General features: G+C 45.8%; 2 protein-coding genes across 5 annotated transcripts; one reads left to right on the plus strand and one right to left on the minus strand.

The window, feature by feature from the left end:
* Nucleotides 1–11,434: 11,434 nt before the first annotated feature.
* Nucleotides 11,435–14,442, minus strand: ZCCHC3 (zinc finger CCHC-type containing 3). Its single transcript, XM_014845094.3, has one exon. The coding sequence runs from the start codon at nucleotides 14,131–14,133 to the stop codon at nucleotides 12,922–12,924; it is 1,212 nt and encodes a 403-aa protein (XP_014700580.3). The 5' UTR covers nucleotides 14,134–14,442; the 3' UTR covers nucleotides 11,435–12,921.
* A 9,517-nt stretch (nucleotides 14,443–23,959) lies between these two features.
* Nucleotides 23,960–45,320, plus strand: C15H20orf96 (chromosome 15 C20orf96 homolog). 4 transcript variants are annotated; one of them, XM_014845018.3, is made up of 11 exons: nucleotides 23,960–24,162; nucleotides 24,421–24,469; nucleotides 25,045–25,162; nucleotides 32,264–32,376; nucleotides 36,632–36,790; nucleotides 39,105–39,204; nucleotides 40,029–40,186; nucleotides 40,267–40,368; nucleotides 40,524–40,610; nucleotides 41,317–41,435; nucleotides 44,945–45,320. In XM_014845018.3, exons 1-11 carry the CDS (start codon nucleotides 24,143–24,145, stop codon nucleotides 45,003–45,005), a joined length of 1,086 nt encoding a protein of 361 aa, XP_014700504.1. In that variant the 5' UTR covers nucleotides 23,960–24,142; the 3' UTR covers nucleotides 45,006–45,320. The 4 variants fall into 4 exon arrangements, with proteins under 4 accessions (XP_014700504.1, XP_070341810.1, XP_070341811.1 ...); XM_070485709.1 differs by lacking the exon at nucleotides 44,945–45,320 and having other exon boundaries at nucleotides 23,985–24,162; nucleotides 41,317–43,249; XM_070485710.1 differs by lacking the exons at nucleotides 23,960–24,162; nucleotides 44,945–45,320 and adding an exon at nucleotides 24,285–24,328 and having other exon boundaries at nucleotides 41,317–43,249.
* Nucleotides 45,321–71,189: the final 25,869 nt, after the last annotated feature.

The following is a 71,189-nucleotide window of genomic DNA, read 5'->3' on the forward strand; positions in this document are numbered from 1 at the left end:
TAAACTGGGAAGTAAGTCATCCTCATCTTATTGGCTAAATCTCGGGGACTCCCACAGATGACTCAGAAGCCAATTATGGAAATACTGGGGCTTTAAGCAATCAAAGCCCCCAGGATTTGAAGGAAACTTTGTTTAATGTTCTGAGTCTTTAGGGAGTAACTTCAGCTCATTTGCCTCAGTTTCTTCATCTGAAAAATGGGAGTAGACATGGGCCATGGTAAAAGTTCAATGAGTGGTAGCTATAACAAGAGCAACAACAAAAATACCCTATTGTGTGTCTTCTCTTTTTAAAAAAAAAAAAAAAGAAAAAAAGGCACAAAAAGGCAAAACTACAGAGACAGTAAGAAGATCCGTGGCGGCTGAGGTTTGGGGAAGAGAGGCGTGAACAGGTGAAGCACAGGGACTTTTTAAGTGAAACGCTTCTGTATGATCCTGTAACGGTGGATACAGGACAGTATGCATTTGTCAAAAACCACAGAACTGTACACCACAGCATGACAATGAAAAAAAATCATTTAGGACATCTGGAGAATCCCAAGATGGAATGCAGAATGTGAGGGAACAAACTGTAATGTGAATGCATGAAACAACCTCAGTGAAAGGGGTGAAGGAAAGGGTGCTGAGTTAAGGAACTTTAGAAGTGAGTGGAGTCTGTAAAACTAAAAGCAGAAGAAAGTGCACAGAAGTACTGGCTAGTTGATAAGTTACCACGGGGGCTGTGGGTTCACAGCGCTGGTACTGCTATACGTGTGTACCGGAATTGAACAGTTAAGTGAACGCATGGTGGAGGCCAGGTTTCTCCCTGTGGGAATGGGAATTTACCGATAAACAAGGGGGGGAGGCTAGAATGATTCATGTGCTTATGGATTAGAGATGGAAATATAAATATGAACTCAAGTTTAGCTTAATATATACACAGATGCTTACATACAGAAATGTTGTCATCTTTCAAGGGGTGAATTTATAGATTTGTGTTTATACACAGGTTAGTATACATAGACACATATATTTCGTTGTTCTGTTGGTTGAGAAGGCTTAAAAGAAATGACAAGCCAGTAGCAATGAGCACACTTAATGCCCAGATCTTGGTTTCTAATACCGTTCTCCAATAGGAGGAATCAGGGCTTTTGTGAAACAGCTGATGCTAGGACTGGGGCAGGAAATATACAAGATGAGCCTGGGGCATCAAATGGTGCTGGAAAGTAAGAAAGTGCTCAAGAACAAGAACGAAAAGAAAAGACACAGAAAGAGGGGGTATGTCAAAGGGACACAGGAGCCAACTAAAAGAGACATGAGGTAAATGCAATGTGGCATCCTGGACGGGATCCTCGGATAGAAAAAGGACATTAGGTAAAAACTAAGGAAATCTGAATAAATTGTGAACTTTAGTTAATAATAATGTATCAACATTGGTTTCTTTCTTTCTTTTTAAAGATTTTTTTTATTTTTCCTTTTTCTCACCAAAGCCCCCTGGTACATAGTTGTGTATTTTTAGTTGTGGGTCCTTCTAGTTGTGGCGTGTGGGATGCCTCCTCAGTATGGCTTGATGAGCGGTGCCGTGTCTGTGCCCAGGATCCAAACCGGTGAAACCCTGGGCCACTGAATCAGAGCGCACCAACTTAACCACTCGGCCACAGGGCTGGCCCCGACACTGGTTTCCTAATTGTAATAAATGTACCATATTAATGTAAAGTCATAATAATAGAGGAAACAGGTTAGGTGGGGGATATAGGAACTTTTTATTATCTTTGCAATTTTTCTGTAAATCTAAAACTGGTCTAAAAAATAAGTTTATTTTTTTTAAATGGCACAAGATTTTAAAAATACATTTAGTTTATTTAGACTTTAGAGCGTTGAAACCATTACACAGCCTGCCTTAAAAATGGAATTTCTGGGGCCAGCCCCGTGGCCGAGTGGTTAGGTTCGAGCGCTCTGCTTCGGTGGCTCAAGGTTTTGCCAGTTCAGATCCTAGGTGCGGACATGGCACCACTCATCAGGCCATGTTGAGGCAGCGTCCCACATGCCACAACTAAAAGGACCCACAACTAAAATATACAACTACGTACTGGGGGAATTTGGAGAGAAAAAGCAATTAAAAAAAAAAAAGGAATTTCTGGGGCTGGCCCCATGGCCGACTGGTTAAGTTTGTGCACTCTGCTTTGGTGGCCCAGGGTTTCACTGGTTTGGATCCTGAGTGCAGACCTAGCATCACTCCTCAAGCCATGCTGAGGTGGTGTCCCACGTAGCAGAGCCAGAAGGACCTACAACTAGAATATACAACTATGTACTGGGGGGCTTTGGGGAGAAGAAGAAAAAAAAGAATATTGGCAACAGATGTTAGCTCAGGTGCCAATCTTTAAAAAAAAAAAGAAGGAATTTCTTCACTGGATAAAGAGAAATATTCGTTTATCTTACAGTTTTAATATGTTTTGAATCTAGGAGTTAAATTGTCCAATGAAAGTCGGCTACCAATTACTTAAGTTAAGGTCTCATGAACTCAGCATCAAAAACAGCGTCTTTAATTTGTATGTATTTGAAATACAAACAAGGAAAGATGACTAGTTCCTTGATCACTTTAAATTAAATGAAAATCCCTATAATGAAAGAAATCCACAGAGCAGATGTCAACCTCATTGCCTAAATTTTCCTTGCCTAAAATTCTTTTAGTACAGAATGACATACATTGTTGTGTAATTGGAACCGTTTTGCTCTCCTTAAATAAAATACCAACCAAAGATTATTCAGGGTGCAACTGACAGAGGCGTTACTGCTAGTTCCTTCTAATTTGGAGAATTCCTTTTTTTGAAAAATCGAGTCCTGTTGCTACATTGAAGCCAGAGGGAGAGCAGGGTCGAAGCTCATTGGTGGGGTCGCTGGGCCGAGGGCAGGGCTCTAAGCTGCGGGGCGGGGGCGCCTGGGATGGAGCTCGGAGCTCATTGGCTGCGCCGCCGGAGGATGGTGTAATGGACCGCCAAGGCCTGTGCGGCCGGTTTCTACGGCAACGGAGGCTTGAAAGAACCACTCAGATTTCGGCGTTCGCCCCCAACTCCCCCTTCCGGAGGGGGCAGGGCGGCCTGGATTTGAGGGCCTATGGAGGAGGCGTGGGGGCTGGGAGTTAAGGGGACAGGGCCAACCTAGCAAAGCAACATTTGAACTGGGGTCGAGGAACCTGGCCTGCGTGCTCACTGGAAAAAAATCAGCCAAACAGAAAGGCGTAAAGAAGGAAGAGAAAAATGACATATAATTCCATCCTCCCCTGACCTCTCCACTGGTAACATTTTGCATGTGAACGGACACAAAGCCTGGCACTGAGCAGGAGCTCAGTACTTAATGGGAGGGGGAAAGAAAGGAAGGGAGGCGGGAAGAGAAGGAGAGAGGGAGGGAGGATCCATGATGTGGGCAACGTGGCGTGAGACAAAGTGCCCGTCCTATTGGGCTGAAAGTCCACAGACAGACCCCTAGAGCTGACGGGGTGTGACAGCCTTGGACACAGGGGCTTGAAGGAGAGAGGGGTCGCCGGTGCACTGGCAGGAGGGAGGGAGCGGCAAACAGGATCCTGAATCTGGATGTCTGGGAGACCCCCTGGGTTTACATTGCCGCGGGCGCTGCCACTTACCAGCTGCCAGTGCTTCAGCTCTCCAGATCCCAGTGTCTTTGAGTCTGGGGAGTAATAAACAGTTCTACTTCATTGAGTTGGTGTCGGAATCGAGTTGAGATAATGCATGTCGAGTTCTTAATACAATGCCTTAAACATAGTAACCGTGCAGTCCCCGGTAGCTATTATCATAACTGAAGAAGGGGTAGGATTTGACTAGTGGAGACAACAGAGAGGTTATCATTATGGGTGTGGGTAAGGAGGGCGGAGGGAGGAGCAGTGTGGAAATCCTACAAAAGAGACCAGTTTGGATGTCATATAGAAAATCCTGGGGGAGGATGGCCAGAGGGTAAAAAGGAAAAATAACCAGGATAGCTACTGTTTACTGAGGGCCTGGCACTCTGCCCAGCCCTATACATGAATTGTTTTATTTCGTTTTCTCACCAGCCCTGATGAGGCAGTTGCCATTAAAGCCGTTCTTCTGGTAAGGAAACAGGCTGGGAGAGGTTATGTGGCTTGTCTTAAGCTAAGAAATGACACAACCAACAGGGACATTTGTGGGGCCCAGGACAGGAGGACAGTTGGAGGCCCATATACCATATGTCTCTAAACAGTTAGAAGTTATACATCAATCTAGTGTGTTATATTCTCCTTGTCTTAACAACCTAGAAGGCCACGTTCAAGTTAGAATTCCAGAACCTTTGGAGTTCTGGGCCAGAATGTGTTGACCCAAGGAGGGCTAACCCCTGTCCTGCATCCAGCTGTTGTCCCGCTACCTCCCATCCCATCAGTGAGGGACCCAGCATGCATGAACAGACACCCCAGCCCCCCATCCAGGCTGTCTCCTGCAAACAGCTACTTTGAGACCTAAGCCTCAGGCCTCTAGGGTGTGTCTCAGGCGGTGCTGTTTGCCCTCAGCTGGGATGGACCCAGGGACGAGGCCTGCTAAAGCTCTGTAAACAAGCTTAGGGACATTTTGGAAGGGAATTCTGAGGTCTCAGAGAATGTTTTAGAAAGAGAGGGTGCAGACTCTGGGTGGGCAGTTCCCCTTGTGCCTACAGAATCCTCCTCCTGCCCCCTGGGGAGGGGTCCTAGGGCTCAGGGCGGGGCTCCTCTTGCGGGGGCGGGAGTATTGAAGCCAGGCCTTCAGAAGCCAGCAGCCTGGGGCTCTCCCCTGTGCCTCACAATACCGGGGAGTTGCAGGCTAAGTTTCAGTAATATGCCCCCAGAGAAATAGGGGAGGATGGGCCCGACCCCCAGGCTGAAGGAAACCCTTATCGGAGGTGAGAAGACTGAAGGGGTCAATTCACTTTCTAAAGATAAATGAACAAGACTTCTTCAGTATAGAGGCAGTGACAGGTGTGCTGAGGGATACCTTGAGTACCATTAAGAAGGACAAGTAGACACATGTCCTGATCTGTAACCTCAGCTGAGTAATTTCTAGATCATTCATGCAATCATATTCATTGGGCTTTTACTATGTGCCAGGCACAGTGCTAACTACTGGAGCTACAACCGGGAGCAAAAGGTCACGCTGCCGGCCCTCTGGGAGCTCAGCAGAGGCAGACATTAATTAAATCGCGGGATAAATAAACGTATCATTGTATCTGCAGTCCGTGCTGGGAGAAGGGGAGCGTGAGAGAGAGGGTCCGCTCCGGAAGGTTAGGGAAGGCTGCGTGAGGAAGCGGCCTCAGAGCTGCGCGCCGGGGAAGGTAAGGGTTAACCCGGGTCGGCCAGGGAGGGGGAATTCCTGGAATGACTAGCAGGAGCCCGGCCAGGGTGAGGGGGTGAGGCCCAGAGGAGGCAGGGCCTGGGGGGCCCCAGGGAAGACAATGTCTTTGAAGGTCTTTAAGCTGGGGAGTAATCGGATCCAATTTCGTTTTGGGGAGGATTCTCCTGGATTGAGGGAGACCAAGCTTTGGAGCAGGAAGACGAGTGAGTCGGCTGCTGTCGAGTCTTAAACTTTCCTATCAACGTTTCCTATTTTTAAAGATAGAGGAAATGGACTCCTGTCTCTGCAGAGTCTAGGAATTTCTTTGAAGTCTTATGTTGGGTTTTACATTTATTTTTGTTATTAATGGGTTTTTTTGGCTGGAGATAATACATGAAATAGTTAAAACAAAACAAAAACACCCCAGGGATATACTGTGGAAAATAAGTTTCTTGCCATCCTAAACCCCGTATATCCAGTTCTTCTCAGAAGCTATAACAGTTACCGATTTCATTAATATTCTTCCAGAGTTATTCTATACATAAATAAGCATGTGTGTATATTTATTCCATCATTTAAAAATGTAATACATATATCAAATCATTACATTGTACACTTTAAATAGCTTACAATTTTATTTGTCAATTATACCTCAATAAAGCTGAAAAAAATAAAATTAAAATGTAAACAGTAGCATACCATATCTTGCTTTGTTCACTTTAAAATATGTCTTGGAGGGGCTGGCCCCGGGACCTCATGTCATGGTTAGATTTGGCACGCTCCACTTCGAGGCCTGGTCTCACGGGTTCAGATTCTGGGCACAGACCTACACCACTTGTCAGCCATGCTGTGGAGGCACCCCACGTACAAAATAGAGGCAGAGTGGCACAGACGTTAGCTCAGGGCTAATCTTTCTCAGCAAAAAAATAAAAAATAAAAAAATAAAATATATCTTTGAGATTGTTCCATATTAGTACATACAGAACTGTTCTTTTTTTTTATTATTTATTTATTTTTTTTAAAGATTTTATTTTTTTTCCTTTTTCTCCCCAAAGCCCCCTGGTACATAGTTGTGTATTTTTTGTTGTGGGTTCTTCTAGTTGTGGCATGTGGGACGCTGCCTCAGCGTGGTCTGATGAGCAGTGCCATGTCCGCGCCCAGGATTCGAACCAACGAAACACTGGGCCGCCTGCAGCGGAGCGCGCGAACTTAACCACTCGGCCACGGGGCCAGCCCCGGAACTGTTCTTTTTAACAGCTGCATAGTGTTCCACTATTTGGATGTGCCAGAGCCTGTCCAACTAGTTCTCTATGGATGGACAAGCAGGTTGTTTCCAGCCCTTGGTACCCCAGGTAATGCTTCAGTGCATATCCTGGTACATACATCTTTGTGCATATGTCTAAGTTTAGCTATAGATTAATTTCCTATAAATGAGTGCTGTGTTAAAGAGCATATGAATTTCAAATTTTGATAGACAGTGCCAACCAAACTGCTTTCCAAAGATGTCAGTCCGTGTTGTATTTTAAAACTCTGAAAAGTTTGCATTCTCCTCTATAATATATCTTTGTTTATCTTCATGAAACACATCCTCCCCTAAACATTCTTAGTCCCTTTGACAAGCCAGGAAGTTGTGCAGTATGCATCTGTTGGCTTCGCACGTGCCCGGGACACTCCCATGGAGCTCCTCCTCCGGCCTGGTGTGATCTGACCCCTGCTCACCCTTGGCTTCATCTTGTCCCACTCCGCATTCCGCCGTACTGGACTCCTTCCAGTTGCTCTTTGTCGGCCACACCTGGAGTTGATAGGAAGCGACAGAATGGGCACTCTGGCTGAGAATGAGGTCTCAGACGAGCCCAGAATCCTCTTTTGAAAGGAGTTGGATGCTAGGTTGACTCCTAGAGCAACAGGGAGGCCTAGAGGGAGTAAAAGGGTCAGAGTGCTAGATCAGCATTTTAGGAAGATTATTTGTTCCTTCATTGGCCTCCTGCTCCCATCACTCTCCCTCCAAAAGGCCCTCACCAGTGGCCTCCACATTACTCAGTCCAACGGGCACTCTTCGATCCTGACTTTACGTGACATTTCTCAAAGCTGATTTTACTTGACCTCTCGCAGCACTCAACACAGTTGTTAACCCCTGCTGCTCGCAACTATTGTCCCCTGATTTTTATGTCTCTGCACTCTTGTTTTCCTTCTCCCTTTCTGGCTGTCCTTTCTCAGTTTTTCACGGTGTCCTTTTCTACCAGGGAGAACTCTGACATGTCAGAGTTGCTTAAGGTCTGATCTGGCTTGCTATAATCTTTCTTCCCTACGCTTTCTCTCATGACCCATTAGGAGATTGTAAAATCAATTTAATGAGTCATATAAGAATCTTATAAAAGAACAAAGCAATAGAAAACATTAAGGCACACCACCCACAAGGTTAATACAATTTTTTATATATTCTTTATATATACAAACTTGTTTCTTTATGTGTAAGTACACACATGCATGTGTCTGATGGCTGCAATGTAAAATGTGTATCTTACTGTGGGATGTAGTTAGGGTTGGAAAGCCATTGCTATAGGGACTCTTAGGTTTCTTTCTCAAGCCCAGAACTCTCCTTAGAATTTAAGACCTGTGGAACCATCTATTCCATACCTCCCCTTAGACGTCCTCTATGGAGACTTAAAACTCAACACATCCAAATCCAACTCAAGACCTTCCTCTCAGACTTGGATTTTCTCCTCTGTTGTGCATCTTGGGGAAGGGCCCCACCATCTATCCACTTGCAGAAGCTGGAAACTTGGGAGTCATCCTTGGGACTTACCCTTCCCCCAGCCCATGTCTAAGTCTTGTTGACTTAAATCCCTAAATATCTCTTTACCCTGCCTGCTTTCCTCTTCTCTTTCCACCATCCAGCTCCAAGGTACCCTCACCTCTCACCTGGGTAAACTGGACTTCTTTCCACTTGGGCTCCCTTCTGACCCATTCTCTACAAAGTATCCTGAATGGTCTTTTAAAAGTACAATCCCAGGACCAGCCCCATGGCTTAGTGGTTAAGTTTGCCGTGATCCCCTTTGACAGCCTGGGTTTGGTTCCTGGGCATAGGCCTACTCCACTCGTCAGCAGCCCTGCTGTGGCAGTGTCCCACGTACAAAATAGAGGAAGATTGGCACAGATGTCAGCTCAGGGCAAATCTTCCTCATGAAAAAAAAAATCCAAAAAAACCCTGATCATGTCACTTCCTTTAAAAATCTTTCAATGGCTTTCTCATTCTTAGACTCAAATTCTAAACACGGCTGACCAGCACTCCCAAGATCTGCAGCCTTATTTTGTGCCATCATCTCCCTCCCCCTCTCTGTACTGTAACCACAGCTGTGCTAGATACGGTTGGTTGGCAGACAGCATCCATTCCCACTCTGTTTATGTGCCTTCCTGGGCTACACATGCTGGAAAGCTGAAACATTTCCTGTCTCCCTTGCAGCTAGGGCTCCAGCAAGTAGATGCACTTGCATGAGATCTGGAAGGTGGAAGTAAGGCAGTAGTCGAAATTTCGGCTGTTTTTGTTTGTAAGGTCATGGCGACACGAGTGTATAGTCTCTGGCTTCAAGGACGAGACATTTCACTATCCTGGCAAGAGCACTGGCAGTGGCTTTCTGACCCCAGCATCCTGTCCTTGGGTGGCAGTTTCAGTCGTGTGTCCTTAAGCTCAGCCTTTCCAGGGATGGCCTTCTGGTTCCTTTCTGACTCTGAGAGAGGTAGCAGCTCCTCAGTAGGTCAGTTCTGTGGTGTTCAAGGAGTCACTCCGAATACCCAGCCTGTGGCCCATCACTTTCCTCACTTCCCAGAGTGGTTTCTGTTTCTAAACCTGCACTGATACACAGGACTTCACTTGGTTTCTAGAATTGACCATCCCTCCTCCTGCTGTAGGGTTGTTACCTTATGCCTTTTGCCTAGGCAACTACCCTCATCACCCCTTAACTCCCACGACCCCTTCTCAATTAACTCACATATCCTTTCAATCTCAGTTCAAACATTTTCTCTAGAAAGTTATCCCTGACCCCTATGACCAGACATTCTCCTTTATTACATTATTACATTTTGTAGTATTGCATTAGTACAAAAAAATATATTGTATTATTACCAAAAATAATGCATAATACAAAATATTGCATTATTACAAAAAATTGCATTATTACAAAGCATTGTTACAATTTGTAATTATGTATTTATGTGAGTCTAGAATTTGAGCCCTAGAGGACCTATTTTTTTTTCTTTTTTTGCTGAGGAAGATTTGCTCTGAGCTAACACCTGTGCCAATCTTCCTCTATTTTGTATGTGGGTCACTGCCACAGCATGACCATTGAGTGGCGTAGGTCTGTGGCTGGGAACTGAACCCGGGCCACCTAAGCAGAGCACACTGAACTTAACCACTAGGCCATGGGGCCAGTCCAGGACTTGCCTATTTTGTTGTATTCCATTGCCTAGAAAGAGATGGTGCTTAATGTACATGTGTTAAGTGAATGAGTGGAATGGAGGTGGCTAGACTGGAAGGTATTAGGACAAAATCAAGCCTCTTAAATTTTGTCACCTCCTCTTGGCCTTTTCCCAACCACATCTTCCTGTGACTCTCTAGCCAGCCTGAACATGCTGTGTGCTCTGACCTCCAGGTCTTTGCACAGGCTGTTTCTGCTTGGATATCTCTTCCTTCTTCATCTGGCTCTTATTATTGCAGATTTCAGTGGAGACATCATCATTTCTTCTAGGAGACCTGTACTTGAGACAATTCTATACTCTTTGTTTCTGAATATTTAAAAATACTTAATTTAAAAATTGCTTGCTTGTTCCTTATCTGTCTCTCCCTCTGCAAGTGCACTGTCTTGTTCATGGCTGTACACAGAGCTCCTTGCACAGGGTCTGGCTCTAACGGCCCTCAGTATTTGCTGAAAGCTGCACGAGTGAACGTCAGCTAGTCGGCCAGCCTCAGTCTGGGGATCTTGGTACACTCCCCAGGAGCCCATCAGCAGTGAGGAATTGTAATTTGGGGGCTGCTAGATCAGGAGAGGAAGCTGGGGGAGGTTTGTTCTGCTCCAGCTCGTGGCACAGTCCCCAGACCGCCAGGCAGGAGGCCCTAAAGCAGATCCTGTGGGGGATGGGCAGGGAAACAGTTTCTTCCTCTGCTCCCTCCTGGAGGGTTGGGGGGAAGGGCAGAGAGAGGGAAGATTCCTTCCAAGGAGGCTCCTTGGCACAGTGCCCACTTGAAGGGGGCGGGGAGTGTGATGAATGCAGGCTTTCTCCCCTGGCCTCCAGCCTCCAGCCCTGCGAGGAAGGGACACCCATGGCAGAGAAGGGACAGAGATGAGGGATTACGGAGGGGTCTGTTTGCTTTGGGAGACAGGAAAGAGAGGGGCTGAGCCACTCTAAAAGGCAGGGTTCCCAAGAGCCAACCATGCCTCAGTTACAGCAGATCAGCTCTGGACATCTCCTCAAATCACTCACTCAAAACATCAGTATATTGGGAACTTTAATTCTTCGGATCAGGCCATCTGAACATCTCAGAGCTGGGAAATCCTTCAGAGGGCTGTGTCTGGGGTCTCCAGGGCTGGCCTGGATGAGTGAGTCAGTTCTCTGGGGAGTTTGCTGGACTCCTTCTCTCTTCCTCCTTTATAACTGGAAGAGATGGATTTTTTCTTTACAGCCCATGAATACTTTGCATCCAATTTGTGGCACTTAGAACAACTGCAGGGTGACGAGGCTGACATCTCCCCCTCTGTTTTCCCATTGGTTGTCATCTCACGACAGCAGTCTCTCTCATTCATCTTAGCACCCTTCAGAACCCTGGTCTCAAACCTGACTGCCCGTCAGAATTGCTTAGGGATGCTTCCTGAAAACATTTTCACTCACTCCAGTGACTGATTCCTTGGAGCTGAGTCAGGACTTAAAACTTAACAGTGCACTAGGTGATTGTGATGCACGGGGTTTGGGTAACAAGTCCAAAGGGCCTGGCAAAACACGACAGGTGCTAAGTATTGCCTGCAGGGGCTGGAAATGTATTTGCAGGGTAAACAGTGGTGGGTAGAAAGTATGGATTGAACTAGGGTCTGTATACCCGTGCATCTAACACTTTGAAAGGAAATAGCACAGCAGTGTTAGCAATACAAAAGATAAATATTTATTCAGAACAAAACTTTTAACAATCGGTTTTACATTCTAAGCCACAAGGAAATAGCAAAACATAAAGCAAAGACAAAAACTAAAAGAAAAGCAGTGTACTGTCTTTTCTACTTTAACTTGATTAACACTTAGTTGACCCAATGCCCTCTCGCTTGGCCTATTTCGCAAGTACATTTTAGAGCCAACAGCTCACTCATAATTCCGGGTTAAAATTGCCTTCTCTGGAGAGGCAGGAGGTCGCAGATGAGCTCCACTTAGCTGCTTTTCTGGGGTTTCTAGCTACTGAGGCTAAGGCGCAAATGCAAACCTCTGGTAGGTTTCCCTACTCAGGAGCACCCCCATTTCTCACTGGTGGGAATGAAAGGGGAAGGGGAGGGCCCAAAGGAGCTGGCACGCTTCAATCCACATACCATACCCCAGGGAGCAACAAGTGCACCCTGCATTACCTTCCTTTGTCCCTTCTCTATCTCCCAAGTATTCAGAAGCCCCTGCTAAATCTTCTTTTTCTGCTTCCTCCTTCAGATGACTTCTTGGCATTCCTCTAGGCTCATTATTCTGGAGAGATCAGACTTTCTGGGCCCTCAAGTGTTGAGGAGTATGTTGTGAAGTGTGAGAGGTAGTGGAATGAGCACCGGGCTTGGGGTCAGGGAACTCTACTCTAGGCTAGCTCTGGCACCAGACAGCCATGTGATTTTGACCCAGTCATTTAACCTCTCTGGGCCTGTTTCATCGGCTGGAAGAACCAGGGGATTGGTCTAAACCAACTTTTAGGTCATTTCCAGCAGGAAAATTCTAAATTCCGTGATTCTCTGAAAAATGGCTTCTGAGCCACTGAAAGAGCTATCACAAAGTCCATGCATTTGAATGCCATAAGAGAGGCCCTTGGCCACCATTCAGAGCTTATTGACTCAGATTACATACACTTCTAACAACACTGGTTTCACAAATTCTCAGACCACATAGATTAGAAGCAGCAAATTAAAAGGGGAAGGGAAGAGCTGCAAAAGATAGACACCCTGACAGAAGCCACAGGCAGCAACATCCTCAATTCAACAACACTGATCGAGTGCCTACCACGTGCTGGGCCCCAACCTAGCGCTGGGGCATGACGACGAGCAAGGCAGCCCAAAGGGTGATCATCCGGGGAGAAGACAAGGCGTGAGGAGTAAAAATTACCAAAAAAAAAAAAAAAAAATACCCCAAATACAAAAACAAAATATTAAAAAAGGAGGGACGACATATCTGCACCCTACAGTTCTTGGTAGTCCTTATTGATGACAGAGTCACCAATTGAGAAAAGGCTGAAATGGAGTAAACTCGGTTTAAGAAGTCAGAGAGAGATGTCCTTTGTAGGTTTAAAAAGATCTCCTTCAAAAACGATAAAAAATGGTTTCAAAAAAAGTTTTGGCACTTCAGAGGGGTAAGCTGGCTCTGTGTTCACCCTGGCGGGCAGGCGGGTTGTTCAGTGCCCGGCCACGCCGGTTAGCTGAGCTGCCACGGAATTGTGAACCGCTTTGGGACACTGGGCAAAGGCGTGTCCTCGCTTGCCACAGAGGTTGCACACGATGCCCTTCCGGCAGTAAGGGCTCAGGTGCCCCTCCTCCCCGCACCTGAAGCACCTGTCCTGCGTGCAGCTGCCACTCATGTGGGTCCGGGAACCACATTTAAAGCACGTCTTGGGCTGCCCCTTGTACCAGCTGTAGCCCCGCTCGGCGCCCAGGAAGAAGGCCCCCGGCAGGTGCCGGACCCCGCCCTCCCCCTGGCGCAGCTCGATCTCGCACTTGTACTCCCCGGTCCAGATCCCAAACCTGTCGGTCACTTTCACGGGCACGGCCAGCACATCGCAGTGGCGCTTGAGCCAGGTCACGATGTCCTCCACGTCCACCGTCTCGTTCCGGAAGAGGATGAAGAGCGTCTTCAAGCTGGACTTGCTCCGCCCTAGCACCACAAAGTTCTCCCAGCAGTCCTCCTGCTCGCGCTTCTCCTCGTAGATGCGCAGGAACAGGGCCAGCTTCTCCGCCGAGCGGAAGCTCACGTCGAACTCGCGGCTGCCCGGGATCTGGATGACCGCGTAGATGTCGCTCGGGTCCATGCCGATGGAGCGCAGGATGAGCGCGCCCACCACGAAGTCCCGCGTCGGGCAGGCGCCCTCGTCGCCCTGGAAACAGATGCGCACGAGGAAGCGGCCCTTGCCCGGGGCCGCCGCCGCCGCGGGCTCGTCCGCAGGGGGCCGCTCGGCCGCGTCCTCGGCCGCGCTGGGCCGGGCCGGGACCGCCATGGCCGCCGCCGCCGCCGCCTCGGCCTTCTTCCTCCGGCCCGCCTCGGCCGCGCCCTTCTTCTTGCGGGGGTCGGCCGCCTCGCCGGCCGGGTCTCGCCGGCGGCCCTTTGGGTCCCCGCGGCCGGCCGGGGGAAAGTCGCCGAGGCCCGGCGCCGCCAGGCCCGCGGGGACCCCGAGTCCGCCCCCCGCGCCGCCGCCGCCTTCCTCCTCCCGCCGCGGCGGCCGCGACTCGCGGAACTCGCCCTTCTTCTCGGCCAGGTTCTTCACCACCTGGGCCCAGCCCATCTTCTCGCGGGCGCCCTCAGCCTCCTCGGCGCGGGCCGCCGGGCGCGCGGGGGGCAGGAGCTGCGGCCGCCCCCGCTTCCTCTCCTCCTCCGCGCCGCCGCCGGTGGCCATTTTGCCTCCTTCCCAGCATCCTCCTCTCGCCCCCGCGGCCGAGGGGCGCCCATCGCGCGCGCCCGCCCGCGCTGTGGGGCTCTGGCTTTTTTCTTGCTTTTTTTTTTTTTTTCTTGAAATTCGACTCTTCTCTACCCCGCCCCGCCAAAGGTATTTCCTCGCGGCGCGGAGCGGCCAGCGGCGGTCGGCGCCCCCTGCGAGCGAGCGGCCGGGCCGAGCTTCCGGCCGGGCCCGCTGCAACCCCACCTCCCGGCGGCGGGGCGGGCCGGGGCGCGGGGCGCGGGCCTGACCCCGCGCGGGCTTGGCAGCCCGGGCCTCGCTCTCGAGGATTTGGTCTTTCGCAAGCGGTGCTCGATGATTTCATTCAGGCAGCGTTCCTAACGGCCCGCAGCCCAAAGGCGGGACAGAGTCGAGGAAGATCTCGCCCTCTTGTTTTCTTTTTTCTCCTTTTGCTCTGAAAACAAAACAAAACTTCGCTCTCCTTTCTCCCGAGGCGTACTACAATGCATTATTTTTCCAACGGCGGATTAGGAACATTTTCAAACATACAGAAAGTTGAAAGGCTTTTACAGTGAACGTTTTACCTTTAACTTTTTACTGCTTTAGCCTTCTATCATTAAAGTTTTACTTTACCTTATCACATGACATGTCTATCCATCAGTCCTTATTTTTTGGGACATTTCCGAGTAAGTCATACTGCATTATTTTTTTTAGAAAGACTTCCATCATACTCATGATTACAGTTAAAATATTTTGAGCGTTTAAGTGCCCGCTACTGTTCTAAGCACGTTGCAAGCTTTATCACATGGAACGGTCCAAAACAATGCTGTCATTATACCCATTTTACAGGAGGCAGAGGCTTGGAGACAATCGCTCGTCAAGTGGCCGAGTTAGGCGGCCCCACGTGTAGGTGGCTTATATTTCTGCAACAGCTTTGCTTCTGACATTGTAGATCAAGGACTGTTTGCATCAGCCTCTCCGGGAAACCTCTGTAACACAGAGAGTCCCTGGCTAGAGTTAGCACAGGACAGAATCTGTTCCTCATCTGTCTCAACTGGGGCTTTGGAAGCATTGATAAAAATTTGAGTGGTTGAGGGGATGGGTTTAACATCAGTTTTTGTCAGCTTTGTTTTCTTTACACGTATCTGTACGCATTTCAGGGTGCTTCAGTAACCTGTCTGACTTTAGTGGAAAAAAAAAAAAAGATGGACTGTGGAGTCAAGAGACCCTAGTTTGATTGCTTCAAATCTCAGGCTTGTCACATGGGGCCAATGACCTCAGTTTTCGTAACCTAGATTTGTTCCTCCGTAACAAAGAGTTATTAATATCCACTCTCAGAGAACTAATGTGGGGATCTAAGGAGATAGCCCATGTCGTGGAGCTTGGGCCATGATGGGTTTCTGGGAATGATTATGCTTCCTTTCTGCCTTGGACTCTTTCCTCCATCCTTTCTTTGCCACACATCCCATGATCATACTCGGGTCGTTATCAGAAACATCAAAGTCGTGGGTTCACACATTCCTCTCTTTTATTCTTTCTGCTTGTCTGGCCAAGTCTTTCCTTGGGGGAGGTTATTTACAAAACCAAACAGAACTTATGTATTTTAAATAATCTCTTCCATTCCTCTTACCCTAACCTCCCACCCCAGGTAACTATCACACAATCAAATATCTACACCAGGTACCTTAAGTCAGAAAAATGTGCCGGGTGAACTGGAGAGCACATATTCTATCTGAAGGGACAGTCGCTAGTCAACGCCAGCTGATTATTGTTCTCCGTAAGTGAGGGCCCACTGTGGCCACGTCTTCCAGTTTCTAAACAGAAATCTGAACTCTGGTTTCTCTTTTTTCTGGGAAACATCCTTCCTTCTTCTTCTTTAAGGTTGTCTCCGCTATATTTGGATCCTCCGTATAAATTTTAGAGTCAGCCTACTAAGTTCCAGGAAACCACTTTTTGGGATTTTAATTGGAATTGCATTGCATTTATGCCATTTTATAATACTAAGTCTATCTGTCTATGACCCTACTAGATTTCTGACTTAAGTCTTATTTTATGAATTTCAATAACATTTAATAGTTTTGTCATAAAGGTCTTGCATAATTTTTTTGGGTCCTGGCTCACTCTCAAATTTTACTAACCATATCTTCTTCTACTGTAAGATTTTGTTGTTACATGTATGGCCATCCTCTCCATCAATTCCATCTTTTCTCAGGTCAATTTTTCAGATCCAAGTTTTCTATATTCTCTTTTGGTCATTTTGTGGTTTTGTTTCTTGGTGATTATCACTATCAGCAGTGTTCACTGAAAACTGGTTGAAAGACTGAACATTTATTCATCACAGCATTACTCACAATAGCCAGGATGTGGAAGCAACCCAAGTGCCCATCAACAGATGAGTGGATAAAAAAGATGTGGTATATGTATACAATGGAATACTAATCAGCCAGAAAAAAGAGACAAAATTGTGCCATTTGCCACAACATGGATGGACCTTGAGGGTATTATGCTAAGCGAACTAAGTCGGGCAGAGAAAGACAAATCCTATGTGATTTCAGTCATATGTGCAAGATAAACACACACATAGATAAGGAAAACAGATTAGTGGTTACCAGAGGAGAAGGGGGAGGGGGAGTTTGAAAGGGGTAAAGGGGCATGTGTATGGTGATGGATAAAAACTAGACTGTTGGTGGTGAACATGATGCCGTCTGTGCAGAAACTAAAATATAGTGATGTACACCTGAAATTTACACAATATTGTAAGCCAATGTGCCCTCAATAAAATTATTTTTAAAAATTTAAAAAGATGGGACATTTGTTCTTATTTCTCAGGGAGTTTATTTAAATATTGTCAGCCATTCTCTTCAGCAGCCTTCCAGCAGTGGGATTAGTCTACTGCAGAGATCTCTGAACCCGGAGCTACAGGGCTCGGCAGGCACCCTGTGAGCAAAGCAGTCCAGATGGGTACCGAGGCCATCTAAGGAGGGCAGCCTTTACTTGTTTCTGGCAGATTATTGTCACGGAGGGCTATCAGAATTGGTCAGTTTGGCATCTCAGTCCAGGTTCTTATTGGCAGACTTTTAGGATTTGCACTATTTTGTAAAGGCTAATTTGGAGACCGTGGAGGAGGCCTGATTTGAGACGGACCTTGAGAGAAGCAGATTTTGGAGAGCCAGAGAGAAAAAAATTCTGTGGAATTAGAATTATTACCCCTATTTGCAGATGAGGAAATTAGGCTCAGAGAGGTAAAGTGAGTTGCCCAATGTCACAAAGCTAGTAGTAGCTTAGTGACTGTCAAAATTTGAACCCACATCAACCCAACTCCAAAGCTTATATGCTTAGCCACTTAGGTACTTCTGCCTCGTGTCTGTAAAATGGAGACAATGATGCCTACCTCAAGGTTGCTATTTACTGACAATTTACATTCATGGTTGTCTTGGCACACAAGATGAGCTCTCTTCCTTTTAAGGGCATGACCAAAAACTTGCAAACATTTCTTCTGCTCGCTTCTCATTTGCCAAAACCTAATCATATGGCCACACTTAGCTGCAAGAAAGGCTGGAAAATGAGGTCTTTAATTGGGCAGCCCATGTGCCCAGTAAAAATTCTAATACTTCAGAAGAAGGGTAGAGTGGCTATTGGAGGCCATTAGCAGTATTAGCCACAATGGTGTTAATCTTCAAACAAAACAGTGAAATAGGCATTGTTGTGCCTCTTTTACTGATGAATAAACTGAAGCTCAGAGACATGAAGAAACTTGCTTAAGCAGGGATTGGAATCCTGACCCGTATTTGCCCCACCATGTTCTGCTCCCTCCCCAGTGAAACTGTTTCTTATGAGCTCTGCTGCTTCTCATTTATTTTCTCTCACTCAGTGGTATGCTCTTAGCTCGGGTGTCTACACTCCAGGGCTGTGAACCTGCTTCCAAGTGATTATTCTCTGGCACTGTGATCACATCCCAGAGGGAGAAGATAGTGGACTGGCAAAGTGCAGTGGGGCCACATGTGTGAGTCGTTCCTTTAGGATTTGCAGCAGATGTTGGAAAACAAAGCTACAAACTGCAATCTCTTCACCAAGAAGGAGAATAGCAGGCTGACCCAGGAGAAGGAGGCCGAGGCCAAGGGAGGAAGGAGGCACTTAACCATCAGGGTCTGGGTGAATCAACCTCCGCTTAATCCACGGGAAAGAGAAGCTGTTAGAGTCCATGAAAGGGACATCAGCAGAAGTCTAGTATCATGTCCATGTGGACAAACTCTTCGACTTTCTTTCTGAGATATGTCTTGGCATGGGGCATGGGGGTGCACATGCACAGAGAGGGAGCTGGAATGCAGGTACCAGAGCATCTCCTGTGATATCATCAGGTTCTGCCTGACTCTTAGCAGACCCTGCCAGCAAAGGAGCATCTTGTGAAGTATGGCTTGGGGTCTAAGCTGATGGTTTCTGAGATGCTCAGGTCTGCAGATGCCAGGTCTATCGCATCAGCATGCAAGCAAATCCTGTCAGGCTGTGCACATGGATTCTGGCCCTTCGGGACCACTTCACTAAGTTTGTCCTCCTATGCCCTCTGACCCCCAGGTGGGTCCGGGAGGACATCCTATTCGATATCTTCACTGTGTTCAGGGAGCCCAGAGTCTTGCAGACCAGCGCTGATGATATTTCTTCATCCAGATTGGCAAGGGGCTCATGCAGATGTGGTGGAACTGAAGATGGTCCATGAATGGTGACAGGGCTCCATGGATGGAGCCCACGGCATTATGCAGCCTATACTAATTTCCTAGGGCCGCCATAATAAAGTGTCACAAACTGGGTGGCTTAAGACAACAGAAATGTATTCTCTCACAGTTCTGGAGGCTGGGAGTCCTCAATCTAGGTGTTGGCAGGGCCATGCTTTCTCTGAAGCTTTAGGGGACAATCTGTCTAATGCCCTTCTCTTAGCTTCTGGTGTTGCCAGCAGTCCTTGGTTTATAGACGCATCAGTCCAACCTCTGCCTCTGTTGTCACATAGCATTCTCACTGTGTCTGTCTTTGTGTCTCTTCTCTTCTTATAAGGACATCAGTCGCATTAGATTAAGGGCCCAACTTATTCCAGTATGACCTTATTTTAACTAATTACATTTGCAACAACATTAGGTCAAATAAGGTGATATTCTGAGGTTCCAGGAGGGACATGAATTTTTGGAGGACACTATTCAGCCCAGGGTGCAAACTGTATGTTGACTGCCCGGATGCAGAGCAATGACACAGATCGTTAGCCCCAGGGTCTGCAGTTTGTTCAGATGATGAAAAACCTGACTTACTGCAAGGTTATCTGCCACAGCCCCCATGACGCCATGTTTGTCTGCAAAGTCAAGATTGGCCTGGTCAGCTCCAAGTCACCCCAGGAAGTTATGTTCATACTCAGGACTCAATAGGATTTGGAGAGGGCAGAAAGACGACTGAAGAACAGCATGCATGTGCAGCAAGAAGACAATATGGAGCTGAGACCTGGGAGTGAACTCAACGGGGGCTCTTGGGATGGAAGAGCACGTGGCTCTTGAGCACTGCACAGAGTAGAAGAAGGAATGTCCAGAACCTTGTTGTGTCATGTGTAGCAGATGCCTCCACAAGATCGGTGGCATTTCACCCAATGACAACAGTAGGGATTGTGGGTCTAGGAAGGTGTGTGACTTTGCCACAAAGCCAGCACATCAAACGACATTGGGTGGAAGCCCATGGCAGCCTGCACAGCCAAGTCAGCAAGGTGCTGAAGGGGTCAGAGGCCAGGCTGCTGTTGCTGAGCTTGGAGCTAAGTGGAGCTGGGTGGCCTCTGTCACACTCATCAGCTCACATCACTCTGTGCAGGCAGGAAAGGTCACCTCATCCTGTCCAGCCATGCAGGGGGCAGGAGGTTCCATCAGGGGTTCAGGAACACAGAAATGCCACACAAACAGGTGGAAGAGCAGCTGGGACTCCATCTTATTCAATCCCTGGTCCAAGAAAGCTTAGATTGTGACAACGAGTGACCATCAATGGCCCCTCAAGGGTGTTTGGCCTTGATTAAAATGGCAGTACTTTTGAAAATGTTTAAGTGTATTTATTTTTAAAATTTGAAACCGGAGGTAGTAACATTACTGACTGAGCACCTGAAATGTGAGGAGCAGGCAACTCTCAGTGGGTGTCCACGCGGGGTCAGCCTGTCTGATGAGGAAGGTTGTGTGACAGTGACTAAGTCCCTTTTCATATTAGTCAAGATATAGGCTCAGCTGCTGTAACAAAGGGCCCCTCAAATACAGGGTTTTGAACACTTGGGTAGTTGATTTCTCTCTGATGAAGCAGCCCAGAATCTGGCAGGCAGTCAGGCCCGGGAGGCCTCTCTGTCCTGTAAGGTCGTCAGGGGCCCAGATTCCTTCTATCTTCTTCTCCCACGTGTGGATTTCATTAGGATGTTTTTGGCCTGAAAGTACGTAAAAACTCAACTCACATTGGCTTGCTCAGTGAAGTGATTTGTTACATAATCTTGAGTAGTTTATGGATAGATTACAAGATTGGTTAATTTAATGGTTCAACAATGCTATCAAAGAACAGGTTTCTTCCACTTTCCCTTCTTCCATTCCCAGTATTTCCTCTTCCACTAACTCCCGTCACAGTTGCACAAATCCGGGAATGCCACCCAGACATGACAATATCTAGTAGCAGATGAGAGAATGTTTTCTTTTCCAAGTACGATGGAAATCTTTCCCGAAAGTCTCTGAGTAGACTTCTCATCCTGTCTCCTTGGCCAGACTTTTATCACATGCCTATGACTAAACCTGTAACAGGCAAGGGAAATGAGCCCACCAAGCCCAGCTCAGACCAATCATGACTACTGGGGCTGGGGCCTGCCTCCTCTAAAGCTAGTGGGTACCTAACAAGATCAGAGTCCCTTAGCCAGGATGAAAGGGAGGAAGGGCTGTTGGATGGGCGGCTACCCCAGGTCTGCCACATATTGCCACCTCCTACTTCTTAACTATTTCCTGGTACAGAGCTTCCCAGCTGGAGTGCTGTGGTGCAGTGGGCTCTGCAAATGGGGGTCCCCAAGAAATGATTCTATCAGCCCTAGCGGCAGCCAAGAGGGTCTTGGATGGCCAGAGTGCCCTGGCTGATTGCTTTTACCTTAATAGTCTCTTCTGTTTACCATAGTGTGCAGTGCATTTTAAAAGTTTCCTGTGATTTTTAAGAGGGGGAGAAGGTTGGGAGCTCTGGCTTAGTATTCCACAGCAACATTCCTCTTTTGAAGTTTAGGTGATTTAAAATTATTTGCTTCCTCCAAATTATTTTTTAAACTAGAATGCACTTTTATTTATTTATTTTTTTGAGGAAGATTAGCCCTGAGCTAACATCTGGGGCCAATCCTCCTCTTTTCGCTGAGGAAGACTGGCACTGAGCTAACATCCGTGCCCACCTTCCTCTACTTTATACGTGGGATGCCTACTTCAGCATGGCTTGCAAGCGGTGCCATGCCCACACCCGGGATCCCAAACCGGCGAACTCTGGGCTGCTGAAGCAGAACGTGTGCACTTACCCACTGTGCCACTGGGCCGGCTCCTAGAACGCACTTTTAAGTCTATGCTCTAGGGACCAGCCCTGTGGCCGAGTGGTTAAGTTCACGCACTCTGCTTCGGTGGCCCAGGGTTTCACCGGTTCGAATCTTGGGTGCGGACATGTCACCGCTCATCAGGCCATGCTGAGGCGGCGTCCCACATGCCACAACTAGAAGGACTCACAACTAAAAAAATACACAACTTTGTATTGGGGGGCTTTGGGGAGAAAAATAAAATCTTAAAAAAAAAATAAATCTATGCTCTATCTAGCAAATCTGAGGTGTGGAGAAAGAACTGGAGTGGGGCAAGAGTGGGAGCCGGTACTGTAGTCCAGGTGTGAGAGGAAAGTGGAGTGTGGGTGATAGTAGGAAGTGGTCTGATTCTAGGTATACTTTGAAGGTATTGCTGACAGATTTGTACGTGGGATGAGAGATGAGTCAAGGACGACTCCAGGAAGAGAGTTGCCATTTTGAGTTAGGAAAAAATGTTTCTGGGGAAAGATTGCATGTTATAATCGCCTATTAGGCACTCAAGTGGAGATGTTGAGTAGGCAGTTGGATTAGTGGCTGGCATTCAGGGGAGAGGCTGGAGATGTGAGTCTGGGAGGCATCTGGGTAGCCACAGCATCTGAAGCCACAAGACTGGAAGGGAGCACGAATGGAGTGGGAATGGATAGAGAAAAAGAGAGGGCCGGATCTGAGTCCTGGGGCAATCCAATAATAAAGGGAGAAGAGGAGGAACCATCAAAGGAGAAGAAAAGGAGGTAGGAAGCGACTCCAGAGAGGTTTCCTGGACACCACGGTTAGAACGTGTCAAGGAGGGAGTGATCCGCTGGGTCAAATGCTGCAGAAAGGCCAAGTAAGATGAGGACTGAGAAGTCATCGTTGGGTTTAGCAAAGTGGAGGTCACTGGTGGCGCTGACAAGGGCAGTTTCACTGGAGAGGTGGAGAGTGAAAGCCTGATTGAAGAGGCGGAAGGGAGTGGGAAACGAGTAGGTAAATGTCCTCAGGAGTCTTACTGTAAAGTGAAGCAGAAATGGGAGGATACCTGGATGGGAAGTGGTCGCTTTTTTTTTAATAGAAGAAATTAGAATATGTTGGTATATGGATGGGAACAATACAGAGAAGAGGGTGATGGAGAAAACAGGGAGAACTGCTGGGGCAATATGTTAGAGAAAATGAGAGGACAGGATTCAGTGCACAGTTGGAGGAGTCGGTCTTAGTAGGCAGTTTATACACGGTCACAGGAGGGAGGCAAGCAGGTGACTAAATGAGGTGATGTGAATTTGTGAGTGTACTGATCTCCAAGATTTTCTTTTATTTTTTAAATTGCCAATTAATTCTTTTTATTGAGGTAACATCGGTTTAGAATATTATACAAATTTCAGGTGTGCACCATTATATTTCAACTTCTGTATAGTTTACATGGAATTCACCACCAAAAGTCTAGTTGCCATCCATCACCGTACAAATGTCCCCCTTTACCCCTTTTGCCCTCCCACACCCACCTTGCCCTCTGGTAACCACCAATCAGTTCTTTGTATCTCTGTGTTTATCTTCCACATATGAGTGAAATCTTACATTATTTGTCTTTCTCCATCTGACTTATTTCGCTTACCATAATACCCTCAAGGGCCATCTGTGTTGTTGCAAATGGCATGATTTCATTTTTTTTTAAATGGCTGAGTAGTAGTCCGTTATACATACATATATATACCACATATTCTTTACCCATTCATCAACCAATGGGCGCTTAGGTTGTTTCTAAGTCTTGGCTATTGTGAACAATGCTGGAATGAACACAGGAGTGCATATATCTTTCCAAATTAGTGTTTTTGTGTTCTTTGGATAAATAGCCAGAAGTGGAATAGCTGGATCATATCGTATTTCTACTTTTAAGTTTTTGAGGAGTCTCCATACTGTTTTCCATAGTGGCTGCACCAATTTACATTCCCACCAGCAGTGTACGAGGGTTCCCTTTTCTACATCCTCCCCAACACTTATTTCCTGTCTTTTTAATAATACAGATTCTGACCACTGCGAGGTGATATCTCATTTCCCCACGATTTTCTTAGTGAAACAGGAAGCAAAGTCATTATGGAAGACTAAGGATGGAGAAGGAAGCGATGGAGGTTTAATAAGAGTGGAGAAATCTGACATAACTCTTTAAGATGATGGGCGGGGCCAGCTGACATGTACTTGAAACCAAATTGAGAAGAATTTGGAGAGCTACATTTTGCTTTAAGAGATTAGTCCCTCTAGGCGCTCGGTAGTCTGCGTCCGTCTCCGTGGAGACGGGAGACGAGAGAAAGCGTCCGGTCTTGCTGGGAAGTTTGAGTGGCTAAGGTTACCGCGCGATCCACGCTGAGACAAGGAAGCTGGAGAAGCCGAATAAATAGACCTCCCAAGGGATCCGGGCCCCAGGGACTCACAACTCTTCTTCCATTTTCCCCAATGGCGCGGGTCTTTGCGAAGTAGGTATTGAAGCGCCGAGGGGTGGCGGAGGGCGCATGCGTGCCCCCCTGCCCTGGCGGGTCCTCGCTCGTCCCGCCGCCTCCTGGCTCCGCCCTCTCCCCGCCCACATCTCCTAGCCCCGCCTCTCCTCGCGCTCTTCGGGCTCCGGCTCTGCTCGAGTCCCTGGTAAACTGCGGTTTCGCCTGTTTCACGTTTGGTGCTTGCAGCCCCATGAGTTGGGAATGATGGAAGTTCTTTCCCGCCCCAACTCTTTGCAGACCCGACCACTCTGGGATTCCCTCCACGATGCAGAAGTTCCAGATTCTGGTGAGTACGTGAGGGCTGGGTGGAGATGGGGGCTCGCTCACCCTGGGCCTGCAGCTGCCTGCGCTCAACCCTCACGGTGGTGACTGTCCCGGGTGGCAGAGTCCGGAGACCTGAACCCCAGGTCCAGCTGTGTCACACATTTGTTGTGGGACACGAGACAAGCATGTCAACGTCAGTTTTCTCACCGCTATATCAGAATGCAAGAGTATATTATGCTTCTGTCTTAATTATTCTCTCTCATCGCTGCTCTGGGTTCCTATTGGGTCTTTTCCATGCCTTCTGTTCCTCACAATTCTTAGCACCTCACAGCCTGGATGTGCTTAGTAAATTTTGGCTGGCTGATAAAAAAGTGATAGCTAACGTTTTTGGAGCACTTACCACATGCTTCACAAATATCATCTAACCAAATTCTTGCATCAACCCATGGAGGTTTTGTAGTTAGACCCTGTTTACAGATGGGAAAATTGAGGCTCAGAGAGGTAAAATCACTTGCTCAAGGTCACAGGTATTTGTAAGGGGTGAAGCTGGGATTCCAACACATCGTGCCTGGTGACTGACTGAGTTATGTCCGGTAGGATTATGATCCATGGCAGAGGTCCAAGCAGAGGACCAAGTCATCTACTCTGCCTCCAGTCGTACAAACCAGCGGCCAGAAGAAGAGCAAAATGAAGACTTTGACTAGCGTCCAGCCAGGTGGGCAGATACTGGGGGGCTGGCCTGGGGGTTGGGGACAGGATAGAGTGGATGCTCTTGGCTCTTGATGACATCATTTATATTAGGGTGGGCTAACTGCTATACCAAACAGTTCCCAGCTTTCAAGTACGAAAACAGAAGTTTATTTCTCATTTATGTCAAAGTACATTTGCAGATGAGGATGGGAGGAGGTAATCTTTTCCATATGACCATTCGGGGATCCAGCCTCCTTCAACATTGTGGCTCTGAGGTTTTGTAAGGCCTTGAAATCCTCTGCTAGATTCTTCTGTATCCAACTGGCAGAGAGGGAAGAGAGAGAGAGCAAGAATATGGATGATTTTGTGGGTAGTTTTTTCTCGGAGGCCCAGACTTGAAGTGATACATATCACTTCCACTCATATTCCAGTGACCATAACTCATAGGACCACCCCTAACCACAGGGAAGATGGGAAATGTAGTCCAGCTGTGTGTCCAGGAGGAAAAGAAAACAGTTTAGTAAACTCAGGATAATCTCTGTCACTTCATTGTCATGCCTTCCAGGGGAGTTCTGAGGCCCTTGCCCAGGCAGACATGGGTTCATAGCTTGGCTTTGCCTTTTACTCACTTGGAAAAGTCATTCATTTCTCAGACCTTTAGTTTCCTGATTTGTGAAATGAGGACACTCATACTTACCTCATAGTATTGTTATGAGAATTAAATGAGGAGAGCTATGTAAAGCATTGTTGCTGAACCTTGTCAGACCCAACACTCCTTTTTTTGTGTGTGTGTGTCTGTGTGAGGAAGATTGGCCCTGAGCTAACATCTTTGCCAGTCTTCCTCTATTTTGTATGTGGGATGCCGCCACAGCATGGCTTGATGAGCAGTGTGTAGGTCTGTGCCTGGGATTCAAACCTGTGACCCCTGGGCCTCCAAAGTGGAGCACACGAACTCAGTTACTACACCATCAGGCTGGCCCTCAACACTCCTTTTAATAGCAAATATATTTTGTAATACTCCTTTAGTATCCTGAAATGAACTTCGTAGATAATATAATCTACCTGTGTATATAATTATTAAAAAAAATCACTGTAATGCCATAATTGAAATGTAAAGGAAAAATAAAAGGAAAGTTATTTATGTTTAAATAACATCCATGTCAGTATGTAAATGCTCAGGGTGGACTCCACTAGAAGGCACGATAAAGTACTCAGAAACTTACTCATTAATGTAGAGTCACAGTGAGTGTAACGGTTGCAAATGCAGAGTGACACATGGTGGGATCCTGGGGGCTCCAATACCAAGGGGGGTTTTTTATTGCAGTCGTGATTTCCAAAGTGGTGCCCATCTCTTATCTTCCCTTGCTTGCAGCTGCTTTCTTGGAAAATTTGGCATTACAGTAAAATCCTGAAAAATATTCTTCGTGTTTATATGTAAAACAGAGTCAGGTTCTGGGATCAGATCATAAATAGGGTTTTCACCTACATTAGCGTCTGGTAGGACTTTGGAAAATCATGCAGGACACAGGGGAATTCTGTGTTCTGTGGGCTGTCCTATTCCGGGCGATGTCTAGCATCCCTGGTCCCCACCCACAAATGCCAGTAGGGCCCCCCAAGATTTGTGAGAACCACAAATCTCCCCTGCCAATGTATCTAAAACACCTCTGTTGAGAGTCATTGTTGTAGAGTGATGAGCAAGGCCTGGTGGTGGTGGCAGAGTTTTTGTCTTTGGCCCTAGACCCTATTCAGACAGCATCTAGAAGGAAACTCTTGCCCTTTTCTTTCACTGGGGAGGCAGTGAGGTATGTAACAGACACAACAAAAACAAGAGCATTAACATATACCAAGCACTTGTTATGTCCCAGATACTGTTCTCAGCACTTTACATGTGTTGCTTCATTTAATCTTCCCAACAGCCCTGCGAGGTGGGTGCTGTTACTCTCACCTCCTCTTGCAGATGAGGCACAGACAGGTGTAACTCCCAAGGTCTCACACGGTAGGAGGGGGCATCGCCAGACTGTGACATTCGGCAGTTAGGCTCCAGGACCCACAGTCTTAACCACATGTAGGTGGAGAGAGTGTGGGCACTGGAGAAATACAGACCTGAGGTGGCGTTCCAGTTTCCCTTCCTGCTGGCAATTCCATCTAAGCTGCCTATCTCAGACTCGGTTCCCTTCCCTGTGGAAATGGGCACAAAGATTCTGCCTTGTGCAGATGAAATAATCTCTGTAAATAATAATGATGAAAATAGCTACCATCTGCTGAGGACTTCTTCTGTGTCAGGCTCTGCTGTAGAGCCTCTTTCATTCGTTCGTTCGTTCGTATATTCATTCAGCAGCAACCATTTGCTGAGCCCCCCAGGCCTGGCACTGGGCTGAGTGTTGTTGACTCGTGGTGAAGGAGACAGATTGAGTGTCTAGCTGCATTGAGTTCATGGTCCCGACCTCAAACACGTAACTACGCAAAACTTTAAATACACCTGTGATAGAAGGAGGACATCATCTCATTCATTCCTTGCGATGACCTGGGAGGTGGCGTCGTCACCATTTTCCAGATGAGGAACCTGAAGCTTAGGTTGGTAACACATCTTGTGCAAAATCATGTCCTTGATGGCAGCTTTTGTCTATTAAAAAAGGTAAATCAGTGGAATCCACCAAGATGGAGTAGCCCATTCCTTCGTGGTCTTCCCTTTTACAGCTGAAAAACCCTGCACATAACACAACAGACAAACATAGGAAGACTCTGAAAACCTGAAAGAAGAAGGTGGGCTGCCAGAGGGGAGCATGTACAGTCGTCTGGCCTTCCTGCTGCATCGCGGCAGGGGACTGTCTTCTGAAAAGAAGATTAAATAGAACCGGAGTAATATCGGAAACATCGAGGGTTCAGTCAAAATCACTTGTCATACCAGGAATAAGGAAAATCACAACACGCACGAGAAAAGACAGACGCCAGCACTGAGATGAGTCAGATAGAATTATTTGACTGTCCTCGCTTACAGACAACACTACTATCTACATAGAAAATCTTAAGGAATCTACGAAATCTAACAGAAACTGGAGTTGTTAAGTGAGTTCATCAGGGTCTCAGCATACAAGCACAACACACAAAAATCAGTCACATTTCTGTGAATGTCTGGAAACCAAAATAAAAAAAACCCAATAAATTTACATTCACTCCAAAGAAAATGATGTATTTAGGTATAAACTTAAGATATGTACAGGATCTGAATGCTGAAAATTACATAATGCTGATGAAAGAAGTCAAAGAAGACCTAAATAAATGGAGAGCCATACTATGTTCATGGATTGGAAGACTCAGCATAGTAAAGATGTCAGCTCTCCCCAAGTTGATCTATATGTTTAACGGACTTCCTATCAAAAGCCCAGCAAGGTATTTTGTAGACATAGGTTTATTCTGTAATTTCTATAGAAAAGCAAGGTCCTAGAATGGATAAGACAATATTGAAAAAGAAGAATAACGTGGAAAGAATCACTTCACCTGATATTAAGGGCTACTATATAGCTGTAGTAATCAAGGCAGTGTATTATGGGCAGATAAATAGACACACAGATCAATGGAACAGCATAGAGAAACCAGAAACAGAGCCACACAAATATGCCCCACTGATGCTTTTTTTTGGAGTGGGGGGAAGATTAGCCCTGAGCTAACATCTGCTGCCAATCCTCCTCTTTTTGCTGAGGAAGACTGGCCCTGAGCTAACATCGGTGCCCATCTTCCTCTACTTTATATGTGGGACGCCCACCACAGCATGGCTGGACAAGCGATGCCATGTCCACACCCGGGATCCGAACAGGTGAACCCCACGCCGCTGAAGCGGAACATGCGAACTTAACCGCTGTGCCACAGGCCAGCCCTGCCCCACTGATTCTTGACAAAGGTGCAAAAGCAATTCAGCGAAGGCAAGAAAGCCCTTTCCACAAATGGTGCTGGAGCAATTGGACATCCATAGGCAAAAAAAAGAACCTCGATTTAAGTCTCACAACTTATACAAAAATTAACTCAAAAGTAAATGTAAAATGAAATCAAAATTAAATGTAAAATCTAAAACTGTTAAACTTTATTTTATTTTTTAAAAATTTCAGGTGTACATCATTATATTTTGATTTCCCTGTAGATTACATCGTGTTCGCCACCCAAAGGCTAATTATAATCCGTCACCAGACACGTGCCTAATCACCCCTTTTACCCTCCTGCCTTTCCCTCTGGTAACCACCAATCTAATGTCTGTTTCTCTGTGTTTGTTGTTTTTATGAGCGAGATCATACAGTATTGACTTTCTCCCTCTGACTTATTTTGCTTAGCATAATACCCTCAAGGTCCATCCATGTTGTCGCAAATGGCAAGATTTCATCCTTTTTATAGCCAAGTAGTATTCTATTGTGTATATATACTACATCTTCCTTATCCATTCGTCCCTTGATGGGCACCTAGGTTGCTTCTAAAATTTTTAGAAAAAAACATGAGAGAAAAATATTTGGGATCGATGGCCAAATGAAGAGCTCTTAGATTTTACACCAACAGCTTGATCTGTAAAAGAAAAATGAAATAAATGGATAAGTTGAACTTCATCAAAATTAAAAACTTTTGTTCTATTAAGACTCGGTTAAGGGATGAAAAGACAAGCTACAGACTTGGAGGAAATATTTGCAAAGCACATCTGATGAAGGACTGCATTGTAGGATATATCAAGAACTTTAAAAACTCAACAGAAGGATAATTCAGTTAGAAAATGGGTAAAAGACATGAGGAGACATTTCACTGAAGAGGACATATCGATGGTAAATAAGCACATGAAAAGAAATCCAACACCGTTATCCATTAGTTAAACTACAATGAGATGCCACCACACACTTATCAGGATGGCTAAATGAGAAATAGTGACAACACCCAGTGTTGGCAAAGAGGAGAAGCTGGATCGTGCATACGTTACTGATGGGGAGGTAAAATGGTGCAGCCACTCTGGAAAAGAGTATGGCAGTTTCTAATGAAATTAAACATGCAATTCCCATAACGATTCAACAGTTGCACACTTGGGCATTTATTCCAGAGGAATGAAAACTTATGGTCACACACAAACCAGTGCATGAATGTTTCATAGCAGCCTTACTCATAATACCCCCAAAATGGGAGCAATCTAGATGTCCTTTCATGGGTGACTATTAGACAAACTATGTTACATCCACACCATGGAATACTATACAGCAATAAAGAGAAAAGAACTATCCGTATGCTCAATAACTTGGATGAATCTCCAGAGAATTGTACAGAGTGAAAAAAAGCCAAGCCCAGAAGTTATATACTGTGTGATTCCATTTAGATAACATTCTGGGTTGACAAAATTATAGAAACGGAGAATGGATTAGTGATTGCCAGGAGCTAGGGATGGAGGTGAGGGGAGGATGGTAAGGGGAGGGAAGTGGGTATGGCTCTAAATGGCAACATGAGCCATCCCTGTGGTGATGGAAATGTTCCGTGTCTTGCCCGTCTTAACGTCAGTATCCTGGCTGTGGTATTGTTCTTAGTTTTGCGAGATGCTACCGTTCGGAGAAACTTGAGTTAAGGTCCATAGGATTTCTCCATATTATTGCTTAAAATTGCGTGTAGCCTGAAGTTATCTCAAAATAAAAAGTTTAATTAAAAAAAGATAAATCAGGGCTACTACAACTAATGGAAAAGAAATACTCATTATTAAGGCTGCAAATCTTCCTAAGTATTTAAGTTCAGTTTAAAAATCTTCTAATTTTTATGAACGCTTGTAAGGGGAATTTCAGAACTTGGTTAATTAAATTCCCCTAAACCTTTGAAGCCACATTTTAAAATTTAATATATTCATTTTCAAATAGTCCACTTGTCTGATTAACAAAAACCATTTGGTATTTAAATAATTCTTGTACATCTAATAAATAAACTTCTAAATATGGGTAATCTTATGTTCTCGTGAAATTTTTGGTAATTTATACGCATCTCATAAGAGTGTCTTAAACCTGTCAACTTAGATCTAAATCAAATTCTCATTTACACATTTCAAATTCGAACCACAAGATTAATCTGTGAATCATTCCATCTCTTAAACAATACAATTAAATACCAGATATATACGGATAATTCATAACTTTAACACAAACTTATTTTAATTTACTTCATCACTTCAATACGTAATACTAAGATTTTCCAGGGTTAAGGATATTGACCCATTAAAGAAACAATATTTTTCTGAAATGCCCCGGGTTGCACCTGGAGCAGGGATGTTGGTGGCGCTGAGGCTGCAGCCACAGCGGTGGTGACAGTTTGGGTGTTTGTCTCATGCTGATGGAGGACCCAGAGGAAGCGGGGATCCTAAGAACATGCGCTCTAAGTGCCTTATTCCGACCTGGTTTATGTTCATATCCTCCTTATTGGGCAGAGCACAGCCTTTATAGGTATTTCAGAGACAGCCAGTTGGAGTTTTGCATAGCTCCTGTGCCTTTGTCGGGGGCTGTGGTCCTGATCCCCATTCTCAGGTCATTAGTAATAATAAATAATGAGTAATGTAGATTCAGCGCTGAGTGTGTGTCAGGCACCATCCCAAACACTGTAAAGTATGGTAACTTATTGAATCTCCATAACAACCCTATGAGCTAGGCATGATGATGATTCCTATTTTACAGATGGGAAAACTGAGGGACAGAGAGGTCATGTGACCTGCCCAAGGTCACACAGCTAGTAGAAGGGAGAGCCTGGATTCAAACCCAGACCATCTGGCTCATTAGTTCTTGCTGTTTACCCCTACCCTATCTGACCCTGCCACCGGCCAGGTTGGTGGGAGGGATTGGGGGTGCCTGGCCATCTCCTCTTGCTACCTCTTTCCTCCCCTGTGTCCATACCCACAGTCACTATGGTGTGTGCAAGTCCCCAGGTTCCTCCGTCCCTTCTATCAAGGCCCAGAGTGGGGCCTGGGAGCTTATTGATGGATGTGAGTGTCATCCTCTGTCTCACTGTCACACCTTTTAAGGCCGTGAGTGGGTGGGGCTGGGCCTGGGCCATCTCTCATGGATGGGGCCTTCCCTGGACCTGGCCCCAGCCCTGCCTGTACCCTCACTCTCTCTCTGCCCTTCCCATGCCCTAGGGCTGTATTCCAAGCCCACCATGTTGATGACGAGCCAGCCGAGGAATCCACAAGACCTGCGCAGAGGGAAGCTGGACTCGGGGAAGACACAGGCCAGCATCCGGCTGATGAAGGTGTGAGCAGTGTCCTCCCACAGGCACTGGGGCGTGGGGCGGGGCGGGGTGGGGCCACAGCACACCCGCGCGGAGCACCTGGTCCGTTTCCTCCTCACAGCAGCCTCCTGGGCACACTTCTCATCAGCCCTGCTTTACAGATGGGGAAACTGAGGTACAGGGAGGTAAATGACTTGCATCAGGTCACATGGCCAGAAAGTGGCAGCCCCAGAAGTCAAAGCCGGCGAAGCCCAATGTTCGCTGTTGTGCGGAAGACTCGGGAAGACGATCAGAATCACTTTTTATTTCACTGCGTTAACAACACAATCTAGTGGCTTGTTCATTTAAAAATTTCCAGTAAACGAACCTTTCATGGAATACAGTGCACCTTGAAGCAAGGCTCAGAAGCTTGCTGTTAAATTTTTCACATCCACTGATAGAATTTTAGATAATTTTCTCACCATCCACAGTTTTTTATGGCTTCTCAACAATGTTTCAAAGTATTTGAAATGACTAAAAGAAGAGGGGTCTTTAGTGTCCCTAGCAGAAAGTAAAGTACTAAAATACTACAAAATACTCTGGGGGAATTCTTAACTTCTTCCAGAAAGTTTTCAATAGCTCAGAGAACAAAGGCTACTATATAAAGAAATAGGGGAAAATGTGTTTGCTTTGAAATCTTTTTTCCCCTTTAACCTTCATTTTTGCAAAACGGTTTAGAGGTGGCCCAGCATTCCTAAGGGAGGCACTATTTCTGATATTACTTTTATCCTGATTTAGAAGGGTTTATATGTTTTTCTTTGATATGAAACATGAACTTGGACAATCTGGCTCTGAAACCCGTGCTCCTAACCAGTTCTTTATACTGTCTTGTAATCATTCATTCGTTTAGTTGGTCAACACATATTTCTTGAGCACCTACTATGTGCCAGGCCCTGTTCTAAGTGTGGAGATTCCCCAGCGATGTGACCTCTGACCTTAGGGAGCTCACATTCTACTGAGGGAGATGGACAATAAACAAGACCAATAAATATAAAATGTGTGTAGTGATCATAAGAAGTGTTAGGATAAGGTTAGGGGGCTAGAGAAGCACAGAGGAGGGAGTGGCTGTGACTGTTTTAGGCAGAGTGGTCAGGGAAGGCCGCTAAGGTGGTGACATCTGAGGGAGGAATGTTCCAGGCAGAGGAACTGCAAGTGCTAAGGCCCTGAGGTTGGTGTGAGGTCGGTGTGGCTGGAGCAGGTGATGGGGAGGAACGACAGTAGGGTGGAGGGGGTACTGGGGATAGCTCGATACGGCTCTGGAGTCCGTGATTAGGCTTTGCGTTTTATGCTGAGTAAGACAGGAGACCCAGGAGGATTCAAGTGGAGCAGGGACGTGACTGGACTTAGGGGTCCTTGGGCTCCTGCTGCTGTGTGGAGAATAAACTGTGGGCACAAAGGGGAAACAGAGGAGGGGGTAGAAAATAGGCAGTTGGTTTGTTCTTGGAGATGGAATAGGATCCTGACTGACCCTTAGCCTCAGGACAATTATTTATTCAATCTACAACTCTTGAGAGAGTGCCTCCTGTGTGCCAGGCACCATGCTGGGTGGTGACGACATAGCCGTGAACACGGCACTCAGAATTTGTGGTGTTATGGAGCTTACTCTTTAGTGGGGAGACACATAATAAATGAACTTAAAAAACCCAAAGAATAGCTAGTCCTCTGTTTCTGCAGCTCGTACTCATGGAGCCCCAGGCACAGAACAAGAAATGCCACTGCCTCCTGGCTGTGACATTCTAGTGAGGGGGACAAACAAAAAACAAGATAACAAGAAAAATATTTGTTATGTTGGGTGGTAATAAGTCCTAGGAGAAAAATAAATTGGGAAAGGGGGAGACGTAATTACAACCTGTAATTATGTGATTGCAAATTGGGGCATGGGTCAGGAAGGAAACAAACCAGGGTTTCTGCACCAGATCTGGGGGTCAGGGGGGATCCCCTTCTCGGGCAGGGGCCGTTAATTCTGCAGTCTATCAGAGTCACCTGGCAGGGGGCGTGTGTTAGTACTGATCCCAGGATGCTGGCTCAGTGGGCCCGAGACGTGGAGACTAGCATTTTCACAAGATGCTTCTGGTCCCTGTGGGCCATGTTTGGGGATGTTTTGTTCTGGAGATGTGAAGGCAAGATAGCAGAGTGGCTAGGAGCCCAGACTTTAAGGACAGCAGCTCTGCTCTGAGTGACCTTGGGTAAGTTACTGAGTCTCTCTGACCCTCGGGTTTGTGTTTCCGTAAAGGGGGGCATTATAATGAGAGTGCTGAGCGAGGTAGCGCGCGTGAAGTGCTTAGCACAGTTTCGGGCACATAACAAGCACTCCATATGTTTGCACTATTCCTTTTACTATTGTGTGAGGAATATGGGAGCCGAGGGCTAGGAAGGGGTAGTTTCTAGCAAAGCACAGAGAAATGATGAGGGACAGAAGGAATAAAGAAGAGAGCGCATAGATATGGCAGAGCTGGAGGGCTAGAGCTGGTGAGAGTATAGGAGTCCCCGCTTATCGGTGGGGGATGCGTTCCAAGACCCCCAGTGGATGCCTGAAACCATGGATAGTCCCAAACCCTATCTATACTATTTTTTCCTATACATACATAGCTATGATAAAGCACAATTTATAAATTAGGCACAGTGAGAGATTAATAACAATAACTAATAATAAAATAGAACAATTATAATAATATACTGTTAGAAAAGTTACCATAAATCTTAGCAACCTCAGCATACAGTTTTTTTTCTCTCCTTGTTGAGAACTGTCACCTTTTCACTTAAAGGAAGCAGTTTAGGGCTTCTCTTTGGCGTATCTGAATTGCCAGCATCACTGCTCTGGTGTTCTGGGGCCATTATTAGGTAAAATAAGAGTTACTTGAACACAAGCACTGCGATACCACCGCAGTTGATCTGATAAGCCAGACAGCTACTAAGTGACATGCAGTGTGGTGGTGTATCGAGTGTGGACACGCTGGACAAAGGGATGGTTCACGTCCTCCATGGGACCAAGGGGGATGGCACCAGATTTTGTCATGCTGCTCATGGCACTCAATTTAGAACTTAGGAACTGTGTATTTCTGGAATTTTTCATGTAATATTTTCCGTCTGCGGTAGACCGTGGGTAACTGAAACCATGGAAAGCAGAACCTCAGATAAGGGGGCACTACTGTAGCATCAGCTGCATTCACTGAGGGCACACTGAGTGTTCAAGACAGTGTGGCTTAATTGTGGGTATTATCTCATTTATTTTTCACAGCAGCTCTCTGAGGCCAGCAGTAGTTTCTTAACCTTTGAGTAGAGCAGGGTTCTGGGAGGCTGACTAACTTGTCCAGCTTCCCTTAGGTGGTGAATGGCAGAACAGGTATTTGAACCAAGGATTCAAGTCCTTGGCCTAACATTGAAGTTTTAATCACTGTAAGGTTCAGCCACGCTTTGCAGCTTTAAGCCCACTCAATTCCTTGTCTTAGTGTAGTGGAAAGAAAGACGTGGGGAGTCAGAAGTTGGCCTTTCCAGTTCTGGTGCCACTCCTTCCTGGCTGTGTGACTTTGGGCAAATCGCTTAACCCGTCTGAGCTTCCACCTATCAGTAAAATAGAGTTAGGAAACACAGAGCTGTCGGAAAATGAACTGATAGTGTGTGCCACGTGCCCAGTGAGGTGCCGTGCCTGACACATGGGAGGCCCTCAACAGTTACTATTATTGTAGATTTGGGTACCTGCTGAGGGTGCCCTTAGATAAGTCACTGAACCCCTGTGACTCTTATTGTTTGTGCAGGGGCGTTGTATAAAATGAGAGGGTACTCACTGAGCTACCTGACGAGAAATGGGAGGGGTTATCATCCACTCTGCCTCCCCCCTTCTCCTCCAGACACAGCCGGTCACCTCTGCCACGTTCTTACCCACCTGGGGTGTTTTCTATGATTATCACTACTATATTTCATTGATTCTAAGGAGCCGTTGATAATAAGGCACATCTTTATTTTATTTTTCCACTACTAAGATATTTGTCTATTAGATTGCGACACATCACCACTAGTAAGATGCATCCCCACCTCAGAGATGTAAAATTAGAGGAAAATGGGCGTTTCAGAATGAGTGAAATAGTTGTGGGTGCCCTGACCCGCAGACAATGGGGTCGCATTGACCAGTCGAGGCCACAAGGGGGCGGGCGTGCGGCGGGAGGGAAGCGGTCCCCAGGCTCCCGGAGGCTCTGGCCGCCCGGCGCAGCACCGCCCCGCTCCCGCTTCTCTCCTGCAGATGATGCTCAGGAACCGGCGCACTTCGCTCCAGGAGCTCCGCAGCCACGAGAACTTCCTCACCAGGCTCAATGGGGAGCTGGGCAGAAACATCCAGGACATGGAGGACAGCGCGGCCCAGAAAGTGCGCGCGATGCTGCAGCAGCAGGACATCTTCGCGGTGAGGCCCCGCGGTGCCCCGCAGCCCCTCCTCTGCCCTCTGCGCTGCGGTCCTGCCCAGGCACCGCCCTCCTCAGCGCTTGGGCGCCCTCTCCTGCCCTCTCCCGGCCTCTCCCGGCCGGTTACACAAGCTGCTGCTTCCATCTGGAAGATGCATCTCTTACACGCTTTGCCCCACCTTCCTGGACTTTGGAATCAGATTGAGATGGGGGCCTCATCCCAACGCCAGCACTTATTAGCTGGAAACTTTGCGTTAACCTCTGAGGTCTGTGAAATGGGGCACAGTAGCACTTACCCCAAAGTGGGGGTGTACTTGGCACAGAGTTGGTGTGCAAGAGAAAGTAGCTGCTCCCACCATCAACATTAGCAAATACTTACACGGTGTAATACTGAGTGCTGTGTGTATATTCATATAATTCTTACAACAACCCTGTGGGGTGGGCATTATTAGTATTTTTATTTTACATATGAAGAAATGGAAACACAGAGAGGCTAAGTGACTTGCTCAAGGTCACCCAGCTACCAAGGATCAGAGCTGGGATTGGAACCCATGCCATCTGGTGGCAGGATCTGTGTTCCTTCCACCGTGCTGTGATCACCACCCTCACCCAGTGGTGACCCTTGTGGTCTGTGGGTGAAGAGTGACTTGGCAGAGAGCCGGGAGCCTCCTCCGCCTCCTCTGAGAGAGACTTGTGCAGCTGCGGGCAGAGGGCTGGAAGTCAGCACAGGGGATCCAGGAGTGCGGGCTGGAGGAGAGTGGGAGGAGATGGCGTAATGGAGAAGTCAGTCCCTCCATCTGCAGTCTGCCCAGGAGAAGAGGCACTGGGTTCCCCTGGAGCCTGCGAGATGAAGAGAAACGTCAGACTTCTTGGGAACTTCACTGGTCTGCTTGAGCTGCCCTAACAAAATACCACTGACCGGGTGGCTTAAATGACAGAAATTTATTTCTTCAGTCTGGAGCGGGAAGTCCAAGGTCAAGGTGCCAGCAGGCTTGGTGTCTGGGGAGGCCTCTCTCGTTGGGTGCAGGTGGCCACCTTCTTGTGTGTCCTCACACGGCCTTTCCTCCGTACGTGCGTGGAGAGAGAGAGTGATCTCTGACGTCTCTTCCTCTTCGTAGAAGGACACTCGTTTCAGATTGGAGCCCCACCCTTTGACCTGGTTAAACCATAACTACCTCACTAAAGACCCTCTCTCCAAATATAGTTACATCGTGGGGAGGTTGGGGAGGTGCACCATTCAGTGTATGACACGGACCAAGGACATACAGAATTATTCAGCCCCAGAAACTTAGTAGAATATTCTCCAAACCTGGACCAGTCGTTGTCTGATTCTCCTCCATTGCTCTATTTCTACGTTTTTCGTTCATCCCAAGTTCTTCCTATGGGCCCTTGGGAAACAGTGATCAGTGGGACACCTCGTCCACACCAAGCTCTTGTTCTAGTGGGGTCACAGGCAGGTAGAAAGCCTTTTGTGTGTACTGTGATGGGGATGGGGGACTTGGGAAGCTGAGAGGGGCCTTCTGACACAGACATGGGAGGGTCAGGAAGGCTTCCTGGAGGAAGAGATGCGTGAGTTGAAACCTAACTGGTAGAGAGCAGGCACATGTTCCAGGCAGAGGAAATGGGCACACAAGGCCTGGGATGGGAGGGTGCATAGCTGGCTCCAGGAGCCACATGTTGCTTCGTGTGGTTGGATGATAGGGTGTGAGGAAGGGACCAGAGAGAGCTGAGATTGGCTCAGGCCAGACTGAGGAGGGCTTTGTCAGCTGAGGTGAGGAGTTTGGACCTTATTTACAGGGCAGAGGGGAGCCACTGGAGGGCTTTACATAGGAGAGGGATGTGGTCAGCTGCTTTTTTAAAGGAAGATCATTCTGGCTGCTTTGTGGAGAGCCGATCAAAGGAGGACCAGTTAGGAGTAGCTGTTGCAATATTTTGGACAGGCGGTGAAAAGAACTTGAGTAAGATAGCAGCAGTGGAAATGGAGAGAAGGGCACAGCTGTGAGAGCTGTTTGAAATCCATTCTTGGTGTCGCTTGGTGACATTTTGGATGAGAGAGGAGAGTGGGGACTGATGCCTGGGTTTGGGCCTGTGGGCCTGGGTGTGTGGTAGGGCCGTCGGCTGAGGTGGGTGCTGGGAAAGGGGAAGTTTGGGGGGGTAGGGCAGTAGGGGACTGCTTTCCAGCCTCTGGTCAGGGGCTGGGGCCTGGGAGTGGGGTTGGCTTTGGGGGCTCCCCTGAAGACTTGCTGAGTCCCCTGAGAGCCGTGCTTTGGCAGCGCCGGCGAGACTGGGGGCGAGCTGACCCCAGCACTCCCACAGACCGTCATGGACATCTTGGAGTACTCCAACAAGAAGAAGCTGCAGCAGATGAAGTGTGAGCTTCAGGAGTGGCAGGAGAAGGAGGAAGCCAAGATGAGGCGTAAGAACCCCTGGGGCGAGCCGCGGCCCTTGGGGAGGTCGGCTGCAGGGCATTCACCTGGCACGTTCCTTTCAGAAGCCATCAGGTCCATCCTCTCCCTTCTCAGGCAGTGGGAATTGCTAAGATGCACAGCTAATGGCCTACTTACCCAGCACTTAGCACTTCCAGGCCTGTGTGTCTTCATTTTTATGGGCATACTCTGAGTCCTTACAACTACCTGGGAGGCAGGACTGTCATCCCATTTTACAGATGAGAAAACTGAGGCTAAGGGAAGTGAAGTAGTCTGCTGAAGGTTATACAGCTAGGAGCCAGAATCCAAGCCCAGCCTGCCTCTATTTCCTGCCGAGGTCTCTCTGGGCATCCTTGGCTGGGCCAGATGCCAGGTCTCCTGGCTTCCGTCCCGCTGAGCCGGTGGTTTCTTTCCCCTGAGCAGACTAGAAGCCTTCTGAGGGGAGTGGTGGTGTGCCTGGCAGCCTCGGACTCTGGGGATCCCCTCCATGGAGGATGGCAGGACAGGCTTTCTCTTCATCCTGCCGAGTTGTGTCTTGGGAGCCAGTGTCACCCCATCTCCCTGGGCTTGTCCCTTGGGAGTGTGTGAGGAGACGCAGGTCTCCAGAGAGCGACAGGCTTGGCGAGGGTGGCGCAGTAAGGCCTGCGGGGCTGAAAGGCTCTCTAGGGGCTGAACTTTTCACACCTCCCTGCCTGTGTGGGCTCACTTCAGCCCAGACCCCGGTCCAGCGGCCAAGGAGAGCTTTGCCTCCCGGATCTCCCGAGAGGGGTCCCTGAGGGAGGATCCTGCCTCCCGTCCCTCCCCACCTCTCCAGACCTGGAGCGGCAGGTGGAGCAGCTGAATGCCAGGATCCGTAAGACCAAGGAGGAAGTGAGCTTCCTGAGCACTTACATGGACCATGAGTATCCTGTCAGGTCTGTCCAGATTGCCAGCCTGGCGCGCCAGCTGCAGCAGGTGAAGGACAGCCAGCAGGTAGGTGAGCCCCTGGCCCTGCCCCACTGGAGCATTCGGGAGGCAGAGCTGGTGGCCAGCACTCTCCTGCTGACCCCCAGGATGAGTTGGATGACCTTAATGAGATGCGTAGAAAGGTCCTGGAGTCTTTGTCCAACAAGATTCAGAAGAAGAAAAGAAAACTTCTGAGGTCTCTGGTGGTGGTGAGTAGCCCGCTGTGGTGGGTATCCAGGTGCTGCCCCCACCCCTGCTTTCTTCCCCGTCCTCTGCCTCCAGGCCCCCGGCACCCCCACCAGTCTGCCACGCACTGCTGCCCAAGAAGAGGGACTTGGGGGCCAGACCTGTCCTTCCTCCACAGAAAACCCAGTCTCCCTATGAGGAGGCACTCCTGCAGAAGACTCGGGACAGCCAGGACATCCTGAAATGCACGGGCCGGTTCAGAGAAGTGAGTGGGCAAGGAAGGCAGTGGTCTCTCTGCCAGGGAGCAGAAGGGGAGTGGTCCCCAGGACCCGTGGGAGTCAGGCTTATTATCATCTGGTGCTCAGGAGGTCTCTGACTCTGGTGTTGGCCTTCCTCCATGCCAGCGCCATTACCGTCACCGGCCGTTCATCCGAGAAGGAGATGAGTGCCAGCCTAGCCCTTGCCTCACTGGCCAACATCACTGCTCGTGCCCCTTTAGCACCATCGCCCAGCATCACCCACTCAACCATCATTTTTCTGTCATTCGCCACCCCGTCTCTCCAGCTCTTAGTTCTTGTCGTTGACCATCGCTCATTGCCAGTGTTAATGAACTTCACCATCCCCACCCTCTTGCATTAATTTTCGTTATCTTGCACCTTCATCAGTTATCCGTGTGAGCGGCCTTCATCATTTCTGACAGCCCCCATTATTCCTCATTATCAAGCACTGCCATCTCTTTGCCACCTGTCTCCATTCTCCAGCATCCCTCACTTTTTGCAGCACCAGCAAACATCGTCCCTAACTTGTGAGCCAACCCTGCCCTGCGCAGAGAGGCCCTTTTCTGGAGTCTAGGAAGTCCTGGTGACAAGGCCCAGGCTATTGCCCTTTATTCCTTGTCCGTTTTGCCGTTTTCTCCCTTTGGTTGGGCTGTTTTGGCTTCTCACTCTCCCCTGCTGTGCCTCTCTCCTCAGTTTATCAAGCACTTTGAGGAGGAAATACCCATATTAAGGGCTGAGGTGCAGCAGCTCCAAGTCCAGCTCCAGGAACCCCGAGACATCATATTTGCGGACGTTCTGCTTCGGAGACCCAAGTACGTGATCTTTTTGCAGCTGCCTCTTAAACTAGCTGCGCTGCAGGCTCGAAGAGGCTCTCCGTTCTCAGGGAAGGCAGCCTGTGTCGAAGGCAGAACCCTGGACAGGGAGGAGGGGCACCTGGGTTTTTGCCTGGGCGCTGCCACTGACCATGTGGCAGACGTGACCTCTCCCATCTCTGGCCCTCAGTGTCCCATCTGTGCACAGCAGGCCGAGTCAGGTCATCTCTATGGACCCTTCTAGTTTCCAGATCCCATGTGTTTTGACCAAGCTGGTGTACCCCTCAGCTCCTGGCTTGTTCAGGAAGATGGAGTTGAGTGGGTTGGTTGGCTCCAGGGAAGAATGGCCTGGAAGATACACTGCAAGAAGAGGAGGATGTCTTCCCTGCTTGGCAGACTTATGGGCTCCAAAGGAAGAGCTTTCTTCCTTCTAAAACCAGTTCTCTGCCTGTCCTCCCTGGGGTCCGGCCCTCTCTGGCTGTGCTTGGGGATCCCGCTGGGCTCAGCCTCTCTGTGATGGCACAGGACCCTGGGGCAGTGCCCTCCGTGTGGGACAGATCCTGGTGTTTGAGTTATTTAATTTTTCTTCTTCTTAGTCTCTGTCTCCTTCTCTTGTCTCTTTGCTTCCTCCTTCTCTACCTCCTCTTCTTTTCCTTAAAAATTACTATCAAATATGTAAAGTGCCACTGATTTGATGCCTGTGAAGCGCCAGGCACTGTGAGTGTAAGCAACACTTAGCCCTGCCACCACGGAGTCAGGAGGGGACCAGACATTCGTCGATAATGGGCCACAAATGAGTGTCCAGTTGCAGCCGAGCCAAGAGCTGCCGAAGGAGAGGAACATGGCATCAGGAGAGCATGTCTGGACAGTGAGGAGTCTGGGGTGGTCCAGGAAGGTTTCCCTGAGAATGTGACATTTGAACTGAGGTCTGAAGAGTGTGTGGAAGTTCACTAGGCAAAGGGAGCTGAAGGAAGGGCCTGTCTAGGTGGTGGTGCTGGGGTCTTGGGGATGTCACTGTCTGAGCTCGGAACACACTGAAAGAAGACTAGAGGGGGGAAGGCCGGCATGGGCCAGATTATCACTTTTATTCTGATAAAGCTGATTTTAGAGAATGTGGCTTATGTCTCCAGGCATGTTGCTTCTGAATACTGAACCCAGAATTAGGCAAACTGAGCTCCCTGCGCAGCTGCCTGGGTGCAGAGGAGAGCGTAGTCCTGGCTGGCTGCTCGTTGTTGAGAGGGGACAGGACCGCGCTGCCAGTGCCCCTTTCCTCTCTCATGGTTCTCAGAGACTCACCCTTCAGGTAGTGGTGCCCCCTTTCTAGGGGCAGAGTGAGTAAAGGGGCGAAGAGAGGCCAGAGCAGTATGCTCAGTGAGGCCCTTCCACGTGGAAGGGACACCAGGGGAGGAAGAAACTTTCGCCTCCTGAAAAGTGGGAGTGGCACGCTGCCAACAGAGCTTCTCCAGAACATGCGCAGGAATCACCTGGAGATCTTGTTAAAAAGCAGATGCCGTTTGCAACAACACGGATGGACCTTGAGAGTATTATGCTGAGAGAAATAAGCCAGACAGAGAAAGACAGCTACCATATGATTTCACTCATATGTGGAAGATAAACAAACACATGGATGAGGAGAACAGATCAGTGGGTACTAAATGGGAAGGGGGCTGGGGGAGGGTGAAAGGGGCACAGGGGATAAAAATTAGACTATTGGTGGTGAACATGATTCAGTCTATACAGAAACTGAAATATAATAATATATACCTGAAATTACACAATGTTACAAGCCATTATGACCTCAACAAAATAACTTTAAAAAATAAAGTTAAAAGAAAAAAAAAAAAACAGATTCCCGATCAATAGGTCTGGAGTGGGGCTCAAGATTCTGCATTTCTAAGAAGCTCTGGGTTGATGCTGACGCTGCTGGTCCCTGGACCATGTGTGGAGCACTGAGGCCGTGAGGGACCTGTGGTAGGAGGGAGGTTGAGGTTTACGTGGAGCCGAACGAGGCCAGTGTGGCTGGAATGCAGAGTGATGGGGAGTAATAGGGACCTCCACCCAGCGCCCTGTAGGTCAAGGTAAGAGTTTTGTACTTGATCCTAAAAGCAAAGAATTGTTAAGCTGAGTGGTCAACAGCAGATTTGTATTCCAGCAAAGCTGCTTTGAAAAGAGCATGGGAAGGGATTGGAGAGGAGCCAGAGTAGGTGCTGGGCGTCCAGCGGGGTGTGATGGCAGTTTGTCAAGGGGAGAGTGGGAGTGACTTGGCCAAGGAGGGTGGCAGAAGAGGTGCGGATATAGAGGAGTGGGAGAAATAAGAAGGTAAAATCTGTAGGACTTGGGGAGGTTTGGATGTGGGAGGTACAGGACAGGGAGGTGTCGGGAATGACCCCTAGGTTCCCGGCTTTTGTAGCAGGGTGGGTGGTGGTGCTGAATCCAGAGGTAGGGAACACTGGGGACGGGGGCAAAAGACGTGTATAGATGGACCCCCAGTCGAGAGTTGAGCGGTTCAACTTGATTTACATGAGACCTCACTGTGGAGCCGTCAGATAGGCATTGAGTATGCGAGTGTAGACCGCAGAAGACAGGTGTTGGCTGGAGATGGAAATTTCGGTGTTACCAGTATAGAGATGCATTTTTTTTTTACTATTATGAAAAATTTCAAATACACAGAAAAGTAGAATATTACAATGAATGCCTAGTTGCCCATCTACATTTAGAAGTTGTTATATTTTTGCCATATTGGCTTCATCTTCATTCCTTCCTTTTTTTTTTTTCTGAATTGTAAATTCAGACATCCTGACATTTCATGCCTAGAGACTTCAGAGGGCGTGGGTAGATTGTTGAAACCGTGAGAGAGGAGAGAGGATGTCATCCTGCCGCCCCGGAAATGTGGTGGGGCTGAGATGCTCACTGAGATGGGAAATGGCTGGCAGATGGGAATCCATCTCTCTTGCTCCTCGTGTGGACAGAATAATGCCTGTCATTTACTGAGCACTTGCTACACGCTGGCACGATCTCATTGAATCCTCCTACCAACCACTGAGGTTGGAATTATTACCCCCTTTGACAGGTGAGGAAACTGAGGCCGCCTGAGTCTGTCACGTAGTGAGTGCTTGTTACATAGGTGCCAGCTGAAGGAGTGAAGCTCAGAGAGGAGAAGTAGTATGCTCAAGGTGACACAGAGCTGAATTTCTAAACCAGTCGTCCTGGCTCCAAAGAGAGTGCTCGTTCTGAGGGGCCTCAGCATTGCAGAGCCGAGCTCCTGCTCCCCCTTGACCTTGGACCTCTGTAGGGGAACCTTAGTCCTGTCAAACCCATTCCTTTTTCATTTTTGATGTGTGTGTGCACACGCACATGTGCACAGTTGGGCTGCAAGGTCACAGGCTGTGTTTTGGAATGTGAGTCCCAGTGTTCTGAAGAGCCGGGCTCCCCTGGAGACATGCTCCCTCACCTGCAGCTCTGGCGCCCCTGCTTGGCCTCTCACACCCCATTTTGCTCTTCCTTACCAGGTGCACCCCAGACATGGACGTCATCCTCAACATCCCTGTGGAAGAGCTGCTACCCTTCTAGACGGTGGGGTCTTGGGCTGCCCCTCCTTCCCTGCTCTCCCCCCCACACCTGGAGCCTTGAGTCGTCTCCTTCCGAGACCACGTCCCCATTCAAACCCTGGTCTGCAGTTCCTTCCTCCCTCCCTCCTTCCTTCTCCCCTCCTCCTTCCTCCTCCCCTCCCTACCTCCCTTCCTCCATCCCTTCTTCTGGTTGGTGTTGCTACTTGGGCCAGGTGGGAACTCCCAGAGGAAAGTCTGTGTGTTCCATTTTACCAATAAAGCTGGATTTGCATTTGCTCTTTGCCAGTGGCTGGGGCTTCCTAGCTAGGCCTTGTAGAAGATGTGGTAGGAGTGGACCTTGTCTTAATGTAAGGGCAGCTGTGCTGACTGCACCTGGGCCTCAGAACTTCTTGAGAAGGGGCTGGTCCCATGGCTGAGTGGTTAAGTTCACGCACTCTACTTCAGCGGCCCAGGGTTTTGCTGGTTCGAATCCTGGGCGCTGACATAGAGCTGCTCATAAGGCCACGCTGGGGCAGGGTCCCACGTAGCACAACCAGAGGCACTCACAACCAGAATATACAACTATGTACTGGGGGGGGGGCGCCTTGGGGAGAAGGAAAAAAAAAAGATTGGCAACAGATGCAACAGGTGCCAATCTTTTAAAAAAAAAAACCTTAATGAGAAATGCTGGAGTCTCCATGGCTTTGTGGCTCTGGGCCACCTCTCTGGTGTAGTGGGAGCCCAGTTTCCCTCCCAGTTTGTACCCAGACCTGTTGAGGACAGTGCCAGGGTAGAGGGGAAACTCCTTAGTTCGATACACCTGGGAACTTGCTGGGCCTTCATGGCTCATGCCATCTCTCTTCTAGTCTCACCATCTGTCTGTCCACTGTCTCCACCCCAGCTTCGTATGGACGTGAATCCACTCTGATACTCAGGTGCGTGGCCAGCCACAGTTCCCCACTGCATGCTCTTCTGTGCTGGACTTAGAGATTTGCTGCCCGCATCCACCTTCAAGCAGGGCCTTGTTCTGGTTACTGGAAGTGCTGTGGGCAGGCGTCGTTCATTGTCAGACCCTTCAGGATTTGCCTCAGCTGCAGAGAGCCACCTCATCCAAGGTCGGGCCCCTTCCCACATCCGCTGACTGCTCAGTGTGCAAGTACCAAAGGCCCTGCCATCTTGGCCTAACTTGGGGCACCTCCGAAGGGCTGTTCTGGCTCCACAACTCCCCGTAGGGTTGGCTGAAGCTGTCCTTGGGCCTGCACTGCAGCTTGACTTCTGCCGCGGCTTAGTCCGGCACACTTCTCCTCCCTTCCTCAGTTGTTGATTCCACAGCACTCACTAATAAACGTCCTGCACTCATCTCAGAGTTGGGGACTCAGCCTGCTACAACTCCCAGGAGCCTCTGATCACTCACAGATCCACTCTGGGTGTTGGAAGACTTTTGGTTACAGGTTGCAGAGCACCTAACTCAAGTTGGCTTAAACAATAAAGGGCTCGGGTCAATAAATATTCTAGGTGAGGCGAGGCCTTATCCAGAAATCATGGATGGCACAAAGAACCCAGTTTCTGTTTCTCTCTGTGGTCCTCCAAGATGTTTTCTCTTGCTAAGGTCAGCCTGCTGTGTGGCCCCAGTGTGGCTGCCAGCATCTGCTGGGGTGTTGTGATTCCTTCTTCACGTCCTGCTGGAAAGACAATGTCTCTGTCCCAGAATTTGCAGCCAAAGTCTTCAGATTCACTGTGACTGGACCAGCTTATGTCACCTGCCCACCTTGAACCAGTTTAGGAGGTGGACCGTGCCTATGGTTTACTCTAGGTCACCCGTGTCACCCTTGGAGCAGGGGAAGAGCTGGGTGGGGGTGGAGCACATGACTTAAGCTAAGCCAATAGGCGCTCTCCAGAACCATAGGCTCTCCAAACAGGAACCGACGACGCTGAGCATAATAATAGCAAACAGAACTTACTCTATGCGTTACGTGTATCAGCTCATTAGATCCTCACAAGAACAACCCTACGAGGTAGACGTTGTCAGCACTTCCATTTTACAGATAAGGAAGCCAAAGCATGAAGAGGTAAAGTGATTTTTCCAGAGTCACCAGCTGTTACGTCGTCCTGGCGGTTCACTCTTACCCACTATACTGTCAGGAGCTCAGCTGAGCTGGAGAGAGCTGAGCTGCCAGTGTCAGAATAGTCTGTTACGACAAGTCAAAATTAAAGTAGCGGTCAAATCTTCAGTTGCTTGCTGAGATGGCATAAGGAAGAGGCTAAAGCAGAGAAAGTGCTGACATCCACGCTGTTCCATTTTCCCCATGGGGTGGAACCATCGAGGATCAGATGGCTCAGCACGGATGTGAGGATGGTCTTGTTGCTGAGGGAGTCAGCTTCTCACATCACATCATTCTGGTCTCCTTGTCTGCCCCCATCTTCCACTTTTAAGGACTCTTGTGATTACATTGGGCCCACCGAGATAATCTGGGGTAATCTCCCTTTTTCAAGGTCAGCTGATTAGCAATCTGAATTTTATCTACAATCATAATTCTTCTTTGCCATGTAACAGCACATCCCCAGATTCTGGGGAAAGGATGTGGACATCTTTAGGGGACTGTTATTCTGCCTACTACAGTCTGCCCTCTGGCCCCCAAAGATTCATGACTATGCCACAGACAAATACATTCACTTCATCCCAGAGTCTCATCCCATTATAGCATCAACTCAAAGTAAAAAAAATTCTCAGCAGCTCAGAAGTCCCAAAGCTTATCATCTAAACCAGGTAGAGAGAGGCTCTGAGAATAATTCATCCTTGGGCACAGTTCCTTCCTGTCTGCGAACCTGTGAAACTCAAGAAACGAATTACCTGTTCCCAAAATACAGTGGTGGGTTGGGCATACGATAAAAGTTATAGACTTTCCCATTCAAAAGGGAGAAAGTGAAAGGAAAAAGAAGTCACTGGTCCCAGGCAATTTCAAAATTCAGCAATTTCTAGGCCTGGAAATAATCCCCCTGGGCTTGTGGCTCCACCCGCCGGGCTCAAGGCTTCACTGTGCTCTTTCCTTTTTGATGACAGGTAGTAGTACCTTTTTGCAGCTCAGTAGTCTCATCAGCCTGTAGAATTTTGGGGATTGACCTCCTCCTTTCATTTTGTCCTCTCTCTGTCCCTTGAAGTTGGGAGTTGAAGCTGGCAGTGTTTCTGCTGATATAACATCCTCAATAAGCTTGTGGGACTCATGTGTATGTCATAGGAATCCACTCCATTAGATAAAAGGCACCTCCATATATCTTTCCTATATAATCCCATCTCTATTTTGACTTCTGCTCAGCTGGCAAAGGGAGTCTATGAGTCACATGCTTATTCTCTTCAAAGAGCTTTTAAAAAATTGTGGTAAATTATACGTAACATAAAACTTACCATTTAAACCATTTTAAATGTACAATTCAGTGTCAATAAGAATGTACACAGTGTTGCCTAGTTGTCGCCACTATTTCCAGAATTTTTTCATCATCCTAAACAGAAACTCTCTACCCATTAAATAATAACTCCTGCCACCTCCTCCTCCCCCTCCCAGCCCTTTAGGAACGTCTGCTCTCTGTCTCTGTGAATTTGCCTGGTGTAGGTTCCTCATATAAGTGAAATCATACAATAGTTCTCCTTTTGTGTCTAGCTTATGTCACTTAGCATATGTTTTTTGTTTCATTCATGCTGTAGCACATAGAATTTTTTTCATTTTTAAGGTTGAATAATATTCCACTGTATTTATATACCATATTTTGTTTACCCATTCATCTGTTAATCGACATTTGGGTGGTTTCTGCCTTTTGGCTATTGTGGATAAAGCTGCCACGAGCATTGGTATACAAGTATCTGTTTGGTCCCTGCTGTCAATTCTTTTGGGTATATACCTAGAAATGGAATTGCTGCATTATATGGTAATCCTATGTTTAACTTTTTGAGGAACCACCGAACTGTTTTCCACAGTGGCTGTGCTGTTTTACGTTCCCACAAGCACTGCACAAGGATTCCAATGTCTCCGTATCCTCATCTACACTTGCTATTTTCTTTTCTTTTCTTTTTTTTTTTTTAAATCATAGCCATCCTAATGGATGTGAAGTGCTATCTCATTGTGGTTTTGATTTGCATTTCCCTATTGACTAATGATGTTGAGCATCTTTTCATGGGCTTATTGCAACGAGCCTTTGGTACGACTGAGTCCTCTGAACTTTTGATCTTTCTGAGATGTTTATTAGCGAAAGTCTGTACAGCTACGCTCTTAGCATTGTCTCTAAGGCGTGATTGCCTGACAGCGAATCTCAATGTTAGCATCCTTTGCCATTTGGGCGGCTTGAGTATCCCTAAACCATCAGGTTGCTTTGAGTTAATAGTTCTTCCCTCAATTTCTCTCTCTTCTCTCACATTTTACATTCGGCAGCAGGAAGAAACCAGGCTTCTCCTTCAACCTTTCCTTGGAAATCTGCTCAGCTGAGTGTTAAGTTCATCGCTTACAAGTTCTGCTTTCCACATGGCAGGACACAGTTCCGCTCAGCCGCTGTGTTACAAGGATCCCCTTTCCTCCTGTTTCCAATAGCTCGTTCCTCATTTCCTCTCAGTCCTCACCAGCAGCACCTTCAGCACCACATTTCCACTAACAGTCCGTAAACGAAAATTCAGTATTCTCTGAGGCGATTTAGGTTTTGTTTGCTTCCTCCCTCTTCTGCTTTTCAGGACACTCGTGGTTACATTGGGCCCCACTGGACAGTCCAGGATACTCTCCCATCTCAAAGGCAGCTGATTAGCAACCTTAATTTTGTCTGCCACCTCAATTCCCCTTTGCAACGTAACAGCACATTCAACATTCCAGGGATGAGGATGTGCACATCTTTGAGGGGCATTGTCCTGCCTACCACCCTCCCTCTGGCAGAGGAGGAGAAGCCCCCTCTTCTCCGCACCAGGGGTCTCTTGTCCCCAAGTGCCTCCTGGCATTCAGGCAACTTCTGGGGGCCGCAGGGCCCAGGGCTGCTCATGCCCTAGACCTTGGACCATGTCTGGGGCGCCCTTCCTTCCTCTCTTGTTCTGCAGCAGCCCAAGTTCCCAACACAGCAGAGACAGGAATTCACCTCGGATAAACTGTATTCAGACAGGTTTGTCAAATGGAGCTTGTTTTCCAGAAGCGTCCCTCCCATCGGCAGACCAGAACAGTCCTGCCTGCCAGATTATCAGCGGGGTTTCCAGTGTGGGTGGGAGGAGCCCGTCTACCTGGTAGAATTGGTTCCAGAGGGTGGCTGGCCCAATAAAACCTGATGGCAGTGAGGATGAAGGATGGCCCAGTGGATTTGGTGATTTGGGTTGGGAGCATCCCGTACCCCCGCCAGGAGCTGAATGAGGCCCATAGAGCTAAGTGTAGCGAAGAGGCCATACACTGACATTTTTGTAGTGTTAACCATTGTGGCTGAACTGTTCTAGGTGTGTGGGAAGGGGTCAGGGGGCAAGCGGAGTTGCCTATGGGTCAGCAGGAGTGTAGATCGAGGTGACATCACCTCGTGGGGAGGGCCTGGACCATATTATCAGACGATATTTCTTGTGCGCGTCAGTTTTAAGTTGCTGTGCCCTCTAATCACTGTCCACACCATGTTGCCTGCTGAGCCGGTGCACTCACCTCCACCTCCTGTGAAAGTTTACCTGTATTGCTACCTGTGACTTGGACCTTGTATCTGTGGAATTTAGGCAAATTAAGATCCATCAGGAGTCCAAATCAGCATACTTGGGGCACTTGACACTGAAAGGCTCCTACCCTATTATCTGCCCTCAGTCCATCCGCCATCCTTTACTGGAGGGTTGGAGGGCAGCAGGAGAGGAAGGAACAGGCGTATGGGGATCCGCAGGAGGAGGGCAAATCAGCACTTAGTATGGCTTTTAGTGGCAAGAACAGGCAACTGGGGTGTCTCGGAGCATCTTGCTGAGGTGTAGAATGCCCTAAAGGTGGAGAGTTTAACAGAGTAAGCATTGTGGGCAGGCACGACCCAGGCACTATGAGATGACCCGGCCTTGTTTTTAAATATTTGAAAAGCCTGTTCTGGCACTCAGTGAATCCAGCTAATCAGGGAGATGGAAGTTTTCGGCTCCAAGGCCGGTCTCTGTGTATCTTGTGAAGTGCATTGTGAGCCTTGATTGGAATCTAGTTTAGGACACCAATAGGAATTAGGAGGGCTTTGGTAGGGCCCAAAACCGTGAAGTCACACAGAGGGCTCACATTAAGCCAGTTCTGTGTCCACCGTGGCGTAGGCATAATCAGTAATGCCAGAAGATGGCGGTAGAGGGCCAATAAAATTAATCTGTCAACGACTTTAAGGGTGGGCTCCCTGGGAATGGATCCCCAGCTTGTAAATCGCCAATGGTGCATTTAATTACAGAGTTCACAATGGGAGATGATTATTTTGGCCTGTAGTATGGTGAGTGGGAGGCCTTTGTTATGCGCTGGTTGCTAATGCCTGCTTCCTGCCTGCAGGAGATGGCTCCAGCTTCATCTCTCACCCTTTTACTCCTGTCCCTATTTCTGATCCCACAGCCTCCCCCCCCCCCCCCCCCAAGAGCTCATTTCCTGCCCAGCCTTTGCCTGGCTGGTCCTCTGCTCTGACTGCTGTGCTCAAGGTCTTCAAACATCTGGCTCATCATGAGCTCTTGTTCAAGTTTTCTTTCTCAGAGAGGTCTTGCCTGACCAGCCTTTCTAAGGTGGTTCTCCTCCTTCCCCATCACATCTCCGTTTTGTTTTCTTCATACAGTGATTACTATTTGATGTAACACATTCGTTTACTTCTTTTTATGTTTGTTGTCTGTGTAGAAGACACAGAAGACAAATCCTCTCCCCTCTAGGTCCTTCTGGCTGGTCTGAGAATTAAATTGACATGAGACAGAATAACAGGAGAAAATCGAACAAAGTTTAATAATGTGTACACATGGGAGAAACCCAGGAAAGCTGAGTAACTCACCAGAGCGGCCAAAGCCACTACCTTAAATACCATCTTCAGCTAAAGACAAAGGAGAAGGCTGTTGGGGGTAGGGTGTTGGGTCTTCAAAGGAGACGAAGGCAATTTACACGGAGATGGAAATGCAAATGTCTGTTAAACAAGTGTTTGCTGGGCCACCTATAGGCAATGTGACCGGAGAGACAGGACTTTGATAAAAATGGGCTTGTTTGTGCCTTTCTATCACACCTATATTACATCATACTATAGTTATCTTATGGTATTAGCCCCTTCCTGGAACAGGCCTTCTATCTTAAATTCTTTTAGGCAGTTAGGGGGAAGGTCAAAGTTTCTCTCAGAGTCTTCCGTTCTTAAAAATAATCAAGGCAAAGAGACACACTTTGGGGTGGCCAATTCTGATCCCCCACATCTGATTTCCCCAAACACGATGTAAGTTGCATTGATGAGGATTTTAGGCTGGTTAATTTTAAAACTGCAGATGAGAAGCCAGCTCCAAGGACTGGAGTTTGCTTGCCCTTTGTTAGGAAACATTTACATTTGTAAGGGAAACCTCCATCTGTAAAGATGCCTCCCTCTCTGTGCCAGGAAGAAGAGGGATGGCCTTATCTCTAGAAACTCTTAATTAATGCCAGAGGCAAGAACTTAAGTTGTTTACTGTCTGGCAACCTCATGTAACTGGCCCCCCCCCCCCCCAATCTTCCTTTGTCTTTGGCTGAGGATAATATTTGAGCGGTGACTTCTGCCATTTACTCAATCCAGTTTGATTCTTATCTAAAAGTTTTGGGACCACCCAATGGCCAGACCCTACTGGCACTGATACCATTTTGACTTTTTTACATATTCTTTCCTTTGTCTTGTAAAGAGATAGCTCACATACCTATGCCTTAAATTTAGCCTTACTCTCCACCCATGTTTGCAGCAGAAGCAGCAGCAGCAGCAGCGGCTCCTCCTGCCCGTGGGTCCTGTCCCCATGCCAGCAGCAGAAGCTCTGACTGCCCATGGCTCCTGTCCCCATGCTATTCCATACCATTCTCTAAATAAAAGAGCACTACTGCCAGATCTTAAGAATCTAAGAAATCTTTCTTTCAACTCCTCGCCTCACCGAACCCACATAAGCATGAGGGTAGGCAGTTTGTCATTCTTGTTTACTGCCACCCCTAGTGTGGGGAGTACTTCCTGGCACATGCTTGGTGCTCAATAAGTATTTATTAAATTATTGAAGGGGGGAACTGGCTCTATTGGAAAGCTAGGTTTCAGCAGTAACACTTGCATCGCCATAGAAATGAAGCTTCTGCGTAAGGAAAATGATCAAATGATGAGGCAAAATGAAGTATATGGCTAAATACTGCATTATAAGACTATGCTCAGTCTGTGAGCATCTGATGACAGGCCGTGGGTGCTTGGCCATGCCCGCCCATTGTGCTGAGGCAATAAACAGAACCCTGTGACCCTGAGTCGTCCCTCATCTTCACAGAGGTGTGTCCCTGTGTTAAACACGGCAGAATCTTTTGGTGCAGCTTTTTTTCCTGCTTGCATTGAACTTGCAAATTGTCTCCTGGGAATCCAGCAGCAACTAGCCGCCCACCTCCTTCCCCACCTCTCACCTGGGCAGGGTTCACTTACCTCCACCTCCCGTGAAAGTTCATCATTGTTATTAGCTATGAATTGGCCCTTGTACCCGTGGAATTTAGGCAAAGCCTCTGCCTTAAGCAAATTAGGATTTGTGTAGGAGGATAAATAGAGAACATAATGCAAGACGGAAGGTCAACAGATACAAGCTCTCACTGCTTAAGATCGTGGTTTGATTATTATTGGTCAACATCTTAGAGCTGGAGTTGATTATTTTTTTCATAGAGGTACATTAAAATATAGATGAAAAGTAAATGTTTCAATAACTGTTTATATAGAAGTTTTATGTAGATGTGTGTAGTTATGGCCAGAGTCACTTTGAACAAGTCAATGAGAACACTGATATCACATTGACTAAACAATTTTCTCTTTTTAAATGTTTACTGTAAAGATAATTCTAAATTAAAAACAAATCTGAACAAAGAGTGCTCACGGATTATTTCTGAGAACTGCTGGGGGCATTCCATCGTGGTGCATCTCAGTTTGATTCTAGACTCATGTCCTTAATGCTGGCTCTCAGCTTTGATTTGAGTTGTTTTGTGAAAGAAAAAAAAGGCGCCTTCAGAGAGTCAGCTGGGCTTGTGGCTAGGAATGCTGAAACACAGCCAGAAATTTCAGGATGGATCTTGACTTCACATCTCATCTCTAAGTATTACCAAACTAGGTTTGTTTTTGCCCACTGCCCAGAAAGCTGAACACCGAGATGACAAGACTGCAGCAGATAATTTACTCACAAGGCAGCCATGCGAGGAAGCGAGAGCATCAGCCTCAAATCCACTTCCCTGAAAATAGGGACTCAGGGATATTTATGGGGTAGGGGGCAAGGTGGTCTGAAATGCGGAGAGAAGTGATTGGAGGTGAGAAGAGGTGAGGTAATTGATGATCTGCACAAGCGTAATCAGACCCCATGCCTCTTCATAGGACCCATGTTCACAAAATGGTGGCATTAGCATGATCTGAGGGTGGAGTTTTTAGCCTCTTGATGTCAAAAGGTCGACTACTGGACATCTGCGCAGGCCCAGTTGATGGGTTGGTGGTCTCAACTGGCCTGAAGTGGACAAGGAGCTCTATTTCCTGAAAAACAGCTCACACACCCATCACCAGGGTGATCCAGGCTCCAGGAAGATGCTATCTACAAGAGCCTGGTGGGAGTCAGATAGCATATTGCCTAAATAGCACAGTTAACAATGAGTGGGTTAAACAGCTAAAAGCTTTAATCAGTAATTGTAAAAAGGAAAAAAATCTCTAGTTCCAGCTATTTAATCAGCAAAGGCTAACTCTTTGCTGGTTTCGGTTCCTCCTATTCTTTGGTATTCCTCATTCTTGAGGGATTTGGGGTGACGACTGATCTAGCTACTTCCTGCTGAATTGAGGCATAGATCTGGATTAGAGGAATGAAACTGTATAGCACTCATTTGGAAATATTCTCTTGTTCCCAGCTTAACAGAAGGATAAGAAGTATAGACAACCCTAATTCTAGCATTCCCTGAAAAATCGACCTAATCCCATGGGGCCTCCATCTGACCTCCAGGTGGAGGCAAACAACTGGTCTCAGTTCCTGATAGTCTTTTGTTTTACTGGATATGCATCAGAGACCAGAGCAACAGCCTATACCCAGATCTTTCAGTTGTCACTGATGATGGCCATCAGCACAGACTCTCTGCCTGGGGGTCGTCACATTCCTAAGGAACTCAAAAGAACAAACTTATCAGCTTATAGCAGCTGAGAGAGTCCATGAAATCTACAGAGCATGTCTGGGTTAGTTAATCAGAAGTCATTCAAAGTTACAATATGGTTTCTTTTTTACAATATGGCTTCCCTTATGTCAACCTTGTGTTGACCCGTATCAATCCCCCCTTTTGTTATTCATCGTCAATCTTGAGGGATTATCCTGTTGATGAGGGGACTAGGTTGTTCCATCTCATTGAACCAGTCTCTTAGTAAGATGGTGATGCAGGTGGGTTCCCAGAGTTCAGTCTATATTGTGTAAGCAAGTAACCTGGTATTTAATAAGAAGTATTTCTAGAGAGACAAAAAGAAAAAAAAAAGCAACAAGGTTAATAGTGGGAGCAATTATAAGCCATCAAGTTATAAACAGTTTTGAGCCCAGGTGGCAGCCAGTCAAAAGATTTCTAGGTGTCAGAGTCAAAGCATCTTTTGCAGTTTGAAATGTCTCTGATGATGTCATCAGGTGTTCAGTTATCTTTCTGAGTGGCTTACACAGTGACAGACATGAATGTCTCTTAAGTTTATATCAAGCTGCCCAGCTTTAGTTTGCAAGGCTTCAGGAAATGGGCAGGTTCAGTTCTCAATGATTCCAAATGAAAATGATGGGGAAAAAATGGAAAACGTTAGTTTGGAAATTTTTAGACAGATATTTTAAGAAACTGGAAGAATTCAGGGTCCAGTCTGGTTAGCAGATATAAAATAAAAATCTCAAAGACAATTATCAGAACCAGAACCTAATATCCATGAATGTATACTACAGTTTTTATTGAAACATAATTTTTCTCTCTAAAATCACCCTTATTTTTACCAAGGATAGCCAAATTAAGACTAATTGGTTTGCAAAATAAGTTTAGTTTCAATAAACTTGGCCCAATTATTTACATAAGTACAGCAAGAATAACAATGGATTATATGAGTTCTTTCAAATCCGCTTTGCTGGAACTTTTTATCAGGAATCTTAGATTGAACTTTAAAGGCCTCTCCAGGCCAGGAAAGCCAAGCCAAAAACTCGTCATCAGATCTTGGCTGCAATACCTACAGATTTGGGTGGACTCCTCTCTTCTCTTGAGGTTCCCCCAAATATTTCAAGGTTCCAGGCACCTGCCAGATAAGTGACCTTCCTTACTTACCCATAAGGTTGCTAGGAAACGAGGTACCAGGCCAATATTTCCAAGTGGCTTTATTCCACAAAGTCCAATCCTTGTTTCTCAAAAGCTGTGTAGTCATATCTGAGTCTATGCCTGTTTCTCTCAAATATGACATTCCAATCAAAGCTTTGGTAATATAACCAATATTTCCAATTGTGTCCTGTTATAAGGCAAACAGATTCTTTTTGAACTTATGCAAATAAATAATTGCCATGAAAACAATACTCACTCATTAAGAGTTTCCAAGTCCTGGAGGGATCAGGTAGGGAGAAAAATAAATGTTTCAAATCTGCTTATGAAGGTATAATTTATCAAATTGAGATAAGTCACAGCATGAGAGAAAAAGAGAAAAAGACTTCCTTAAATCTGGAAACAAAACAGAGCATCAAAAAAAATCAGCAATATCTCAAATGGAAAGTCATATAAATCAAAATCATCCTCATCAGTTCATTCAGTCCCGATTCTTGGCCTTAATCTTCTGTTAGAAGTTTTATGAGATCGTCAGTTAGAATTCTGAAATTTCTTACCCATTTCAGTTTTATGATCTGACAGTTTATCAGAAACCTGTATTCTAGAGTGTCAGAGTCTTTCCCATGAATTTCTCTGAGACGAAACATATTTTACAAAAGCATCAGAGTAAAACAATAACTGTCTGTAAACAATAAGATCCCCAAATGGCAACTGACAAAGAAATTTGGTTAATTTTGTGACATACAATACTTTAAAATAATAACCAGAATTTTGCCTGACAACCAGGACAGATCAGAATTTTAGGAATGTTATATAATTTTAAAAACATCTATATCAATAACATTTACCCAGATACCACCTAAGAAGGTTTATCACCACTTATTTGACAATGCTTCCCATATAATTTAACATACCAAATAAACCTAATTAATTTAATGTCTCCCTCCTTACAGGAAGAGAGAGCAAATCTCTTTGAGAAGTCTCAGGGGCCCTCTGAAAATCCTCAGAGAAATTCTCTTCCTTCTTCCAGGCCAAAAGAAAGCATTTTTCAGGATTTGAATATTTTGGTGGTGATGGGGAGCTGTCAAAATTATCAAAAGGTTTTCAAACACTTGGTCAAATAGGAAACAACACTCACTTTTTTCAATCAAAGCGACAACTGAAACAGTCAAGGGCAAACAGTTAAAACAGTCAAAAATCTTAATAGAGAGACCTCGGTCTTTCTGAACATAGGAAACTATTTTAAGAAAACAGATTTTCTGTCTTTTGTGTAGACTTACTCAAGGAAAAACCTTTTATAATCTCTTTATCAAGAGCAGAAAAAACTTCCAAGAAAATTATCCTTTTGAGAGAGAAAACCAAATTTTAATTTTTGCACCAGCTCATTTTTTTTTTTTTACGTTAAAACTCATTTACTTAATTGGATTTACTTTAAGCTTAGCCAACTTGACCAGGCATAAAACTCCTTTCAGAATTTCTCTTTCACAAAACTTCTATAACTTTCCTTTTACATTCAGAATTTGTCCCATGCCTCGTTTTTTTTCTTCTAGTACTTTAGGACAAATTTTTCTTTCTTAACACAACAAACAAAAATATTTCCATTCTTTCTACTTTCTTTACTGAAAACATACATTTTACCTTCCTTAGATACAAAGATGTTTGTCTTATTAATTTCTAGTAGTTTTAAATACATATATTAATTAGAATTCTTAACCTTTACAGACCCTAGTAAAAACTAAAAGCTAAGCAATTATGAACTTTTACATTAGCATACTGTGGCTTAGCAAATTTATAAATACCTCGTATAATTTCTACAAACATGCTACTTCATGGTACAACCTTAATAAAATACAAGACATGTTTACTAATAGACCCAAACACCTTTTAGTTTCTTTGTAATAAGAAGCCAAAAGTAGATAAATCTAGACATGTCTAACGACAATGTTTCAGTATTTTATCTCATTTGAAAAATGACCCAGATATTCAGTGAGTTTTTATCTTTCAATTTTACCTGGCAACACTTCAAAGTTTCAAGTTACCAGAAAGATTTTGGAAGTTATTTTAAATATACATGTCATAAGTCATAATTATTTTAAAAACTTCACCCAACACTTTTATCTTTTTCACATCTATTTAGTTTACTTGTTCCCAATAATTATTTAGGTTGCCTATAAAACTTCATGAGACATTAGACAAAATTAGCCATCATTTTAAGTTATTATTTTTGCTAACCAGTTTTGTAATAGAGATAATATCAGCTTATTTGACCAATCAATGTAGAATAAAGGCGGCATGTTTGCATCATATCCAATGCTGACTCTGGAGGACATGTCTGTTTTAATCAAACCAACAAAATTAAATGAGCTTTCAGTTACCAAAGATTAATTTATACCATATTAACTTGAAAGACATTTGGGTTATTTTCTATTATATTTACAATTTACATAGGTGCTTACTTTTAGCCAATTAAACAAAGCTCTTAATTTTTGGCCATACCATCCAGAGGTAAAAATACCACACACGTCTAACATACATATAGACACACATACACAGAATCCCTCAGCTGTTGTTTTAAAAATTACTGCCAAGAATCAGGTAGAGTAATACAAAGCTCCCTAGTTAGGAATGCAAATTTTGTTTCGAGCCTTTTTACTAATATCTGTGGAGAAGACATTCAAGATGTTAGATTTTTGGTGAGGGTGCTCTTATGTCTGTTTTGGGGCTTTTTCCTTTTTTTTTTTCCTTCAGTCTTAGGAATTAGTGATGGGCTAGACAGTCCCCAGAGGATTTGCAAGCTCTTTGAGATAAGGGAAATGGGTGGAACCTGAACTGTCTCTAGAGCTGCATTTCCATTCTTCCAAGGATTTTCCAAGGACAGTTGCTCCTGATGTCTCAGAAATTGGGTTGTAACTCAAATGACATTATAGGTGGCTCTACTTGTCCAACTACATCATAAAGGCACAAAGAAACCACTCAAGTTTTCTCCAAGATGGAGTTTCTGGGGCATAAGCCATCCAAAATTGAAAGTGTTCCAATTAATTAAAATGCACCTGAGGCGTGAGTCTCTGGGGACGATGGGGGCATTCTCCATGTTGGTAAAGCTGGTGCCCGACTGACGGCCGGCCAGAGAAGGGTGCAGAGCCCTACTGCAGGTGTCAATATAGTTATAAGACTTAGTCTAGTCCCATTTGGCCCAGGCACTTAGTCCCTGAGCCAGCATAAGGCAGCCAGGGAGGCAAGAGGCAAACACCTGGAGTGGGCTGGGGCCTGGGCTCCCAAAGCCAGGGCTGAGAGTTAAGTCCCTGGCAGAAAGTTTTTCAAGTTTTGATTTTACAGAAGGTCTAGGTTCTGCTCACGTCCAGCCTGAACTGAACCCCAACTTGGTGACAACAGAGGAGGTGACGAATGAGACGGACAAAGAAGGGAAAGAGGTGATCAGGCCTCATATTCTCAGCCTCTTCCCAAGAGTTATCAAGATAAAGGTCACATAACAACAGTTCCCGGGCAAGACAGTTTATAGAAGAAATTACAGGTCTCCTGTCCCCACAACTGACTTAGTGGGCACCTAAAATCCTCAACAAGCTCTTGACAGGAGACAAAACAGGGTTCCAGATTGTCAGTCAAGGGATTGACCAACTGGCCAACCTGGAATCACTCCAGGTGCCCAAAACCCAGAGGAGAGCTCTTGGTGGTGAGGGTGGGGGTGGGGGGTGGAGCTTTCATTAGCATCTGTAAGACCACGAGAGGAAGCTGAGATTCCAAATTTGATTATGTTCTTAAGACGACTCATTGCAAGAGCTCTCTGATTGTGGCCACGTGGTGTTACAGAAAATACTGTCTTTTTCTTTTTCATGGACTCCTAACTGAAAGTTGCCCAATTTTGAAGAATGCAGCCTAGGGGCCTGCAGGTGGGAATCAAATTAATGTTACCCATTGTTTCAGAATTGAGACACGGCCGGTCAAAGCATACTTATGTAGCAGCTAGACCCAGATCTCAAAACCAAGCCAAGCCAAGCCAAGCCAAGCGCACTTCTGTGACTGGATCCCCTAATTCTTCCTTATTATCGAGCGTCCCGGAAACCAAGACCCTCACAACGAAGGCCAGACCAATGCTTCCTTTTTCGGAAGTCGTGGAGGGCATCCCCTGCCGACCAAGGCTTCCTTTCAGAAGTCAGACTTAAAGGAAGAAGAAATAAGAATCTGGTCACTTGTACCAAAGTTACTCACCAAAAAGACATCTTCCAAACCAAGAAACCATCTCTCTACTGCAACGTGAAAATGTGCGCCAAGGAGTCGGCAGCACCAAGCCAGGAAAGAGTCCCAGAACAGGCCCAGGAGAAATGCTTCCAGTAGCTGCTGGACTGGCCCACAGGTTCTCTACACTGGCACGGGGCTGACGAGTCTCAGGCAAAAAGGTCCCTCTGGACTTAGCTCCTGGCTGGCTCACCAATTGTTACTGAACCAAGTTCATTTTTGCCTGCTGCCTTGAAAGCCAAACACTGAGATGACGAGATTGCAGCAGAGAGAGGGTTTACTCACAAGGCAGCCAGGCGAGGAAGCGAGAGCATGAGTCTCAAATTCGCTTCCCTGAAAATAGGGACTCAGGGATATTTCCGGGATGGCGGCAAGGTGGTCTGAAATGTGGAGAGAGGTGATTGGAGGTGAGGAGAGGTGAGGTAACTGACGGTCTGCGCAAGCGTACTCAGACTCCATGTCTCTTCATAGGACCCATGTTCACAAGATGGCCGTGTTAGCATGATCTGAGGGTGGAGTTTTTAGCCTCTTGATGTCAAAAGGTTGCCTATTGGATATCTTTGTGGGCCCAGTTGGTGGGTTGGTGGTCTCAACCGGCTTGAAGTGGGCAAGGAGTTCTAATTCCTGAAAAACAGCTCACACGCCCGTTACCATGGTGACCCAGGCTCCAGGATGATGCTGTCTATAGGAGCCTAGTGGGAGTCAGATAGCATATTGCCTAAGCAGCACAGTTAACAATGGGTGGGTTAAACAGCTAAAAGCTATAATCAGTAATTGCAAAAACGAAAAAACCCTTTTGTTCCTAGCTATTTAATCATCAATGGCTAACTCTTTGCCAGTTTCATAAGTTTCTGGGGACACAGTAGGTTCTTGATAGGGGTAGCTTACTCTCTGTTTGTCATGGACGTGTGTTTTGCTGCCCAGAATCTACTCTACTCCCTTGGTAATGATGGGACTCAGGGCAGGCTGCTTCAAAATATGCCACTTTGGCGTATTGATTATTTTGAATTAAAGTTACTTGAGAAACAGCTGGTACAAGAAGGACACTCTGACCCTTCTCTCTATTCCCCTGAAAGCGGGAAATAAATCTCCCATGTCAAAGCGACCCTCCGGCCCCAGGAGGTAGAGAGACATCCTTATCGCCAGAGACAGGGAATTTAAGGCCGAGAAGTGTGTGTAGACAAGCTCTGCTTAGTTTCTTTACTAATTAGTGCCCGAGCTGGTCCGTCAATTCTTCACGAATTTATTATTTCTTTGTCTAAAAGGTACAAAAGTTGTCTGCTTTGATTGGTTCTTTGAGTTTTCATACCTCTGTGAGCTCTCATACATCTGTAATTAAATTTATTTTTCTCTTGTTAATCTGTCTTATGTCAATTTAATCATTAGGCCAGCTGAAGAACCTGGAAGGGTAGAGGAAAATTTTTTTCCTCCCCGACAATAACAATTCCTAAATTTCCATTTGGGGAATCCACCCCAGCCCCATCCTTGGTCCATGAAGAAGCTGATTCTATTTCTGGGTTTGGGTGTGGGGCTTATGACTAAGACTAGGGCAAGCAGAGCATTCTGTCCCCCCAGCCACTGACTGGGTCAAAGATGGGCACATGACCTAAGTCAGGCCAATGAGGGCTAGTGAGTCTCAGGTCCTGGACTTCTATTTGTGCTACGAGAGAAGTGAGCTCTCTTTCCCACTGGGCTTGGTATTGGAGTTGATGTGTTTTTGTAGTTGCTTGAAGCATCATGTATAACCTGATAACGAATCCAATGCAGCAGGAGGTAGCACGTTACCATTAGAGGTGAAAGGAAGAGAGATTTTAATGACATCATGTGAGCCCAGACTAGCTGCCCTTGAAGACTGTCCCTGGCCTTCCAGTTGTGTGAGCCAATAAATTACCTCAAGTGCCTTGACTGATCCATACATAACTTAATCACTGTCTTTTGTAACGAAGCCTGCAATTTACTTTGAAATTCATTAAGAGAATAAGATGGCTTGATATATCACTTTCTAAGGTTTACATTCTTAGAGATTGAAGATGCATAAACTTAAAGAATCATTCTTATCAAAATACATAAATGAATTCTGGAAATGTAGCTTCATGGCTATTAAATTCTGTGATTAATTCAACCAACATTGCATGCCTACTCTGTGGAGTGCTAGGTGCTCATTCCAGCAAGGTTGGGGCAGCTCAGCCATGGGAGATAAATGCAGTCCCTAAATGTCCATTTGCTCAACGGGCATGGCTAGCTCAATGGGAATGTCACCACTGCCATAATGAAATGAGAAATTCTCACTACTCCACCAGCTTCTAGTTCAGATTATTCTGATGTTTTGTTACATAAGTAAAAATAATGACCTTGTTAACCACAGGAGCCAAGGCTGGCTTCATGGATGTGTGACTTGTGCAGTCACACAGGTCCCTGTACTTGAAAGAACTCTACTTGGTTCAATATTCTACTGCAGTGGTCTTGACATTCTTAATGATTTTAGAACAAGGCACCCACACTTTTATCTTGCACTGGGCCCTGTGAATTATGTATCTCATACTGACCGGAATCCATAGTTGGATCTCATGTTCCTGAGATCCCCCAGTTTTTTGATTTGCAGAAGCAGCTCAGTGCATTCTTCATTGGATTTATGCCACCAGCCCGCATTTCTACAGTCTGATTCTATGAAAATGAATGAATTTCTGGATTGTGTTTCCTAGCCTCAGGACACACTGGATGATGTTCAAGGGCAGGAGCATGGAGAAAGGTCACATCTTTTACTTCTTTCATCCTGTTGTTTGACTGATAAATGGTGCTGTGGGAGAAGAGCTGGAATAGCTGCTAGAACATTCTCTTCTGGTTTTCCTTGCTTTAGTGAACTCAGCTTTTTCACATTCATGCCAAATTTTTAAAATTTATTTTCTGGGATGCCCAAAGAGTTATCAGTGCTAAAATTAGGCCAGAGTTTTTGCTAAAAATATCGACAAGGACACACTCTGTTCACAGGTCACAAGATGGATGCTTCTTGGAGGGACCGTTTTGTCTAAGGAAGAATGGTGCCAAGGATGGGACCTGGGAGAGCTTGGATGTTAGCGGGGGAAGGTTCTTTCTATTTGTAAAATACCTGGAGGGACTCCCCAAGCATCCTCTCCTCCTTCACAGAGTTGTTTTTGGCAGCCGTGACATCTTCAAATTTAACAAGGTTTTGCAGGGGACAATGATCAAAGGAAGCTGCTTAGGAGGCAGACGGAAAGCATCTGAAGTGCCTTAGGAGAACATTAAACTCCCTTTGACATGAAAGGAAAAGAGACTCTTGAGTGAGAACCCAAACGTTAGCCCACTCAAAGCCTTCATTTAATACCAGACTCATTTTCCCCAACATTTTCTTCTGAAAAATTTCAAACATACAGCCAAGTTGAAGGAATTTGACAGCACCCTTTCCCCACCACCTAGATTCTATTCTTAATGGTTTATTATACACACTTTATCACATATCTCTCCATCTGTCCATCATCCATCCATCCATCTTATTTTCATGTTGTATTTCTTTTTTTTAATATTCATTATGAATTTTATCTTTTTTTAAATTGCGGCAAAAATGCATAGCGTAAAATTTACCATCTTAACCATTTCTAAGTTCAGTAGTTTTAAGTACATGCACATTCTTTTGCAACTAATCTCCAGAACTTTTTCAATTTGTAAAACTGAAGCTCTATACCCATTAAATCACGACTTTCCACTTCCCGCCTTTTAGTTCCTGGCAGCTACTGTTCTCTTTACTGTTTCTATGAATTTGACTACTCTAGCTATCTCAGTTAAGTGGAATCATACAGTATTTGTCTTTTCTGCAACTGACTTTTTTTCACTTACCATAATGTCGTCAAGGTTCATCCATGCTGTAGCAAGTATCAGAATTTCCTTCCTTCTTAAGGCTGAATAATATTCCGTCATATGTACATATCACATTTTGGTTATTCATTTGTAACTTGAGAAACACTTGGGTTGCGTCCCCTTTTTGGCGATGGTGAATGGTGCGGCTACAAAAATCAGTGTGTAAATACCTCTTCAAGATCTTACTTTCAATTCTTTTTTTTCCTCAACTTTATTAAGGAATAGTTGACAAATATAATCACATATATTTAAAGTGTGTAAAAGTATTGTTTCTATTTCCTTTATCCATCCATCCTTCTATCTAGAAGGGCCATGGCAAAGACAAGTTCTCTCTTTCCTTAGTAACAGAACCCTAAACTTTAGCTGTACACATTGCCTCTAGGAATAAAGACAACATTTTCTAGCTTCCGTTGAAGCTACTGTGGTCATGTGTCTAAGTTCTGGCCAGTGGTATGTAAGCATAACTGTTGTGTGGGACTTTTGGGAAGGTCTCTTAAAGATGAGGCCCCTATTGTCCCTTCCTGTTCTTTCTGTTCTGTGAAGCAAAAACATGATGGCTGGAGGCCCAACACCTATTTTGTGCTATGAGGTGATCTTGAGTATAGAGGCCAATCACTAGGGATGGTGAAACAGCAAAGTAGCAACCTGAGTTATTGATAACATGGTGAGCCGTCAATCATCTTCCGGACTGCTTTCTACAGAAGTCTTTTGCATAAGAGAGAAATAAACTTCTGTATTGCTTAAACCCTTTCAGTTTTGGGTTTCTTTATCATATGAAACTGGAGTTGATCCTAACTGTATAGGAATTTTTCCATATTCTGTTTATATCTATAGATAGAAATTTTTTTACAGCCCCAATTTTTTTCAAACATAAATCTGTAATAAATTCCATATTTAAAAAATCTAAGGTTTAAAACATCATTTTCATTTTCATATTTGTTTCTAATGTCCGAGGTTTTGGTTTATGGACCTTGTGGTAGTTAATACTATTGATTCTGGATACATGGTAGGTTTTTACTCCTTCATTTCCTTGTAGTTAAGTGGAACCATGTGGCTACTTCTGACCAATGAATTGGGAGAAGAATTGCCTGCTGTCACTTCAGCGCCAGAGCATTTAATTGCCAGGGTGAGGCCCTGCAGAGTTCCTTTTACTTCCGGAATGGTAGCTGGCAATATCAACAGCCGGCCTGGGTCCTGAGGACAATGAGGAGCAGAACACTCCATTGACATGTGATGGACATGTGGCATGAGCAGGAAAGATACCTTTCTTCTTTAAGACCTCTGAGATCTCTAGGTTGCGGTTACTGCAGCATACCCTAGCTTAGCTGTTCTCAGCACATGGTCAGTGGACTCCTCGGGGGTCCACAAAATCCCTTTAGGTGGTCCTCAGGGAAGTCAAACTATTTTCATAACGACACAAAGACATTATTTGCCTTTTTGCTGTGTTGACATTTGCACGCACGGTGCAAAAGCCATAGTGAGTAGCACTGCTGGCTCCACGGCATGAATCCAGGTGGGGAACCAAGTTGCATGTTTCATCACCTCCCTTTCCCAGTAGAAACAAGCAAGCAAGCACAACACAAACGAAACCGAAAAACTAGTGTTACTTAAGAATGTCCTTGATGAAGATTATAAATTTTATCAAATGTCCTCCCTCGAGTACATATCATTTTAATATTCTGTATGATGAAATGGGAAGTTCATCTAAAGCAATTTTGAAGTGTAATGTAGTTTCAAAGAAAACGCAATTGTGCCATTGAGTTGTGAGCTGGACTAGTGACTGTTTTCATGAAACACCATTTTTACTTGAATTAATGACCGACAGACAAACTATGATTCTCCAGACTTTGGTATTTGCTAGATAGTTTTTTACAAGCGATTCAAGTGAACCAGTCACTTCAAGGAAAATGACTGATAGTATTTATTGGCAATGATAAAATTCAAACTGTGTCCACCACTATAATTTTGAAACCTGTCAGGTCTTAAAGACTTTTCTGACAAGTGGCGCTATTAACAAATATGATATTTTGATATTGTATAATGAAACACGTCAAAATGTGGAAGACCTGTGCAACTCAGTGAACCGATATCTTCCAAATGACCAATGCACGAAGTGACCAAATCATGTATGGGTAACAGGTCCACTAAAGAACAAAACAGACCAATGCATTTTAATGTGACAAAGTACGAGAAATTGCTTTGACAGGATTTCAGATTCCATGTTGCAACTAACCTTTAAGAGATGGCCGCTTGTTTGGGTTTTGGTGGAATACCAAAGAAAATGACCCACAAATATCTCAAAAAGTTATTAAAATACTCTTCCGTCTCCCAACTACACGTATTTCAACCAGAACAACATATGGCAGCAGAATGAACATAGAAATAAATGGGAGAATACTGCTGTTTTCTATTATATTTATGAAAGAGATTTTCAGAAGTTAAAGCCATTTTTCTCACTCAATTTTTTCAAAATATATTTATTTTTCATAATAAATATATTTATGTTAGCACATAATGTTTATTATTGCTATTTTAAAATTAATTCATAAAGAAATATTAAAAATTTCTTAGTTTTAATTTCAAATGTGATAATTATTGATAGATATAACCCACATAAATGAAAGCTCTTTTGAGTCCTCAAAAATTTTTAAGGGTATAAACGGGTCTGGAGACCCAAAATATTTGAGACCTGCTGCCCTAGCTTATCCTGACTGATAGCTACATGATTTAAATACTCTTTTATTTGGTCATTTGTGTATTCATTCAACAAATATTCAGTGGACACTACTACATGCCAATTATTCTTCTCGGCCCTGGGATTTCAGCAATGAATACAAGACACAAAATTGCCCACTCTCATGGGGTTTATATTCTAATGTGTAGGGGGAACAAAAAATAAACTAAATATGTAATATATCTCACATGTTAGATGGCATTAAATCTATGGAGAATAATCTAATAGAAAAAGGGAACAGGGAATTCCTCTGGTAAGGGTATTCAGTTTTAAATAGGGCAGTCAGGCAAGGCCTTAGGAAGGTGGCATTTGACAAAGACCTAAACAAAGCGAGGAAGTGAGCCATGTGGATGTTGGGGGAAGGTCACTTCAGTAACAAGGAACTGCATGTGCAAAGGCCCCGAGCAAGAGCTCATCCGGAATATGCTCAAGGAATATCCAGGAGACCAGAGCAGCTGGACTGGTTTATTGCAATCAGCATTATAGGATAGTTTATTACCAGTATTAATAATACACTTTGTGTAATTTTTCCTTGTCTGCCTAATAATCTACCGGTCCCTGACATGGATCTGAACTTTTTCTCTGATGTAATTGTGTGGATGTAAGCTATTTTGCTGGAGAACTTTGGTTGGCATCATCTTCAGGATGTGACCACGATGTTTATCCTTGGTTGTCTAGCTATCACTCATATTCTCACAGATAGCAGGTACTGTCATTGTGGGGATTTATACCTTAATTTTATGAGGCAAGTGAGAGAAGGTCCAACATTTAGAAACAGTGAAGTCTTTTGTATATGGATATTACAGTTAGGAGAAGGTATTTATTTATTCATTCATTCATTCAACAAACATTAACTATTTGCAAGACTCTACTCTAGGTTCTGTGAACAAAACAGAGAAAGATTCCCGTCCTTGGGAAGCTTGTTTATTAAGTAAGAGGAGATATGGAACAGACAGTAAACATCACGAGTTAAGTAAATTATTTGCTATGTTAGAAGGTAATAAGATGGAGAAGATGGCCTTGACTGAGGTGATGGTTTCATGGGTGTATAAGCATCTCCAAACTCATCAGGTGGCAGCCAGTAGATCTCCACAGCTTTTTGTATGTCAATTATACCTCCATAAAGTGATTTCAAAAAAAGAAGGTGATAAATGCCATGAAAAAAAGCAGAGTAAGGGGTTCTGACTTAAACCTTTGTAATTTTTACACATAAATACACAATTAAATAAAAATCTCTTGTTTGTGTAGAGATCAAAAAAAATTCTTTTGGAATTTTGTGGCAAATGCTGTTTTACTTTCAAATTAGACTCACAGACTCTGCTCAGGTAGTAACCTGGGAAGACCGGCGTGGCCCCTCATGGGTATCAGGGTAACTCTCTGCTGTTACACCTGGATAATCTGAGGGACTGTTATTGGAAGCCTCTCTTCTTCAACAGAGGAGAGGTTAGTAACGTAAATATTTTGTCTCTATTTCTTGTCTTGTCTTGTGGTATTAGTTGTGGTAACATTAGCTCATATAGCAAACTCCCAAATTCAGCCCTTTAACCTAATACTTCTCACGTCCATCCTGGTTGGTAGCGTGAGGAGCGGTTTGCCCCCTCCATGCCGCCCTGCAGGGACCCAAGCTGGTGGAGGCCCTGCCATCTTCAACACGTGGCTACAGAGGTCGTCGTGGGTATCTACCCTCCTGAAGGATGCTCTGTGAAAGAGAGTGGGAAATCACAAAGGAGGACCGTACGGGTCACCAGGAAGTGGTCTAAGTCACTTCCGTCATTCTGTTGGCTAGAACTCAGTCATGTGACCCCCTTAACTGCAAAGAAGTCCATGAGATGTGGTCTAGCGGTGTACCCAGGAGGGACAGAAACCAGTTTTGATGACCAGCTGGCCTGGTTCTGTCACTTTTCCTATGGAAAAAGATCATTGTCATTTCTTTAGCAGGGAAAAGGCAGCGTGTTCCTTCTGCTCTAGGAGCTATAGTCTCGCAGTCAGCTGCCCCGTGACCAAGGCCACAGCTGGAGAGAGTGAGACACAGAGATGATGACATTCCATCATCAGTCAGCAGCTGCAGGAGGCTCTGGTTGTCCCATGTAAAAGGCTTGCCATATTTTCCTTTGGAAAAAAATGAATACCCAACCTATTGGTTACAACTTAAAAAAATATTATCCAAATACTGAAGCTTTTCAATTACTCTTTTCCCTCTTTTTTGATTTTTCTCATTCTTCCTTTCACTTATAACATTCTATCACTATCTTAAATCTTAGTTACTATCCTATTACCATCCTAATCTTAATATTATCTATATTGTCATCTCAAACAATAGGATTAAATTGTACCATTGTTTAAAACTTGAAAACAATCTTGATTAGAGACAGTTAAATCTAATTTAAGCATATTACTGAGATAACATCGACAATGCACTATTGCATGTTGGATTTTGGAAAACTCAAAGCGTTTGCATTTAGACCACACATATTGATAAAGGTTGCACAGATACGACTCGAGGGGAAAGTAAATCGTTTTCTTTCAACTTTTTATAATTTAATAGCTTTAGAATTAAGCTCCAATTAAAAAAAGTCTTTAGATATACATGGGTTCTATATCATGTATTGTCTCAAAAGGCATTTAAAGATGTCAGAAAATATAACATCCCCAAGCAAATATTAATGTTAAGATTACTAGAGAATTCTTTTTCTGTTACATCTACTCAGAAAATTAGTGGAATTTTAGTTCACATGATTTTATCGTATAATCTGGGTATTTTGTATGGGAACCAATTTCTAAGGCATTAGTTCATTAAATCAAAACATGTTTTAGTTGGAAACCTGTATTAGTTTGCCGTTGCTGCATAACAGATGACCAGAAACAGCAGCTTGAAACACTATCTGTTAGCTCGCAGTTCTGTGGGTCGGAAGTGCTGGTGGGCTCGGCTGAGTTCCATGCTTAACGGATCACGAGTCTGAAACCGAAGTGTCGCTGAGCTGCCTCGTATCTGGGGGCTCCCGGAAAGAGTCGGCTTCCAAGCTCATTCGTGTTGTTGACAGAAGTCAGCTCCTAACACAGGACTGAAGTCCCGGTTTCCTTTCTGACTGCTACCTGGGAGCTGCTTTTAGCTTCTAGAGGCCACCCACACGCCTCATCAGGGGCCCCCTTCCGTCTTGGAGCCAGCAAGGATGCGTCAGACCCTTGTCATGCTTCAAATCTCTCGACTCCTGCTAGCAGCCAGAGAAAGCTCTGTTTGTAAAGCGCTCCCCTGATGGCGTGGGCCCATGTGAATAATCTACGTGTGTTAAGACCGACAGACTTGAGACATTACTACGTCTGCACAACCTCTTCACAGCCGCGCAGAGGAGTGTTTGAGCGAACAGCCAGGGGACAGGAATCTTGGGGGTGGGATGGGCAGCGTTAGAATTTTGCCTACCTGGAAACCGAAGGTTACATTATATCTACATATCCTCAAGCGTCATTTTAGGAAGTGGAAGATCCGATGCTTTCCAGAAACGCAGAGGAAATTAAAATGTATATAGACAGGGCCGGCCTGGTGGCGCAGTGGTTAAGTTCTCGCGTTCCGCTTCTCGGCAGCCCGCTGTTTCCCGGCGCGGATCCCGGGTGCGGACATGTCACCGCTTGGCACACTGTGCTGTGGTAGGCGTCCCACATATAAAGTAGAGGAAGATGGGCACGATGTTAGCTCAGGGTCAGGCTTCCTCAGCAAAAAGAGGAGGACTGGCAGTAGTTAGCTCAGGGCTAATCTTCCTCAAAAATAAAAAACGTACATAGACAGTTTTGCTTTAGTGTAAAAAAGCTAATTAAACAAAATATGCCATGTCTGTATTTTCAAAATTTTTTACATTACGTAATCAACACAACGTTACAAAAGAATTAATGCATACGTAAATTC

This window comes from Equus asinus, chromosome 15, assembly GCF_041296235.1.
Source record: "Equus asinus isolate D_3611 breed Donkey chromosome 15, EquAss-T2T_v2, whole genome shotgun sequence".
In the NCBI taxonomy this organism is placed as follows: Eukaryota; Metazoa; Chordata; class Mammalia; order Perissodactyla; family Equidae; genus Equus; species Equus asinus.

Bases quoted from the DNA above. Each gene is read 5' to 3' on its own strand.
- ZCCHC3 (XM_014845094.3), bottom strand. From the start codon at position 14,133: ATGGCCACCGGCGGCGGCGCGGAGGAGGAGAGGAAGCGGGGGCGGCCG.
- C15H20orf96 (XM_070485709.1), top strand. From the start codon at position 24,143: ATGGCGCGGGTCTTTGCGAA. The intron at 24,470-25,044 runs GTGAGTACGTGA...TATGTCCGGTAG, and splicing joins TGCAGAAGTTCCAGATTCTG to GATTATGATCCATGGCAGAG. The intron at 40,369-40,523 runs GTGAGTAGCCCG...CTTCCTCCACAG, and splicing joins TTCTGAGGTCTCTGGTGGTG to AAAACCCAGTCTCCCTATGA.